General features: G+C 37.8%; 1 protein-coding gene and 1 long non-coding RNA gene across 4 annotated transcripts; one reads left to right on the forward strand and one right to left on the reverse strand.

Moving 5' to 3' along the window:
- Positions 1 to 5887: 5887 nt before the first annotated feature.
- Positions 5888 to 57103, forward strand: hyd (E3 ubiquitin-protein ligase hyd). Of its 3 annotated transcripts, XR_010858132.1 has the most exons (38): positions 5888 to 6074; positions 10332 to 10532; positions 10890 to 11130; positions 11471 to 11688; positions 12055 to 12233; positions 15916 to 16121; positions 16629 to 16814; positions 17245 to 17421; positions 18671 to 18789; positions 19297 to 19443; positions 19618 to 19805; positions 20212 to 20375; positions 23114 to 23294; positions 24274 to 24428; positions 25219 to 25498; positions 25850 to 26792; positions 26989 to 27277; positions 29081 to 29236; positions 31925 to 32050; positions 32819 to 32965; positions 33523 to 33832; positions 34068 to 34899; positions 35631 to 35956; positions 37796 to 38031; positions 39238 to 39397; positions 39578 to 39768; positions 40012 to 40230; positions 40456 to 40652; positions 41429 to 41645; positions 44004 to 44237; positions 46564 to 46800; positions 47748 to 47913; positions 48446 to 48581; positions 48727 to 48936; positions 49266 to 49413; positions 49641 to 49880; positions 50509 to 50688; positions 53582 to 57103. XR_010858132.1 is itself a non-coding variant. In XM_067133160.1 (37 exons), exons 1-37 carry the CDS (start codon positions 6013 to 6015, stop codon positions 53792 to 53794), a joined length of 8637 nt encoding a protein of 2878 aa, XP_066989261.1. In that variant the 5' UTR covers positions 5889 to 6012; the 3' UTR covers positions 53795 to 57103. The 3 variants fall into 3 exon arrangements, 2 of the variants coding, with proteins under 2 accessions (XP_066989261.1, XP_066989262.1); XM_067133160.1 differs by lacking the exon at positions 50509 to 50688 and having other exon boundaries at positions 5889 to 6074; XM_067133161.1 differs by lacking the exon at positions 50509 to 50688 and having other exon boundaries at positions 5889 to 6074; positions 26989 to 27268.
- On the reverse strand, positions 51031 to 53607 carry LOC136855805 (uncharacterized). The gene is made up of 2 exons (XR_010858133.1): positions 53471 to 53607; positions 51031 to 53282 (listed from the first exon to the last, which is right to left on the reverse strand). It is a non-coding gene; the product is annotated as an uncharacterized lncRNA (long non-coding RNA).
- Positions 57104 to 66544: the final 9441 nt, after the last annotated feature.

Consider the following 66544-nt stretch of genomic DNA (forward strand, 5'->3'; position numbering starts at 1 on the left):
TTTCAAGCACTAAAGGAAACAGACTCTCGAAGTTTTTCTGGTACAAGAGCTTCTAAACCATTCCAAATTCGACTGAATGAGGATGTTAGGAACAATCACCTTAAATCCCAGAAAGTCCTGGAAGTAGAATATCCTGTAAATCCTCCATGGCTTATCCCAGAAGCATCAATATGTAAGAAACTGTTTAATAAAAAGGACTGCACTGTAGAAGAGATTAGGGGAAAATTCTTAGAGCACGATGTTACCCATACTAATTTTACAAAAATTTATACAGATGGATCTAAGTCAGATAGTGGTGTTGGTTGCGCTGTTATCCTTGGTGATACAGCGTACACAGCTAAATTACCTGACTCTGCATCAATATTTACTGCCGAATTAACAGCCGTAGTGTCTGCCCTAGATTTAGTTTTTCAAAGTAGTGACTCTAATTTTGTCATATACTCAGACTCTAGAAGCACCTTAGAAGCTATTAAAAAATTTAATAGCTTTCATCCATTAATTCAAAAAGTTCAGGAGTGGCTTTTTCGTATATATTGTCGACGTAAATCAGTCTCTTTCTGTTGGGTCCCTTCTCACGTGGGGATTCGCGGAAACGAGATGGCAGATAGGGAAGCGAAAGCTGCTAGTATTTTATCAGAAACCTCTTTTAGAAAAAGTGCCTCATACAGATCTAAAAGGTCCCATTAGATCTTATGTTTTAGTAAATGGCAAGAAAGGTGGACTTCTCCCCTTCTTGCCAATAATAAGAAATATAGAAATATTAGGGATAATGTACTACCGTGGTCTTCGTCATTCCAGCTTGACAGACGAACAGAGGTTATTTTAACGAGATTAAGGATTGGGCACACTCGTCTGACCCATCAGTTTATTTTTGAAGGAAGCAGCCCTCCAGAGTGTGCTTACTGTGACGAGACACTAACAGTGGAGCACATTCTGGTGGTCTGCCCCAGATATTTTAACCAAAGAGAGAGATATTTTCAGGGTAAATCCCTGTCTGATATTTTGGGAGATGAAGCAGATATTTCTGCTATAATCTCTTTTTTAAAGTGTATTAAAATTTTTAACGATATTTAATTTTATTTAATAATTTATTACATCACGTAGAATTTTAATGACATTAATTTTTTTTTTATGTATATAGCACATCATTCATTAAACTTCATACCCTTATTTATTGGTCACATCACTTCATTTTATTTATTAATCATTTCCTTCGTGAATTCATAACTTTAACATTTATTTTCTTTCCATTACGGCGCTGAATGGCCTTGTTGGCCCCAGTGCCTGGGCTTTTGCCCTAAATATCATACATCCATCCATCCATCCTTCCTTTGTATCCCCTGACCCCCATGTCTGTCTCTTGCAGTTGGGCCTCACTGCCCCTTTTGCGATTTCATCACTGATTTTGCCCGTGGTAGACAGGAAGAGTTGAGGATGCCTGAAAGATAATGAAGTGTGCAAGCTTAAAACTACATATCAATTTGAGGGCGTGCAAGACAGAGAGACATGGCAATTCAAGAGTGTGCAGGCCTACGTGACGTGCCCATTCATCTTGGTGCAAGACTGAGAGACGTACCAATTGGAGACCGTGCAAGGCTGAGTGGCGTACCAATTGGAACCCGTGCAAGACTGAGTGACGAGCGTAAATCATATTTGGGTATTTTAACTTTTATATTTACAGTTTTTTTTATTCGTGTTACCGTTATTTCCCAATTTGATCATAATTTTGAAGAAAAAAAAAAAGCCTTGAAGCAGAGCCATTCTTAATCATAGGGTTGACCTCCAAACTGATTTGATATATACGTAGCAATATGGTATACGCAAGCTATCTTATGATTATGATTGCATGTGTATGAAGCTAATGAATAGCAAAATGATAGACATCAAACTAACAAACAGTATATCAGTGGACTCTGTAACTGCACAATACATTTGCCTGGTTGTAATTTTGAGTCTTGTCGCCACCCCGTCAGAGGAAGACGCTCCTGGGGATCACACCAAAAGTCAATTAATTTAGTTTTTGTTTTTGCTGGTATAGTAGCCACTAAATATGAATGTTTTCAATATCCGTTTTGGAACAATCTTGGGACACTGCAGCGTGTGTGTTCCTTAATGTTTTAAAAGAAACAGTTTTCTGTGATATGCTGTATCCGTAACTCTTGAGAACATTCTGCGTATTGCTGCCATGTTGCGTTGTTGCTGCTGTATAGAACAGAAGCGGGCGACTTGAGGAATAAAGATGTGCCCAGGAGCTTAAGTGTCTCATTTCAGCCATCCTCCATAATCTTGCTGAGCCAGGGATTAAAATCGTACTGACACATTTCCCACAGGCTCTCAAGTATCACTCTAAAATCTTTATCTGAATGGAACGCCTCAGTTACAGTACCTCCTATACGGAGGCTCTGACATTCAGCCAAATTTTAATTTAATTTCAACTGTTCTATTTCCATTAATTTAATGCTCGGAAATTCACATTTCATTTTCAGTCACTCTGAATTAGTGTCTATGGTCAGTCTCCCCAAGTCAGACTTTTGAAATCTCAAGCATTTATTTATTTATTTATTTATTTTTTGTAAGCTACAATCCGTTGTACTATGATTTGTTGCACATTTGCCCCAACATAGGAGGTCCTTAGCTGGGTATTTCTGTTCTATGTGGCCTTATCTTCGGCGAAAGAGAAACACGGTGCCGTAATATCTATTGCCTACATTATATGGTCCCAGCTCGTCCATCAAAAAATACTTGAAACATTGTTCTCTATATTTTCGACTATCTGCAAATGTTTATATCTGTTAATCAGGTTGCTCATAAGATCTTCCTTTGACTCTTCATTCGATATGTTACATAGGCCTATCATAATTTTGTGGGAAAGAGCCTTTTCAGAGTTACGTCATCAGCAATACCAATCTTAGGCGCAGCATAATCTCTCTCCCCTAACTATTAAAATTCATGGCAATTGTCTTCTGCAATATGAATTACTCCCAAAAACTTCAGCCACATCTTTCTTCTTCTTCTTTGACACACTGCTCATTGTCGTCGGCGTCTAGTAGTTCGTTTCTGGTTCCTGATACCCAGGCGCTCACTCCACAAACACAGTTGCGGGCACACTACACTGTTCGTGTTAGGTGCAAGCCTACTTAACTTGAAACAGTTTACTCTATAGCTTTTCTCTTTCATACTGTTATTACATTATTCAGACTGACACAGAATTCTCTTGTTATTTACAACTTTAAACATCTTTAGCCCTACGTCAGACTATTCATTGTAATCCTTGACCATTACCAAAGCTTTTCTGCAACGAGAACCCCAAAATCTTAGAGATGCTTCTAAACACTCAAAAGATCCATCTTGGCACTCTTCATCCTCATAAGCATACGAAGATTTCGAGGCATCTGGACTAAATACCTCTCCTATTTTACCAATGTCCTATCTTTCACTTCATCTACCTTTGCATAAATGTGGTTATCTACTTGTCCTAGTGTCAGTCGTAGTTAATTTGTCGACATTTCTCATTTCAAATCTTCAACACACACATAGCAGATACATTCCATTAAGACCAGTGCATTTTTTATGCGCCTATGCACTGCAAAACACGAATCCTTCGCGGGCACTGTCCCTCCCCCTGCCAACATGGCACTAGTAGTAAACTCATCGTGGGATGGAATTCATAATCATACTAGGTTAGCATGAACCATACATTTAAGAAGTCCCTTGAAAGAAGTAGATTAATTGACGAAATCATTCATCAACTCGTGTTTAAGTCTCGCTCTAAGATGGTCGATTGGATGATGTAGGAGAACACTCCTTTAACCAAGAACTCCAGCTCAGTCAAATATATCAGTTATTTAGAAACGTTCTCTAAACGGGTCATTTCATGTTCTGCATTGTGTCGGAGGAATTACTTAGCCTGAATCAAATAGGATAAGTCTTTCCCATAATATTAATAAAAAAAAAGCGTGAAAAAGTCAAGTTAAACAAATCGACGAAGGCTGGAGACTAAACTGCAACTCGTCTGCAGCATGAGTAATATTTGGGTAAAATCCTAGAATGGACAATTTATGAAAGGTAAAAATAAATATATGATGAAAATTATTCAACAAAATATGTATTTAATATTACATTAGGAGGTAAAATACAAATAATCATAAATAATGGCAAAGAACACAGCTAACGTTCGTTCTTATGTAGTTAAGAAGCCAAGACTGCCATGCGTACGATAACTACAGTAAATCCACTACAAGGGTACAACTTGCTTGGTGTGCGTACGGCCTACGACCTAAACAAATTACGACCTACGACGTTTTATCAGATGCAATAAAATTGAAATAATCCTTATATATATTATATACTATAGATATATTTCTATATATATATATATATATATATATATATATATATATATATAACTAATTACATTTGCTTTCTGTATACATGTAATTTTATGCTATACATTACGAACAGTAGTCCTAAATGGGCTTTAATATTTGCCTGGTCAAATCAGTGTAATGTGCATTAAGTTACTGACTTTGTAATCTACAAATGCGTGCATTAAAACTCATATATATGCAAACATAAACTTAATACCAGGATATAATTATTTTATAAGGTATTTTACATGAAATGTGAAAAAAGAATGCAGAAAGTTAATTGATACCTGCCTTTTAAAAATTTTTCTTTTAAAGCCTTTGAGTGCATCGACAATAACTTTCTTATATGCATAACAATAATTATTATTACGATGTGTAATGCAAATCTCACATCAGTTACTTAAAGTAAAGAGATTTTGATAAGGCTACAGTTAGTTCTTGAATAGTTTTTTTTATGGAAAAAAGTCCCATATACGAACCATTGTATTTCAATTTTTGATGTTCAGACCAGTAGGCTAGACCTGAACCGTGCGGATGGTATCCCGCAACGCTCTCAATTCACTTAGTGATTTTGAAAAGAAATTTGCCATGAAATTGATGTCTGACACGTACAATATTCAATCTTATAAAGTCATTAAATTGGGCATTCCTTTTATATGCAGGAAATTCTTTCATTTTCATGGGAAATTCTCTAATTTTCACAGGAAATTATGTCATTTTCACGGGAAATTCTTTCATTTCCAAGGGAAATTCTTTCATTTCTAAGGGCAATTCTTTTATTTTCAAGGGAAATTCTTTCATTTCCAAGGAAAATTCTTTCATTTCCATGGGAAACTCTGTCATTTTCATATTTAAATGGATACTAAAGATGCCTTGGTTGTTCAAGGGTACAAGAAGACAGGGTACTTGAACAGTGCCAACTCCAGTAAGTCGAGAAAAGAAGGACTTTGATCAAACTTCTTCGGAAGTCAAGGTGCCAAGATCAACTGACCTTATCCTCCCATATGTAAAGACCGATGGTTTGTGTGTTAGGAAAAATGCAAATTACTTTTAAAATTTGTCATTTTTTCACTAGAAGTGATTGACGAGGCGTACGAGAATTGATGCAAAGACGTACGATACTGCGAGGGACAGAAATCATCTGGCAAATAAATTTACGTTAAAATTAATATCTGATAGGCATAGAAGTCAATTTTACGAAGCCATTTCATCTGAAATGTCATTTATGTGCATGGAATTCCGTCACTTTCACGGGAAAAGCGAACGAGGTTCACGCAACGTTCTCGATTCACTTCGCGATTCTGAAAAGAAATTTGCGTTAAAATTAATATCTGATAGGTTTAAAAGTCAATTTCATGAAGCAGTTTCATCGAAAATATCATTTGTGAGCAGGAAAGTCAATTTTACGATGCCATTTCACCGGAAATGTCATTTATATGCAGGAAATCCCGTCATTTCCACTGGGAAAAGCCGACGGGGCGTACGAGAATTGACACCGAGAGACGTACGATACTCCGGAGGGCCGAAATCAGAAGACAACATGGCCGATTGTGGTGGTGCTTCGTCAACCCACAGCAGTTTCTGATAAAACATGTCTTGCTAGTGTTGTTGTTATAGCCGGCGGTTGTAGTGTGGTTATTGAGGAATGAATTCCCTGCACTGCGTGATCCACCCCTTGCCGGGGACCGAGGACCAGCTGAACGAAAGGTAGACATAAAAGACCAAAACAATAAAGGGTCTCGACCAACGCTCGTTTTGGTCTCTCTCGCTGTTTCCGTTTTTCTCCCCGTTTCTTTTCCACCCAATTTAGCCCCGACGGGACCGTGGGCGTGATTGCCAGACGCCCGCGAAATTGACGCATGGTTTACGCCACTCGTTGCCGGGATGTGGCGTCAATTCGCGCGTATAGCAACATATTTTGGTTTATGTCTTTGGCTTTTAGGCAACCCTTTATACGCACAGGAGGCAAGGAAAATGTTGGACTTGCCTATCTTGCGGCATGCCAGGCTATTTCGGCTCGTTTCAGCTTCGCCTGACTTATCCCAGACTGACCAATTCGCACCTAAGGTCAGAAAATGAAGGGTATTTACGGTTAAATATGACCTCTGAGGTTGACTCTGGCTAGCCTAATGCGTTGCCTATTTTGGACGACTTTCTATGTTGTTGGGCAAGTCTTTGGTTGGGTTAGGCTAGGTGGAGGCCTAAATTCGGCCTAGGTGGACCAGAGAAGCTACGTTGAGACCTCGGGAAGGTCCTTTGGCTCATGGCTAGCGAGTGGTCGTAGGTTATTTGGTCTGGTTACATTAACATAGATGTAGTATATTTTATAATCCTAGGCTAGACTATTTTACTATTTTTGCTGATTTAGCAATTTGATGAAGTAAGGCTACCATCAGGACTAAGCATACCAGGCAAACAACGCTTGCAACATGCACATTGCCAAGCATGAGTTCGGCAGTGGAGTTTAGGGGTCCAAATTCACTGCTCCCATATATGTGTTTAAGTTTTCTTGTCTATTTTCGGTTTCTTCTCTCAGCAGATCTGCAAACAGAAGTATCTTTCAAATAAAATTAACAGGTTTTCTGCTTACGGAAGCAGAGATTTACAATTTTCTCAAGATTCTATGGGTCTGTTGAATAAACACCCAGCCCGACCAACATGCAGCAGTTACTCAATTTACGCACCTGTTTCCGTTGCACTGCTCGCCCAAGCCAGCTCACGACCCCAACAAACAGAAGAAAGACTTGCGAACCGACCAACAAACCTCAAACGAGAGCGCTCGCAACCTATCGTCACCACCGCTAACTCCTGACTACTCACATCACCATTTTCCCTACTACCGTCTTCCTTACATCTTATGACGTCACAGCAAGAACCACTGCGCTATTCCAAACATAATGAGAGGGGACTGCCTTTACAAACACCCAATATAATTAACAGCGTACCTTGTCTACATTTCTTGAATATACAGTGCCTTCACCTACTTCATTAACCCATTTAATGTGAAAATAACAAAATAATATAATGACTAATTTTATCAAACTGACAGACGATCATCCGTATCCCCTAAGACATGTTTTTGTTTATTTACGTTCCCACTCTATTCCCATGTTTTTTTACAATCTTATCTTCTGTAAGCAGATAAACTGCAAATTTTTTCATTGTTTTCCAAGAATCAATAAATATTTGATAAATCTGTGTGTTGCTCTTGACTTTACATAATGCAGTGAATTTGGACCCCCAAATTGTAGGATTACCCCCTTAGGGCTAAGCCTATCACACAAACAGCGCTCACGGCACATAAAGTGCCAAGCATGAGTTCAGCAATGGAGGCAAATAGGCTCATGCGTAAGCGTTGTTTATGACATAGGCCAGGCAAGTTGCCGAAGCATATTATAGGTAGCCTACTTGGCTATCCTGAGCCTACCCTAATTGTGATGTTTTAAGGGAGTTGTAAAGTTTGTCCAGGGTGTCTATGCCTTTGTTCATATTCTCTTTCTTCCATCTTACTTTTCACCCTCTCCTAACAATTGATTTATAGTGAAATTCCGAGGTTTTCTTCATGTTACACCTTTATGTCCTTTTAACTGTCAATTTCCATTTCAGTGCTTTGCCTTTGTACAGTGATGCTTCAAGTTGCACCAAACCGTACAGTTGGGTAGACCAAGTGATATAGACACGAAGAACAGCAAAGACTGAACTCGGTGTCAATAAAAAAAAAAAACCCCTGTTGTTATTTCAAATCTCAAACTGACCCATATCTTAAATTGTAGACCATGTAGACACGAAGAACAACAAAGACTGAACGCGGTGTCATAATAAAAAAAACCTGTTGTTATTTCAAATCTCTAACTCAAAATTACAGTCAACCCCCGGTTTTCGCGGGTGATGCGTACCACTACCCCCCATAAATAGCTAAAATCTGTGAATACTTAAAACCCCTCAAAAAATGCTTATAATCCCCAATTTTGATAGTTCAAAACACCAAAAACCCTCTGAAAATGCTTATACCTGAATATTTTAGTTTTATCACAAAAAGTGCATTTTGTCATGAAAATATGAAAGTACAGTAATTTGTGAATATTTCTCTATGAAAAATACTGCGAATAGGCAGATTTTCCACGAATAATGTGTATATATGTCCCATAGAGAAATCCACGAGTAGGTGAGTCCGCAAATAGGCGGGGGTCGACTGTAAATTGCATAAATCCTTCCTTTATAAAGTTGGGCAATTATGACCACACCAGCTATACAATTCAATCAGACTGACTCCAATTCTTATCCTTACCACCCAGTGTGCAGCATCACTCCTCGTAGAGCATTCCTTAACCTTTATAAACTCACCGGTAATGTAGTCTCCTCCTGATGACGAATTACGTTTGATGCAACTGCTCATTATCATCTGCAATTTGTTTATTTCTGGTTTAACTTCTGTACACATGCTAGATTTCTTGTTCAAAATGCTGGTCTGTATTTTTTAAGGTTTCCCTTAATTGGCCGTTTGGGATATATGGGCCACCGTCCAGTATGATTTAATGTTATATTGTCCTGGGTAGATGTAGATGAGTTTCTCTCTCTCTCTCTCTCTCTCTCTCTCATTGTATACCTGTAGAAAATGAGGAAAAAGTTACCCTGTCTTACAGGTTACGATAAATCCCTGCTTTAGGCTTGGAAGACCAAAACATGGCATTTATGGGAAAGAACACGTCATAGAATTCAGTAATGTGATTTTTTCTCATTTCCTAAGGTGGTAAGGTTAACAGTAACATGACCTTACAATCCATTGCTTCAAATTTTTCTCTTAATATATTTCAAATGTACATACTTGAGTCCTTGACTGCATTTGTTGTTATAGTGCATTGGTAGTAATGTCTCCAATGTTCACAGTATTGAATTTCTTGAAGGTGTCTTGGTGGTTGGTTTGTTTTTTCATCCCAATAAGGACTGCTCACTCTGTTGTACTGTGAATGGCTATTAGCAGTGTCCTCTCCCTACTATGTTGCATATCATTTGTTCTCATCAGTGGTTTTGCAATTTCCATCTTAGCTGTCCAGCTCCTTCTGATTTTTAGGTCATGGTTGTGTATTTAAATTATTGGCCTTTTGTGAGTAACTGATGTTTTTTGGAAAGGAAAGTGAATGTTGCTAATCTTTAAACTCGGTGTGCATTTGCTTCATATTTTTATATTACAATTTATGTAGTAGTAAACTTGAAACATTCATTCTGCATTATGTGGGAGGATATTTTGTGACTACAGTGTACAAAATTATGCATGTTCCAGTAGCTTCTAATGATGTCATTGTTGCTGGTTGCAAAATTAGGAAATGTTTGTCAGAGTCTCAAGGTACCTACGTGTAAGGTTATATACATTGTTTTTAGTACACTTTCTCTATTTATAATGGTGTTCCTATTACAAAGTTTAACTCGTATGCCATATCCATAAGGTTATTGGTAGCTGTGTGCTGTTCACAGCTTCTCATTAATTTATGTTAATGACTCATGTCAGGGAACGTACTTTATCCCCTTTGTAGTTTGCATGTACTGCATTTTGAAATACTGTATTTTGGTTTTGTCATGAACTTTTCTTGCTTTTTAACATTGTAAGACAAGCAGAGAATTGAGTTATTTGGTGATATTTACAGGTGTGTTTAACATTGGTATTTTATAAAAGTATCTTGTTTGGTAATGATTGCATACATCATATTGTTTATCACCTTTGACCTTTCCTAGATGGTGACCCTCAGCAAAGTTCAGGGGTTGTTATCTAGGGCAAATATTTCTTGGGGGTCATTATCTTTATGATATTTACAGTCTTTTGTTTGTGTTTTTATGGTCATTCCCAATGGGCTTGTACTAAACACGTCACAAAGGTGGACGCGTACTGGTTAAAGCCCTTGGGGGTCACTATCTGGGAAAGATCCATTCACATTTATATGTACCACTAAAAAGGTACTATTTTTTCAGGCTGAAAGAACTTGGTCTTCGGTTAAACTGGTCAGGGGGTGTTGGCGTGAGTGCAGTAGCAGGACTGCGTGAAAATATCAGACAGGTGGCTATTGGTCCGTCGCATATTGCTGTCTTGACAGAAGATGGCCGTGTGGCTCGCTTGGTATTTTCAATCAACACAGATGCCTTGGACCTTAATAAGGCAGATAATAAGCAGGGGTAAGTTAAAGTTTTAATATTTTGGAATTTGTTTCTTGCAGGATGTAAGCTACCATTTGAAGACTAGAGCTATATATTGGTCCATGCTTGGTATGACATTTTTCATGAATTTTTCATATATTTTAGGTGCTATTGTTTCCTTTAAGGATAGACATCACTCTTTTTCTCTATATGTTCCCATTCTGCTTTGTGCTAGAAAAGGTGTTGTGTTTCAACATTTTTGTTTCCATTCCTGATAGAACAAAATAAATAGGCTCAGTGGTTTAGTTGAATTAGTAAATTAGTGATAATCCAGTGAATACTACTTTCAGTCATCTCTTGCAGGAATAAAGTTTATAATGGTCAACATGTTTACAGGAGCTGTAATAAGAGTAGCAATCAGAATAGCACGAAGCTCACTGCCCGTATGTCCACGGGTGGCAGACGGATTGTACGCACTACGTCCGGTTCTGGAGGAGTACGAGGAAGGGGGTCTGGTGTTATTATGGGATCGTCTCGCCCCATGTTGCCTGCTCAGTATGTCCCAGAGGAGCTTATATCCCAAGCGCAAGTGGTGTTGCAGGGTAGAAGTCGTAACCTCATCATACGGGAACTTCAGGTGAGGATTCTTCTTTTCCAGATGTGTCCTCGTCCACTCTTTCTACATAACCAACCCTAAAAAGACAAAGATGCAAGGTTTTCAGTCCTTGAGGAAACCTTCATTAAACCTAATTGCAATATTAAGTAAAAGAGATAAAAAATATGAAGGAAAGGAAAAAATGGCTTGTTGCCTTTTCAAATACAAGTACAAACACCTTGCAAAAGTTGAGAGAAGTTTCAAAGGCTGCCATACGATTCTTTAAAGATTTCTACCTAAATTTTGCCTTGTACACTGGGACAAGGACGTTTCTGCCAGGATATATACGGGTGACTAATTGGAATGTTCTCTCACTCCTCAGCGCACCAACCTTGATGTGAATCTCGCTGTGAATAATCTCCTGTCGCGTGACGATGAGGATGTGGAAGAACCAGAGGAGAGTGGTGATTCTTATGTGCCAGAAGACTTGATCTCCCTCTTGGATGCTGGAATATCTGTGGCAGCAGATCATCCGTCGGTCATCATAGACGCTGATGCCATGTTCTCTGATGACATGTTTGGTTACTCTTCCGTCAGAAGGTATGAACTTGGACAACCTTTATTGGGGTTTGATAAGTAGGCAGATGAAATTTTTTTATTCTCTTCTGTTTTGTGACATGTCACCTAAATTTCCATGTAGCGTATTTTTCCACCTCTGTCCTTCTCAGACTTTTGTAGATCCATAGTCTTTGCGTAAGTATGTAGACTTTTGAGCAAGTTTTTTAGGTCATAAAACACCTGAAAACAGGGTAATGACTTATCAGTGTCTGCAATGTGTAAAATTTCTCTAGCTGCTTTCATTTCATGTGCTGTCTTAGTGATAGCCAGAAGAATTATGTTAAGAGTTTTTGGGAGTCTTAACATTTAATATGTAAGATATTTGATTGACCTTTTGAATAATTGCAGCCGGTCGGGTGGCTGCCGAGGACGAGCAGGTGAGAGGGACAGAGAAGGCTCTGCAGGGTCTGGAGGATCTGAACATCGTGCAGACCGAGAGCTGAGGTGGCGTGACCGTCATTACTCGGGACCCCGTAAGTGGCTCTCGAACGCGCTGCTGTCGGTTAGAGTCACGCAACCCCACACAGGTTTGTTTATGCTCATGTGAATGAGGCAAGTTTAGAATTTCAACATTATGATGAGATGCAATATGTATGTTTTGGTCACAAACTGATGGATGCTGTACAACATTGAAATTCAGAATTCTTTTATGGCTAGACTGTTGACTTGGTGAAAACCATGTAGATTAGCTTTCCTTTTTTCTTTTTCTTCACATAGTGGAAATTTGGGGTTGCTTTGAGACGTGGTGTCCCCTCTTACTGACTTAGGAAAACTCGGTCGTTTTCACCATAATGAGTTGGCATGCTAGTCATAAGTAAAAAAAAAAAGAAAGAAACAGCCTCAGTCACAATGAGTTGGATTCTCTCTTCAACATCAGAAACTTTACTGCTGTGGTTAGCTTTAGGGATTCTCACCAACGAAGCTCTTTGTCCTAGGTTTGCATTCTCTCTCTCTCTCTCTCTCTCTCTCTCTCTCTCTCTCTCTCTCTCTCTCTCTCTCTCTCTCTCTCTCTCTCTCTCTCTCTCTCTCTCTCTCTCTTTACAGCTTCAATATTCTACTGCAGTTACCTCGAGATTTGTTGTATGCTCTCTCTCTCTCTCTCTCTCTCTCTCTCTCTCTCTCTCTCTCTCTCTCTCTCTCTCTCTCTCTCTCTCTCTCTCTCTCTCTCTCCAGCTTCAATATTCTACTGAAGTTACCTCGAGATTTGTTTTATGTTTACATTGGTACCTCTCAGCTTTTTCCATTTGTTTTATGCCTACATTGGTGCCTCAACCTTTTCCATACACTAACACATGGTCAATTTTAGTCTTTTTACAAGAAACTAATTTAACAAATACTATTTCATTTTGTCTCTCAAGTTGTACGCTTTATATCTATTTAAGTCCATTATGTAAATTTGTCATAGAAATAAATGCCAAAGATTAAAATTGCATTGCATTTTTCTATGCTATCTTTATAGCTACATTAATTTGATACATAGGCTGGAAATTTTTCCCTAGTTGGTGCCTTTTTGCTTGGATTCTGTTCCCTTTTAACAATGTGCATAGGTTTTTAAATTGGACGGGTGTTTTCTTCACTTTCCAAGTTGTTTGTTTGGTTAATTTCTGATGTAGGTGAATGTTTGTGTAGACATGTTATCTTTTAGCAATTCATCTCAAGTTACAAGTTATGTCCCTTTGACAAACGTCATATCTTTACCTCTTTACTCATTTTTAACAGATCCTATTTTATGTATCTGAAAAAGATTTTACTCCATGAGATGTAAATTAGCTTGGTTAAACATGCACATTCCCTGGGCAGTTGAGATATCAGTCAAGGAGGTGCTTGAAGCTGATCTTGACAGTCGCAGGTGCCAAGAGAGGTTGCTGGTGTGTTAGAATTCTTTATGCAGGTGAATTGTGAGAGATGTGAGGGTTGAAAATAGGCTTGAATTGTTCAGATGGGTTCTGGAGACACTGACAAAGCATAGGGGGTTGGACAGTGACTGAGAGGCCACAATTTAGCAAAAACAACCATACAGGCAATCCCCGGTATTTGCGGGGGATGTGTAGCCTACCACAATCCCTTACGATCCGCAGATACTTAAAACCCCTCTAAAAACGCTTATAACTGCCTATTTTGATAGTTCAAACACCAAAAAAAACTCAAAAAATGCTTATGCAGTACCCGAGTATTTTAATAGTTTTATCACAAAAAGTGCATTTAGTCCTGAAAATGCAGTAATTAGTGAATATTTCTCTGAGAAAAATACTGCGAATTTTCCACGAATAATGTGTATATATCTTCCGAAGAGAAATCTGCAAATTGTGAGAACGCGAATTGGCAGGGTTACTGTAGTCCTCTTGTATTGGAATCTCAAAGCTCCATTTACACTTTGCTCATGTTTTGTCTGTTGATGTTATTTTTTAGTCACTGTTGTGGGCATGACTAGCTTGTATATCTTGGTGAATGCAGGAATAAGTGTAAAGAAAGCTTCTGTGAGTTAATCTTTATTAATAGCACATCAAGGGTTAAAGTAGAGATAGGAATCCGTTTTGTCTAGAAGTGAATGGTGTACATCCTCGCTCAAAGGCAGTAAAAGAGCAACTGATGAAGTCACGGAGTACTGCTTGGGCGTGGGTGGTCCCACTTGACTTGTGGCTAAGGAGAGATTCCACTTGTCCCATGCATATATAATTTTATTGATTTTACTGGATTCCAGCTGGCGCTAGAAGATTTGTCACAATGTTAAGACCGAGGGTTTGTTAGTTATGAAAAATACAAATTAATTTGATAAATGTTTTTTTTTTTTTTTTTTTTAAATTGGTGACCTTGAGTTTAGTTTTTCTGGCCCCTAATAATGGCTGGCCTCAGAGAAACTTGTTGCAAAAGTCACAGCTATACTCATCCTTTCATATGACTTCTAAATCAAGGATGAATCCTTAATGATTATGTTTTAATCTGGCCACTGAAACCAGCTGTGCCATCTAATCATGCTAACTAAATTCAGGACCTTATGCACAAACCTCAGCAGTACATTGGCCCTCTTACATGCCTTGCTCTGTTTGTCTCATAGTCTGTAAGACAACTTGCCTCTTGGACATTAAGGGCTTAGTCTTTTATCACTTTGCGGGTCTCCCCCCTTTTTTCCTCCCATCTAGAAACAAATAGATTGGTTTCATCCGTGCTAGCTTTCATTGTATCTGCATTGTTTATCCATGCTACTCCATGTATATACTGCTAGAATATAAATGCTTTTGAGCATAGGTTGTTATAATGAATAAGAAGCTGGAATGGGAGTAAAATGTATACAGAAATATAGCAGTGAAGCATGAATACTTGTATGAGCTTTGAAAAATATATTAATGGACTCAAGAGGTAACAGAGATAGTGGAAAGAAGTACTTTTGAATAGACTTCACCTGGACTGTTGAAAACTGTGAAACTTGCAGAAATTAGACATTTTCACAAAGTTATTACTCGGGTAATTGCTAAAAGAAACTAAATAACAGTTACATATTGCTGCTGGATTGACCAAGGGAAGGCCAAAAGGAGGTCCTCCAATAATAAACAAGGTTGATTGTGTTAGCCTTTTGTGAAGAATTCACTAATGAAGATTGTTTGAAAGTTTAAAAAGCAGTTCCTGTACCACATTAATTTCATTCCTGCAGAAACTTTTGTAGATTAGTAAGCATTTGTAATTTTTTGTTGAGAAGGGATGAAAATGCTTTTTGGCTGACATTTCTGTAGCCATTTCTGGTGTCCCTAATTCTTCGTTGCAGTTTAATGGTGACCCATTTGCTGTGTATATTGCAGTAGATATTTTTACTACTTTTTCTCTTGTTTTTGTTGGTGAGGTTGCTCTTTTAAGTTTTTGTATTGCCGAGCAGTGCTTGCTATTACAGCATATACCAAATTTGAACCTATACTTCACATAAAATTTTGCTTTGCCTTGTCTATGTATGATTTTACTAATAAAGGTCATTTAAACCATACTAACTGCATGTTATTTTGATTGAAATTTTTTTATCTTGATATGATTTTGGATTTCTGGTTTAGACAGTGACTGAATGTGAACCCAAATTTCTCCTGATAGTCAAAATATTTCAATTTTGTTTTGTTGAGCAGTTTTCTGATGTTCGGTGTTTGGCTCTATAAATCCAAAGAGGGCAAAGCTAGATTGGGGAATAAGATATAGAATTAATTCAGAGTTTAATTTTTCCTTTTTCAGAAACAGCAAAGAAAAAAGATTCATTGCTGCCAGACGCCATTGATGTAGCAGACAGCTTACAGTACTGGCCAGAAAGACAAGGCAGTCATCCGCCCCCTAGGTTCTTACACATTGCAGCTTTACATTCAGAACTGGTGGCTGTGTCTACCACTGGCCAAGTCTACCAGTGGAGATGGGCTGACAAGGACCCTTATGTTCACCCAGAGGCGAGTTTTGAGTGTGCTTGATGTTATTTATTTTAACCAGATGATTTGGTAGAGCATATTTGTGTGAATTGTGTCTGTGCTGGAACGTGATTTACTTGAAGAATGAGCCGGCATAGTAAACCTCCTTATGATAAAAATAATGGCTAGCATTATATATAGGAACTACAAAATGAAATGGAACATTTATAATTAACAGAAAGAACAATATCTGTTTGTTTTAAAATAAAACCCATCATAGATGGTTGATGAGCTATAGTATTTACCTTATATGAGCTGATATTGTTGTGAGGTTTATTGCTTATCAATGCTTCACCTTTTCTTTTACTTTTAATCTATTCCTTGTGGACCCGTTCTGGTTCAACCCTTGTGAACAAATTACGTGTGCCTTCTTCTAGAAAATTTACTTAATGGTTTTATTATTTTTAAGGTGATGAATGCAGTGATCATTTAACCTCTTGATAATTTTGATAATCCTCCTTTAATTCATTGGATTTATTCTGTTCCCAGATTCCAAATGTACATCATCCCAAGGCGGTTCCTCTCGGGCTAGTTGGGGAAAAGGTAGTTTCGATCAGCGCCGCTGGCGTGAGATGTAGCGTTGCCACTGAATCGGGTAAAGTTGCCACGTGGCTGGATGAGACGTTAGCTGACGTTGCAGCAAAACTAGAACAACCAGCACAAAATTTCCCCGAAGTAAGTGGTGCATTGGAGGTGGGCTTAGAATAGGCTGTCATTTGTTTGTTTGGATTTTTGACAGTGGTTTTCAGTAGCTGGTCTCCCTTGCTCTTAATTTTCTTTTGCAAAATAGCTTTTTGGAATTGGTTTTCACATGGTTGGTGTGGTTTTGTACCGCTGGATAGGTTATTCCATTTCAGTTCATTTTGGTTATCAGCAAAATCCCAGATTGCTCTGTAAGTACTCGAACCATACTTCATGTGCAAATCCTATAAACCATCCCTACTACTGTATAGGAACTTTTGATTTATCTGAGATTTCTTTAGTGCACTAAATATACTTTCAGTCATTTAGTCATTTTCCGTGACATATTACTGAAATTGTGAAAGACTAAACATGTATTGATGCATCTGTTATCACCTAATTCTTGTCATTTTTTCATTTACAGCTTCAGAATGACAGAATATTGTCATTACACACTTGCCAGCTGTACACGTGTGCTTGGTGTGAATCGGGGTCCTTGTTTTGGTGGGGAGTATTGCCATTCAACCAGAGGAAAAAACTGTGGGAGAAGTTCAGAAGTAAAAGTCGTAAACAACGTTCAGAAATCACAGAAGGAGTACAGGTGAAGTACTTGAATTTTTCTTATTCACATTTCTTAATTTATGGAAGTATTTTTTGTATGAGGTTATTGAGCTTGGCTACTTCAAGGAAGGTGACCAGTTTTATCTAGGGGGGCTTTCCACAAACAACTCCTCATAGGCTTTCTTGTATGTAGTACTTGTTTTGTGAATGAAGTAGTGAGAAATAATAAAGAGTCAATAGTGATAGATAAGAAATTTTACAGGCTAAAGTTTGTTACCTGCATGGACACAGCCAAGTGTACGTTAGTGATAATGTGTCAGGTTTGTTGGTTTTAAATCTCTTCCATCCGGAATAATTTGTGGAAGGCCCTTTATTGTCATTTGAAATTTTTTGTGTGCAAGCTTTATGACCTAGTGCTAACAGCAGAATCTGAGGAAGCAATGATGGAAATGTTTAAAAGAATGAAGAGTGGAATGGGGAGGAGAGGACTGGAAAAGGGGGCAAAGGAAAAAGTAGTCTGGAAAGTGGCCGTGTAAGTGGAAGGTTTTTGGGGTAAACTTAGAACTGTGCGTTAAATGTAAAGATTGTGTCACGTTTGGTACCCAGAATTGCAGAGTGTACGTGGAGTAAGAGGTTTTTGATGCTTGATGTGCATTACGAGAGCAAATGGAGGATTGTTGGAGCTGAGTGCCCCTGTTAGGCGTATGGTAGATGGGCAAGTCTTGAAAGAGTAGAGCTTTTCTGTTACCACTGAGGGGCACTAGACTGAAAGCTGAGAGAGCAGAAAGAATGGGAATAGCTGCAGTATAGACAGAAAGGATAGAGAAAGTTAGACTACTAAATGAATAAAAATGCCCCAATAACAAAGAAAGCAAAGACCTATGGTGGATGCACATAAGGCCTATACTACTTTATGCAGCAGAAACAAGTGCCCTGACATGGAAAGTTGTGGTTTTTTTAAAAGGTATGGTCATAGGGTGTTATTTTTCATGGTGGGAGCAATGCTGGGAAGATTGAGGTATAAAGAGTCTGCAAAAAGAAAGACATAAGATCCCATTTTGAGATATTGTAGCAGTGTGATAAGATTGGATGAGGCCTGTAGGAATGCGCAGGAAATTATAAAGAAAGGGGGATAGGTGAAGACCTAGACCTGATGGCAATTGGGCAAAAATGAGCACAGGAGAGAGAAGACTCGAAGAACTCATTTCATGGATAACTAATTGTAAATGTTGATATAATAACTGAGTATGGAAACCAAATATGCTTAACTAAACTTTCTTTTTAATCAGGTTGGAATGAGATCTTCCCCAATGTACCATCCAGGTGCCTTGGCATTTTCAACCTCAGGAGGTGTACCCAAAATAGGCCAATTGATTAATGCAGCTTGGAATCTCAGTGATACTTGCAGGTCAGTTTATTTGTACAAGGATACTTTGCATTATAGCTGAACTCCGTTGTTGAGAACAGTGGATGTACTGTAAGCCTTTATTTCAGGTTGCTTGTAGCTGGAACAAGATATTATGTTACCTTGAATATTCTTAGTGATGGTGCTCATGTTTACTCAGAACATCCTTGCTATACACTTTGAAGTTAGATATTCTTGTTTCATCAGATTTGTGACCTCTTATTTTATAACTTCTGTTTGATTTCATTCTATTCAGTATTTCTCTTTCTTCTGTCTGACCCTTCTTACTCTAACACCTGTCTCACAGTGTAACTGCAAGGTTTTCCTCCTGTTACACCTTTCACACCTTTGTCAGTTTCCCTTTCAGTTCTGAATGACCTCATAGGTCCCAGCACCTGGCCATTGGCCTAAATTCTATATTCCATTCTATTCTGAAAGACTTTTGGTGATTTAAACTTCAGAATGCAGGAAGATTAAGGGTAAATCTGTTATGCCAATCCCCTTTTTCAGGTTCAAAATCCTTCCCCCAGGAGGGGTCAATAGTGGTTGTAGCACTGGCTTGTCAGGTGGCATGGGCAGTGGGACCAGCAGTAGCGGAAGCAGCAGTGGCAGTAGTAATACCTTCCAGACAGGCAGCAGTGCTTCCTCCACACAAAGGTATTGACAACATTTCATGTTTCTTTTTTTTTTTTTTAAGTGATTGCTATAGAATTGAGTACTATTCATGACTCGTATCTTAGTGTTGCCATCTGTCAGTCGAAAGTGTTGCCAACATCAATATGTTTTCTTTCTGTATTTTTGTTGAAATATTGGTTTTATTTGTTTTCCAAGTGGTTCAAATAGTAATTGTGGGAGTGGGAGTAGTGGCAGCAGTGGACTTGGTGAGAAGAAAACCACAGCCCCTGAAGTGTTAGGGTCTGTTGCCAAAATACTGAAATGCGGAGACAGCAAGGAGTCATCAGACAAGTTGGATATGCCCCCACCTCCATCGCCAGCGTCAAGCACTTGCTCGGATACAGGTAAATATTACTGGCTATTATTCGCCATCACATTTACATTATTAATGATAAGCTAATGCCTGCTGTTAGGTCGGTAGTCTCAAGGACGAAATCTTAGTATTGTGCAAGTGGACCTCGTTCCTGTTTTTGTCAGCATTGCATTATCCTTATGTAAATGGCGCTCCTTGGGTTAAGAATATAATTCATAAATGTAGATCTTTATGGTAGAGGACTCAGAGGACCCTTGGTCAGGTATTTACTGCAGATTCTTGACAGTGTTCATTTGGTTTCTTGGCTATATTGCTTCCTGTCTGAAGTTCCTCATCCATCATGTTTAAGTTTCCCTTTCAGTCAAGACCAGCCAACTGTAAATATTTAAAGTAATGACCTTTGGGAATTAACCACCCTATATATTTTATTTTCGTAGGGTCTATAACATCTCCAGCATCTTACAAGGGACGCAAGAGACCTACTCCCAGAGATGACATAGAGCGTTTTGACGAAGAGGAATGGCCCCTGAGGGATGTGATATTCGTTGAAGATACAAGACCAGTTCCTATTGGAGAGGTTCTTGCTGTCGATGGAATCCAGGTAATATCCTTTGTTAGCGATCCAGGTTATGCAGGTTAATTCATAGTAAGTGCCACTTTTGGTTGCTGGAATTTCCTTAGCATTCCACATTTGTAGGAAATTAAAATTTCAGTATGATTAGTCCTGCATATGTATGGAAGGAATGCAGTACACTTTTGTATTTTGAAGTATTTTAACCATACCGCTGAGTCCAAATGCATAAGCCCCAGAGGGATGGCCAATATAGTACATACTATTCAATGTAAAACTGAGTTATGTAACTTCATTTCAACTAATAGTGGGTGACAAATTTTGGAACAGTCCTGTTAAAGAAGTATCGTGAAAATCTTTAACTTATCTATTTATCCAGTTATAATACTGTTAGTAACACATATAAAGTAGAAAGTGGTTTAATTTTATGCATGAACTAACTCTTCTGGCCAGCAGTGTGAATTAAATACTTTTGGTTGGTGATTTTTGCTTAATGAAAATAAAAATGAATTGTGACATGAATTATTTTTACTAAGGTATAGACTTGAGTTATGGGAGTGAATTTCCAATAGAAGAGTCTTCTTTGTGTATAAAAATAGGGATACTTCATTGTTGCAGAAATTTCATTGTAGATGCAAAACCATTAAACCAGTAGATTTGTGTATCCCAGAGAAATCTGCGTATTCTTCAACACAGTGTTAGACACAATAATCTGAATACTGTGATGCATTATTGCAAAGTACCACTGTTTGTTCATCATTTGGGATATTAACACAATATATTAACCCTTAAACGCCGAGCTTCTATTTACAAAAATGTCTCCCGTATGCCGGCGGCATTCGGTGAGTTAGCGCCGAAGTGAAAAAAAAGTTTTTTTCAAAAAATCACAGCACGCTTAGTTTTTAAGATTAAGAGTTCATTTTTGGCTCCTTTTTTTGTCATTGCCTGAAGTTTAGTATGCAACCATCAGAAATGAAAAAAAATATCATTATCATATATAAATATTGGAATATATGACAGCAAAAAAAAAAAACTCATATAATTGTATACAAATCGCGCTGTAAGCACAACGGTTAAAGCTAATGAGTTAATTTTTTTTTAGTTGTATTGTACACTAAATTGCGATGATTTTGGTATGTAACAAATTGTAAAATGATCAAAGCAACACAGTGAGAATATTATCACAAAATGATGCATGAATTCGTAACGCGCTGACGTAAAAAAATGTTTTTTTCAAAAATTCACCATAAATCGAAATATTGTGCTAGAGACTTCCCGTTTGTTGAAAAATGAAGCTAATTGATTGAATATTACTAGACTGTAAGTGTTTTAGCTTACAATTGCAGTTTTCGACCATTTCGGTTGAGTTAAAGTTGACCGAAAGTCGAATTTTTTCTATTTATCATGATTTATATGAAAATATTTCAAAACTGATAAAAGCTACAACCATGAGTTATTTTCTGTTGTATTGTACATGAAATTGCGCACATTTTCATATATAAAACTTTATGTAACGACTAATATAAAACGGTGCAAATATTATGACAACGAGACGAAAGAATTTCTGAGATGTTCGGCCGAGTTACCGAGCAGACGTAAGGAAAATGTTTTATTCAAAAATTCACCATAAATCGAAATATTGTGCTAGAGACTTCCAATTTATTGCAATATGAAGGTAAACGATTGAATATTACTAGAATGTAAGAGTTTTAGCTTACAATTGCGTTTTTTGACCATTTCGGTCGAGTTAAAGTTGACCTAAGGTTGAAATTTTGGCAGTTATCGTGATTTATGTGAAAATATTTCAAAACTGATAAAAGCTGCAACCATGAGCTATCTTCTGTTGTATTCTACATGAAATTGCGCACATTTTCATATATAAAAGTTTATGTAACGACTAATGTAAAAGCGATGCAAACATTACGACAACATGATGAAAGAATTTCTGAGATGTTTGGCTGAGTTACAGCGGCGCGCAGAGCGTAAGGAAAAAGTTTTTTTTTTCCAGAAATTCACCATAAATCGAAATATTGTGCTAGAGACTTCCAGTTTGTTGCAAAATGAAGGTACATGATTGAATATTACTAGAATGTAAGAGTTTTAGCTTATAATTGCGTTTTTACCATTTCGGTCGAGTTAAAGTTGACGAAGCTTGAAATTTTGGCAGTTATCGTGATTTATATGAAAATATTTCAAAACTGATAAAAGCTACAACCATGAGTTATTTTCTGTTGTATTGTACATAAAATTGCGCACATTTTCATATATAAAACTTTATGTAACGGCTAATATAGAACAGTGCAAAAATTACGACAAAATGACGAAAGAATTTCTGAAATTTTCGGCCGAGTTACCGTGCGGGCGTAAGAAAAAAGTTTTTTCAAAAATTCACCATAAATCGAAATATTGTGCTAGAGACTTCCAATTTGTTGCAAAATGAAGGTACATGATTGAATATTACTAGAATGTAAGAGTTTTAGCTTACAATTGCGTTTTTCGACCATTTCGGTCGAGTCAAAGTTGACCGAAGGTTGAAATGTTTTGTAGTCGACGTACGGTACGTCCACTTGGCACCCAACAGACAATTTTAGTCGACGTATGATAGTCCAGTAGGCGTTTAAGGGTTAAGTGTGGCACATACTGCAGATGACTATCCTGGAACATTTTTTAGAAGCCTTGAGCTCTCTCTTTCCTTTCCAATCTAGCCCTCCCATTTTTTGCTCAGTGGTTTGACAAACAACCTTATAATGAAATATGTCCTCTTGTAGGTTGTTGTTGTACCTCAAACAAAGGAAGGTAAAGGAAATCTGCGGGTCATTCACCGAGACCAGTTACAAGTCATAAGAGCAGGGGGAAATCCCAGGGTGCCTGACTGCTATCAGAAGACACCCAAAAGGATACCAGTCATTGAGCAAGGACAGATTCTTACAGTTGCTGTGGATGCCAGAGGTAAGTTTGGGTTGTTTTGGATTCATCATCATTTATAAATTCGTGTCAGATTTTGCATTTATGGTGCTAGACGTCTTCAGGGCCGTAATTAGGGGCGCAGGGCGGTTGGCAGCTCGGATTGTCAAACCTTGCGATATTGTCAGTAGAGCATGAAATTACTAATCAGTTGGTCTTTGATGTTGTTATTAGCAAATTTGCTTCTAACAAAGCTCTTAGGGTTCTCTTGTAAATTGCTGTTGTTTTTGTTATAACTTTATGAAATAAATAATTGAGATGTTAGGGCTTAAAATGTACGATTAATTTTCACCGCTTCAGTACTTTTTGGCACAAGAATGGAGCGACACTTTCAGAGTGCGCCTGAGGGCGCCGCTAATGCTAGTTACACCACTTGACGTCAGATTTATCTTATTGCCCTGTGTGTAGTTTCATCATGTGCTTAGGTCATTTTCTGGTGATAAGCGTGGAAATAGCATATGTTACTGTAGTGTTTTCTCTGGCATGGAGCTTTTGAGTGGTTAGGCATATGGCAGTTCATCTAATGCAGAAGACATTATAAGAATTTCAGTTATTCATCACTGACAGGGAAAACATGATTTGTATTGTGCTTTAATAGTAATTTTAGCTCTTCATGCTTTGGAAAGCAATGTAATTTATTTTAAGTTAATAGACCACTTGTGATAAAAGAGAAGTTCATGTATTTATATGGATTGTTTACCATAAATTCTGTTGTCCTTTGATATGATGACATGATTGAAAAAATGTGAATAATTAATTGTAGCATGTTTTTATGTAAATGAATTTTGCTTTTGTTGTTCTTAAAGAGGCAGTTTTTTAGAAAAATATTTGTGTTTGTTTGTTTGACCTTCAAATTCAGTAATTGTTCACTTTAAGGTTCTACATCATTTAGTAGAGTTGAGTTTTTGAGTTTAATGTGAAAATAATAAATCCACAAATGTTAAGCTACTGCTTTGTTTAACAGGCGTTCATGCAATTGTTAAAAATGGCAGCCGTCTTTCGTATGTCATATACAATCTTAGCTCTGGGAAAGCTGAGCAGGAGTGTGTGTTTCCCACCGACAGCACGGCTTTTATGGGTACAGAGCCGTCAGCTATATCCTTGACTATTACTGGAGAGGTAAGGAATAGACAATTTATTGAGTAATTGGTATTTATCTAATTTTTTTATTGCCAGATGTAGATAATTCAGTTCTGTATAGACCTCTTTGCCATGCTTTTGGCCTTTTTTTTTTTTCTACTTTTCGTGAGTCATATCACCTTACGTCATTTAAGAAGCTTGTTTTCAGTGTCAGGTTCCTACTTTTTTCTCCTGTATAATGCATAGATTTTACACGTCTGTGCACCTCACGCAGTGCACTGTAGGCATTACTTAAGGTTCATTGCAGCATCCTTCGGCCCCGAGCTGCAGCCCCTTTCATTCCTTTTACTGTACCTTTGTTCATATTCTCCTTCTTCCATCTTACTTTTCACCCTCTCCTAACAATTGATTTATAGTGAAACTCCGAGGTTTTCTTCATGTTACACCTTTATGTCCTTTTAACTGTCAATCTCCATTTCAGTGCTTTGCCTTTGGCTTGAATTTTATATTCTATCTATCTTAGATTTTACCCTGAACTGGGTAAAAAAGTTAAGCTTACTACCTTATAGGTCATTGTATAAAATATTACTTTTTCATAGATCTGTATGATGGAGAGGTTTTTCATAAGTAGAATTGCCATTCCCTACTCTCCCATATTTACTTCAACCTCTAGACATCCAACTTTGTCTTGTCCCAGTTTTAGCCCCCTGATTGAAGACCAAAACATCCTGTCCAGCCCTTTGAATTTTAAAATGAAAGCTGGTATTTGTGTAAGCTACTAAAAAGTTGTTGGGATCCTAATGAACATTCTTCTCTTTTATTTTTTCAGAGTGAGAATGTTGCTATCCTCCGGGATGGAAATAGTACTATTTATCCCTTGAGTAAGGACTGCGTAGAATCTATAAAAGATCCGCATTGGCCAGATCTACCTCCCGTTTCCTGCTTGGGGGTAGCAACTCACTTCCTTCACGGTGCAGGGGCTCATCAAAAGAACCACGTTGCCTTGCTTGTCTTAGCTCTCAACACACAAACTTTAATGCCTAAGATCCTTAGGTGTGATCCGGAAGGTGTGAGACAGGTCCTGGCTCTCATTGAGAATGAACCAGCAGGTACGATATTTCATGAAATTTGGCGGTTTTTAGGTGGAGTGAAGTAAGATTTTATGGAATAATTGGAAGGATTTTCGAGGTGCTGTCAGTAATGCCTTGAATGCTACTGCGGATGATGCTATAAGTTCTGGGTGTCTGCTTACTTAGATGTCCAACCTTTTTCATTTTACCTTACTCTAATTTTATTGTCTTTAAAAGTTAAAACTATATGGGCAAGTCATTTGTGAGTATTTGAGATGTGATCTAAATCTATGATCATTATAGTTTTAACATTTGCTAGTCTAACTACTAAAGTGTGATTGAAATGTAATAGTAAATTAATCTGTAATAATTATAATTTTTACATTTTAGGTGGAGTTGCTAATCTCACCACAGAATCTATTGTAGAAGAAAAGTGTGATGGCAATAGAAACATTCTTCATGCCTGTATATCAGCATGTTGTCCTGTTACAAGTAAAGAAACTGAAGGTGAAAGTGTTCTGGAGAAGGATCCCATCTTGGGGAGCTTTGCTTGGCCTCCAAATTCCTCAGAATCGCTTAATGACACAGCAAGCGCACCAGGACCTGAGGATGATCTTATGACACCCTCGTCATCCAAAACCACCCCAGGTCCTAGCATGCCAACTCTGGGAGTGTCGGATCCAAATGAACGAAAGTCGTATTCCTTAACAATACTGAGGAACATTTGTGATAGTCCTGCACTTGCTCCCCACCTTCGGAACCTTTTGATAGCAAGAGATTCTAACGGGTTCACCCCTTTCATGCTGGCCGTGTCGGGAAGAGCTTACCAGGCAGCCTTGATCCTCTTTGACGTAATCCATCGTGTCGCTCATGACAGCGCAATGGACTCTGAGAGTGAGAGACGAGCTGTCTCGCAGATGATTTTCCCTAGGGGCAGTAACCCTGATGACTCTCCGCTTCATGTTCTTTGTTATAATGACACATGTTCTTTCACATGGACTGGTGCTGAACATATCAATCAGGATATTTTTGAGTGCAGAACATGTGGGCTTGTTGGGTCTTTGTGTTGTTGTACAGAATGTGCAAGAGTATGCCACAAGGGTCATGACTGCAAGCTAAAGAAGACTTCTCCTACAGCATACTGTGATTGTTGGGAGAAGTGCAAGTGTAAAGCCCTGCGATCAGGGCACCAGGCAGCTCGATTTGACCTCCTGTCACGACTCATCACAGAAACAGATCTAGTGAATTTACCCAATGGCCGAGGAGAGAATTTACTTCTATTTCTTGTTCAAACCGTTGGGCGCCAGGTCACAGAACAAAAGCAGTGGCAGAGGTTAGTTTAAATTTCCAGTGTTCTGGGAGAAGTGTTAGAGTTTTATGTGCATGCTTTTGATATATATACTTTATCCAGAGAAATTTGTTGTCAGATTTTAATGTAATGTCAAGTGCTGTGTCTCTTGCATAGAGAGTAAAGTAGTCATCGATTATAATAAAGGTATAGTTACTTACTTTAAATTTACTTCAATCAGGTGCCGATCATCTTCCTCAACACGCAAAAATACCTTGTCCGACGTCGTCAATTTGGAAGTTCCGGACCACGATTTAGAGCCACCCAAGTTTAGTCGTCGGGCTTTAGAGCGCCTCTTGAGCGACTGGGCTGCCGTCAGAGCGATGATCATGACGGGCCACAAGGAAGAGACTCCTCCTACAGCTGCGTCCACAGATGAAATCCACTTCATGCAGTTTCAGGGCCATACCACACATCTGGATAAATTCACCTACTGTTTGCTAGTCAAATTAGCAACCCAGGTAGGCAAGGTAGACCACAATTATTTTTTTTTTTATGTAGGTATTGCTGCACTGTTTCTTGTACCAAAGTTTCTTTGCTGTGGGCAATGGCTTCCAGGTGCATTGCTCTTGTATCCTCTCACCTAAGCTGTCCAGCTTTAATTTAGCCTTGCTCTAATTTCCACCCTTCAGTGAATGATCTATATTTTCTTGGTAGCCTGTTTTGAGTAATAACACTTGATAACAACAACTTAGTTGCCTTAATTTTATTTTTTTTTATAGCCAACCATGGTTCCTTTGGACAGGGGAGTAACCTCGTCTGTGTGCTACCTTTTACTAAGGGGGAGGTTGCAAGTCTTGCGTTGCTATTTTGTACCCATCTCCACTGGCCTAATTCAGGTTTATTGCTACCACCTCAGGATAAACCATAAACAAAGTTTGGTAAAACTTTATAACAGTTGCGCAGCTTATTTCACACTAGAAAATGTACGAAAAATGTTTATTTTGGCGTAATTACCTTAACCATGCAGTAAGTGAACATGCAAAATCCTATAACAAACAGTAAGGGGGATGATGTTGGGAATCCGGGGTTATTGGGTCGGGGGAACCAACACAACGGAGGAATTCACGAAACAGATGGAAGAACTTGCTGAACGGAAATGTGGACGTTCTCAAACCACATGCCGGTCAGCCCTGATATATTAAGGCGACAATGTGCTCAGCGACCAGCTGAATTCTTGTAGACTTTATCGCTGGGGAATCAATTATTTTTTTCTTAATTTGGCAACATTAAGGCAACAATGGCATTTATAAATCAAATTTAACACTTTGTGCCCTGCAAAAAATTCAAGGGTGGACTTCCTATCCCTAGATATAACAGAGATATCTACTACACTTAAATCACAACCAAGACAGAGATCCATTGCGTTCGCGGGCAGAAATCAAATGGACGAATTCAGAGCAAGGCCGACAAACCAAGGCCTAGCTGGTATAATCCTAGGCCTATGATTGGTTGGCCTGGATCAAATCTAAATTGGAGAATATGATAGGTCAATTAGAAAAAAACTGCACGTGCAGTGACCCAAACCTGGTCTGGGTATGCGTACAAGCCTTTGACCTAACCTTCAAAATGCCCCCGACCGTAACGACGTACTGCGGGGACCAAAAGAACTACTGGAGAGCAGCATAGCGTGTCACTGGTAACAACTACTTGAGACTTGAGAAAAATCACGTTTTGTAACAAAATGGTGTGGTAAAGAAATTGTCGTATTTCTGTCTGTTATATGTCTTAATGGTCGTATTTTAGGATGGAGAATAAGTTTTCTTCTGTAATGTTTTGCATGTAAGGGGCTATTTATCAAGATATAGGATGTGCAATCTTTGTAAAGTATTACCCGAAGTTTTGTTTTAAAGACAAATGCACTAGCTATCGTTTTACTAAATGCTTTTAAAAAGATATTTAGTGTGACTTTTTTTGTGTGTGGTTTAGAATTAGTTTTGATTACTTCATCAAAGAGAATACTGTTTGCAGAAGTGTTTTTTATTTAAATTATCAACCATTACATGTGCAAGATTTTTGTATATTGAGGTCCATGTTACTAGCTTTGGTGAAGGATCTTGGTTTATTGAAATGGATATTTTATCCCTGCTGTGATGCTCTTAATGATTCAATGTTTAAGAGGCTAAAGGTGTTTTGAACTAAAATTTTTCTTAGTTGTGATATATCTGTATTATAAAGCTTTTAAAAATTGATGATTTTTTCTATTTTGGGGTGAGACATAAGATATATTTTAACTTTTTGAAATTAAAATCATTATTGCTTCCCTTTTGAAGGCTGAGCATCGCAACTTGAAGCTGAAGCAGCTCATTAATAGTGATGACGAAGAAAGAAAGATGATTGCAGACACAATGGTTACTGCCTTGATCAACACGTTAATAAGGGAACTCCATAATGACAGCATCCCTGGGAGAAAGCAAGAAGCAGAAAAGGTAAGTTGTGTATAGTTTTACCATTTAATATTAACCCTTACATGCCGGGCCTAAAATATATATTGAGCACACCCATTGAGCAGTCCCTCGTAGGGGGATAGTGCCATCAGTGCATCTCACGTGGTACACTGTAGGCATTACTTAAGGGTCTTTGCACGTCCCTTTGGCCCCTAGCTGCAACCTCACTCATTTCTTTTACTGTATATCCGTTCATATTCTCTTCCTTCCATCTGACTTTCTTCCCTCTCTAACAATTGTTTCAAAGTGCAACTGCTTTGAGGTTTTCCTCCTGTTACATATTTCAAACCTTCTCACTGCCAGTTTCCCTTTCAGCACTGAGTGACCCCATTGGTCCCAGTGCCTGGCCTTTGGCCTAAATTCTATATTCTAATCTATTCCTTGAGCAGGCAGATTTTAAGGTTGGTCAATTTAAGAAAAAACATCAATGTAAAGAGGAAGATACGCAGATTCATGTGGTGCAAGAAAAAATTTTCTAAAAAAAATTTTGTAACTTCCACAGGAAGTTGAAAGTGAATATTTCGAACCCTGTGCCGGGCCTCTTTTCCAAGACACTCGTAAAAATATGCAAATTTTACTAAGTTGTACATGTTTTTGTAATAATTTTTTTTATTCTGCTCTGTAAAATTATAACTACAGCTCACACAATATCATAACAGATAAGAACGAAAATCAGTAACAAATTCTGAGTATATTATGGTAAAATATTTATGAGATGTACTGAGATGGGGAGATGCAGTACCTTTTTGTAAGGTATACATGTATTTTTTAATATTTCTTTGCACTTTACTTTGCAAAATTACAATTATAGAGCTGACATACTATCTTAAAAGACTAGAACTAAAACCAACAGCAATCCATGGGTATATTTATGAGCACATAGATAACAAGACGTCCTGAGGTAGGAAGGTGCAGTACATTGCCCCATGAAATCTCAAGTCACACTGATCCACCTCTATCCTGTATTGAGCTACTAGAGTTGCCGTAAGTCATTTATGGCCCATTGAAGTGAAATGAACATTTTTCCCACAAAATTTGTTCAAACCATATGGCACGAAATATTGATTCTCACCTGAGACACCCCACTGTAGAGCTATTATTGTAGAGCTATTATTGTGCCTCACATGATCATGCCTATCCAGTAAGGGTTAAGGTCTATACATCAGGGTCAATAGAACTGGAAAATTGACCAATAACTATTTTTTCAGTCCTCATGGTTATAGTTTGTCTAATAAATGAGTAAAATAATTTGAGTATTCAAGGTATTTGCTGCTACATAACTACTGATTATATTACCCAAAATGCACAAAGGTTTGTAGCCCATTGGGTACTTTCACGTTGTGAAACTGAGGCCTGTCAGCTGCAAAATCTTACTGTTTTTAAATCAGGCAATTACGATTATGTGACAGAACTAGTCTTCCACATAAGCAGCACTTTTTTTTATATATATATATACATCAACACCTGATGCTTTTGCCCCTGAATTTTGTCCCACTTCTTTTGTAATAATGGTTCTTTTGCAGAGTTAGAGAAAGAATGACTAGCAGTGGTTTTGAGCCCAGTATTTGAGAAGGATTTTGTGTATTGAAATATAAAGCCCTGTTTATGGGAATGTAATGCACCTCATATTTTTTCTTGAAATTTAGACATTTCTTTTGATTGTCTCCAGATTTTACCAAACTTATTCCTTGTCACCTAATGTCTTTACTCTTTGTAAATAATGAAAAGTAATTATATAAATATTAAAGTGTCTGCTTTAGGGTTAGACATATGAATGTGTTTAACAATTATTTTTACCGTAGCAAATTTTGCCAGACCTGGATAGTAGTTCCAGGTCTGGCAAAATTTGCTACGGTAAAAATAATTGTTTTTCTCTCCTGTGTGAGGAATAAGAATGTATCCAAAGACTTGAGTGTTTGCATTTTTGAAGTGTTGATAGATGGTGTAAGTACTTTGTATATAGTTGCTCTTTTGCATCATGTGATGATGAGTAATTTCAAATGACTTTAGCTGTTTCTGTGGCCTCATTTTTGTTTTTTCAATTCCTTATCTTTTCTGTCAAGGGAAGAATCTGTGTAATTTTTTCTAGCTTCGTTCAGGGCAGGGTTAGGTAATTGCATATGCTTGCCCTCCTCACATCACATCACCATTATTCACGTAGTGACTTCAGGGTTCCCATTACTGGGTTTGGTGTTCAGTGGGTTATCTCAGCCCTCCAAGTGTCTTGTGGGGTTTGTCCCTGAATTACTTTTGAGTTCAAATCCTAATTCATGCCCTTCTTGATCTCTTGGTCCCTCCTTACCGCTCAGCACCTAGCCACTGTGATATCCATAAATTCTTGGGAAAACTTCCTCAGTGAGACTTTTCATGTGTACCACTTCTGTAAAATCACCCAAGAGAGAAACCTTCCATGTTTAATCCCCTGTAAGACCTTTCATCTCCCATAACTGATTTCCCCTTCCCTTCTCATCACATAATCAGACCATCAAAATCGTCGAGATCAACCACTTTTATCATATGCTGAAACCATCTCAGTCTTGAGATATTCTTCTATTTACTAGCTGTGGAACATAATGCATCACTACTGTTACATTCTTTATTGTGTAAGAAATCCCAGTTTTCCTAAAGAATAATGTTGTACCTAACATTTTTCTTTTACTTTGTCAACAGGTGGCCAGGAGGTTTATAGCTTCAGTGGTGCGAATATTTGTTATTCTGGCCATTGAGATGATGCCAAATGTCGGGAAGAAGAAACCAGGCAGTTCTTATACTCAGCCACTGGCAAAGTGTATAAAGGTTAGTGTGAAAAGGAATTATTTGTGTAACCTTCTGATCTTTCTTGAAGTTGCTATCAAGCACTCCGTCTCTTCCTGAAGAAAAATGGTAAGGGCTCATAATAGTGTAAACTTCAAGATATGGTGAAGTCAGTGCATAATGCACATTTCCTTTTGCAGAATGAAGTTTTGTTTTGCATAGGTACTTCAAGTTTATGTATTATTTTTATTTTTAAAGTTTTCAATTACCATCTATTTTTCACATGGAATGGATTATTGACTGTCATAAGTTTGAGTGGTCGCAAGATAATAAGGTATAAGCTGGGAATAAATGTGACAGGTTTAAGCAGTTACTGGTATAAAAAGAAACCCTTGGAAGTGATAGTGACTCCTTTGAGATTGAGTATCCATTTAACACATGGTGATTACTATCATGCATGATCCAGTTTCAGCTATAAAGTCCACTGTAGTATTAACTATAAATGTATTTTCTGTTGCCCTTCATTCCAAACCAGTGAAATTATATCAATCTGCATTACTGTGATGCTATCTATTTTGCATTCCTTTTATTGCAAAAAGTATGACAAATCAATTTTACTTGTGTACCATAAACCAGTTTGTGTAAGTGCTATAAATGAGCCCTAAACTACAGGTAGTTTATGTGAAAATAATACGGTGTATCATACTCATTTTAAGTGTTAATTTTGAATTTAGTTAATAATAATTGTGATCATTATGTAAATTAAAAGAATTCATTTCCATGTACAGTATATGTATCTGTTCCTCACAGGTATTTGAAAGTGTCATTCCTGTGGCCGTTACTGAACTTTGTGACGCTGCTGATGCTCTCATGTTGCCAGTGAGACTCAACTATGTGAAACCAACTGCTCCGTTTCCTCTGACCTCCACTCACGTCGATGCAAACCATGGCTGCAAGGTAGGGGCTTAGATGTGTAAGGTTTAAATATGTCCTCCTTTTATTAATTTAGGGAGGGCTTCTAGCTTTGAGTGAAGTACCACTTCCATATGTTTTCACAAAGTCTCTTAGGCCTCAGTTGCACTGCTTACTGCAGTTTACTTCTACATGTCAAATTTCATAGTTGCCTTGCTTTAATTTTCCCTTCTCATTCAAGAAAAATTTCAGCCCAATCATGTTTGTATAGAAGTGTGATGCATTAGTCTGGTTACATTACTTATTTTCACAGTTCAAATTCACTTATTAAGAGCTATTTACTGTAGTGTCATAAACTACAGATAGACTTGAGTACAAGAGTATTTTGAAAACTGGGAGGAAGTGTGATAATTTTAATAATTTTGTACTTTTTTTTTTTTTTTTTGCATATTTTCATTGTATAAATCTTTGTTATTGTACCCAGCATACTGATCTTAATTTAGGATCTGTACTTACGTATTAATTATACGTTTAGAGTGATTTAACAGTCTGTAATAGTAGTCTTGTTTTTGATAGTTCTAAAGTGAGAATATTTTCATTAGGAAATGTTTGAGGTTGAACCTTTACAAAGACAACATCAGAGATCTGGCAGCAGCAGCTTAGACTTGCCGGCATCTGCAAGTGTTGTCGATGGTGAGAGCTCCAGTGTGAGTGGTGTCGGGTTGGTAGGTGGAAGTGGAGGCAGTGGGAGTGGTCCTGATGGTGGGGGCAGTGCTGTAGGGGAAGAAGAGGAAACCATTGAGGACGAAGTTGCTTCGAACATGTCTAGACCAGGTCCCACTTCTAATCGGCAGAGGAGAGTGAGACCAGATCACATTCTTCCCCCACAAGGCGATGAGCAAGAAGGCGAAGGTAATTGTTTGCTAAAGCTTTCTAAGTAAAACTGAAAATAGTAGATGACAATGGGATGCCTTGTTTGTAATCAAGGAAATGTATTTACCTCCGGGACCTGTTTATTGAAGTTGCAATCTTTAAAAAGTATTTGGGTATTAGGGGGGGAGGAATACTTTATGTATTTCTGTGTTTATTATATGAGAACTCCGTAATGATTGATATGTTTATAAGCCTCTCTATTTTTGTTTTTTAGGTGGCAGCGAGAGAGATGATGTGAACGATCGTTCGGAACAGGAGGGAGACGGTGGTGGTGAAGTTGAAGGTGGAGAGAGTGACATGGAACTTGATCTTTTAGCAGAATCAGACAGTGACAGTGATGACAATCAGTCTGCTGTAGATAATGCCTCCAACCAGAGGTCAGTACAAACGGGTGCTACTGCAGGCAGTGATGGTGAAGATGACTCAGGAGAATCATCCCCAGGTGAGGATGAGGACGACGAGAGTGAGGCAGCGGAGACGGATGAATTTGATTCTGGAGAATTGTTCTCAGATGAGCAGTTGGAGCGAAGGGTAAACACTTCTTCAACTTCACGCAACATTGCTCCCCACAACTTGCAATGGGCTGTGAGGAATCCAAGAGACAGTACCTCACGATCTGGAGGGTCAGCTGGGGGACCTACCACTTCAGGATCTTCAAACACAACTTCTAGTGGTCTAATTTATATTGACCCAACCTCCCTGAGGCATGGGCCATCATCCAGTTCAACTGTGACTCCATCATCGCATGAACCAGTAAGCCTGGCAACCACCAACAATACACTTGCTAGAGCATTTACTATCATTGTGCGGCAGATGAGTTCACTTCTTAGTCTAGCTTGCGACGTTGTGAGAGATGGAGGGTTAACCTCAAGAGCCACTGGTGGTAGTGGGGGTGTTCCAGGAAGCAGTGGCGGTATCAACACAACCAGCCAGATGTATCTTACACCCACTATCATTGCTGCCTTGCTTAAACAGGTGGATGCCCGACTTCAGCCGACCTGGGATTGGCTTTTGAGTCTAATGGACTCCACAGAGTCTCAGTTAAGGTAAAGGTTGCCGTATGTTGAGGTACGGTTTTGCAGTTTTAATTTTTAATGGCAGTTGTATTCAGACAGCTGTAGCTCCTTGAATGGACAGCCCAGATAAAGTCTTAAAATTAGCTGTATAAAAGCAGACACTTATTCAGATACTCAGTTATGTCACTGAGATTTAATCTTTCTTATAATCATTTCAACTGTTTTCATTTGATGTAAGTATCGTATTGAATTTACGGCATGTTGGAAATAACTTAAAATGTTTTTTGTTCAGTGGTAAAAACTGACCAATTAATCTGTCACGTGTTTCCGGATGCAGATGAGTGTAGTCTTCACATTTGAAAAGTTAAATAGTGAAATATGTTTCTGGCCCACATAAAGTCAATATGGCTTTGAAATGTCTGTTCATCATTTCTACTCCATAACAGCCTACACTAAATGAAAAAATAATGATGGTAATTTGTAAATTAGGACATTGTAAATTAATTTACTGCAGCCATAGTCTGTTGTCATTGCCGATGTATAAAAAGCCAGCTATTATGAGCCTGTGATTCTCATTTTATGGGTTGTACTCACTGCCATTACTTTGTCCAGGATTGGAGAAATTTTCCTGATGTGATTAAAGTTTTGATGATGGATAGCATTTTTCAGTTTATGTTTTGGGACTCTTGAGGTAGATAAGAATTTGGCTTTGTTAAAAAGGACTAGCATACTAACCCCATAATTTTCTCTGCTAAAACCAGGTTTGGTCGAGAATTGAACCAACTTATTGAAGGCAGCGGGGGTATTGGTTCATCATCATCCACATCCCCACCTTCTGGAAATCTACCTCGCCCCAGAGACCGAAGCGCTGGACGTACAGGTGTGCCATTTATTCGTGATACACTCGCAGGGCCGTTGTCAAGGTACCAGAGTGCTCGCAGAGGTGCAAGAGCAGCTACGTCTACGACTGATCCTCAGAATGCTAGAAGAGACACCCTCTCATATGTGGTGTCACTCTTGCGAGCCCATAAAAATGAACACTGTGATACGTTGCCAGATATTGATGTAGGCTCTCTTAAGCATATAGGTAAGTTGAGAGATAAGTTGTCTTTTTCTCCTCGGAGTACATGACATTTTACAGGCAGCCCCCGGTTATCGGCGTAAGTTCCACTCCCCATGGCATGACGATAACCGAAAATCGGTGATAACAGTGTTTATCAGTGCCAAAAATCGGATATTGGCACCGCTGTTAAGTGGGGATTGGTATTGATAACCAGAGATCGGTGCATATTGGCGCCGAAAGTCCAGTTATCGTCATCGCTAGACAAGCGTCATAAAACCAGATCACCATTAACCGAGGCCACTGATAACCGGGGACTACCTGTATTGTGGATGGTAATTGATTGCAAAGTACTTTGGACCAAGTTGCGTTTGTGTAATGCTCAACACTTTTATTGTAACTGGAGATGATAAGCAGGCTTATTGGAGCTATTCTTATCAGGATGCTAATACTGATGTTATTTTTAGCACATTGCTCCAGTTAATTCATGTTTTTTATTACTTTACATTGTTTTATATTTTTTGTTCTGTCTTACTTTCCCTGTGGTCTTGCTCCTCATTCCACCTAGCTGTTAATATCTTTTACTGTTTTTTACTTCAGTTTTCTCCTCTCATTCTTGAGAAATGGTGTTTTTGTTAAATGAGATTTAATATTATGATGATGATATCAGTCCCAGCTTCCTTAAGATGTTTCTCTGACCTTCATTTTTCATTATCATCTCAATGAGCTAAAAGCAGGAAAGCTTTTCCGATTGAGGTTTGCCTTTTGTATGCATGTTTTGTGTAAACTGTTCTCATTTTCTAACTCCAGAATCACTTGGTCAGTTATAACCAGTTTTAGTAAAGCATCCTTCGGGAAAGAGGATTAAAAATTTAAGATATAGTAATACAGTAGGGGTCAGGTAGTTCGCTAAGGTCAGGAAGTGATAAACTGTACACAAAAGCACCTCACTTGGTATGCTGTAGGCATTACTTAAGGGTCTTTGCAGTGTCCTCTTAGCCCCTAGCTGCAACCTCTTGCTGTACCTCTGTTCATATTCTCTTTCTTCCATCTGACTTTCCACTCACTCTAACAATTTTTCTTAGTGCAACTGCAAGGTTTTTCTCCTGTTATACCTTTCAAACCTTCTTACTGTCATTTTCCCTTTCAGCGCTGAATGACTCAGATCCCAGCACTTGTCCTTAGGCTTAAATGCTATATTGCATTGCTTTGCAATCATCCTCTTGTAAAGTAGGTTCAAATTTTTCAGACAATGGCCCCAGGAGCCATGGTGGGAATGGAATGGAATATAGAGTTTAGGCCAAAGGCCAAGCACTGGGACCTGTGAAGTCAATCAGTGCTGGAAAGGAAATTGACAGTAAAGGAGGTTTGAAAGGTGTAACAGGAGGAAAACCTCACAGTTGCACTATGAAATAATGGTTAAGAGAGGGTGGATAGCAAGATGGAAGAAAGATAATATGAATGGAGGTACAGTAAAAGGAATGAAAGAGGTTGCAGCTAGGTGCTGAAGGGACGCTGCAAAGAACCTGTTAATAATGCCTACAGTGCTCCCTATAAGGTTTACTGACAGCAAGGTGACTAAGGTTAGGGCTGTGCTTTTGTAAGTCATTGGAAGCTGAATATTTGTGGCTCTCTGGTTTTTAAAATTATTGCATGCCATTAATGGATTACATTATATGGAGCATGGGGCAATTTGGGTTGTTTTTATGAGTGCTTTTGCTTTACTTGAAGTTGGTGTGCTTGTGGTCTCTCTTTCTCTCTCTTTTATTATCTTTTAAGATTACAAGAATTACTTTTTTAGTTTCTGTTGAGATATAATATCCTGATATTTAACTGTGAGTAACTCTTATCTTTTATTTTTCACAGCGTATGTATTCGATGCCCTTATCAGTTATATTCGCTGCTGCGAGAGCGACAGTAATGCTCACGTTGACTCGGGCGGAGCGGAATGCACAGGGTTCTCATGGGAACGTGACGAGAATGAAAATGAAGATGACATAGATGACTTGCCTTCCATCACACCATCAGCAGGTGACAGCGAATCTGCAGACGAAGATTCTAATTTATCCAATTCGAGAGGGAGAAAGCACGTGTTCTTCCAGGTAAGGCAGGATTTTAATTCCCAGCAGATTTCTTCTCTTAATGGACTCGGCTGAGTCCGCTAAGAATGATTGAAAATGTTTTTGTACTTGTCAGAGAAATCTGGTATGATAGGCTTATCAGACAGTTGTTGAGCCCCTCTTGTGCGTCTTGTGGGGTTGGAGGATGAACGAACGAACAAACACCCCCATGTTGACTAACGCTCTTCTGGCTGTGCCTGTGAGGGTGAATGGGGAACAGACACAAGTTCACACAAGACCAATGTTTTCCTCTTTTTGCACCATGTCATGAAGCAATATGCAGATATATCTTTGAATTTGAATAAGTAAATCAGTACTGTGAATTGGATGATAATTACAAAATAATGTTCATATACGAAACAAACCCTTGGTCTTAACTTCATGATAAATCACCTAGCGCCAGCTGGAATCTTTATATGGAAGTGTGCTAGACCATAAGTTTTGCAAGTTAGCCTGAGGGATACCGTATTGTGTTGGTTATATATGCCAGTCTTCATTATGTAAGGGGTAACCCCTCCCCCCAACTGTCCAATAAGTTGGAGTGGTGCTAGTTTCTTGAAAAGGCTGACCCTGTAAATACATGTAAAATTGCATGAATTCTTTATACTTACGTTGTCGAGTAGTCACCTTTTCAGTTTCAAGTGAACATGCCAGGGGAAGTCGTAAGAGAAAGAAGAGAAGTTTAAGGCAAAAAGGTTTTTAGAGAAAAAGGTGTATGTTGAAGCTTTAATTGAGAAAGTAAGACAGCAACCAAGTATTGCTTGGGAAGAGCAGTATGGGTTTTAGACAAGGGAGAATGTATCTAGATAGTGGTTTAGGGATTGTCTATTGAGAAGTTTGCGAGTACATGGGAAGTTTCAATCAGACATGAGCTCTGAAGTGAAAGGAACTGATATATAGGTTTTCATTTTATAAGTGTCGGGGGACAAAATTGTATCACAGTGAGTGCTGCTGTGTTTAGGAGTGCTCAGTAATTATTTTTACATGTGTTTTTAACCTTAATGCTGGTTTTTTTTTTTACATTTTAAATGAAGTTTATAAAATGTGTCATCCAAGCTAAAATATTTTGTGTGTGTAAGGTTTTTACCTTAGATCTCTTACCTTAGTCTTTTTAAAGTATGACAGCTCTAACATGAAGTATAAAACATGCATTCTTTTTCCTTAAGTATTGTATTTCTTTGCCTTCAGAGATCACAGTCAACACTTTGTTTGGGGTCCCAGAGCGCAGATGTCTTCAGTACCCCGTTACAGGAAGCTTTGCCTTTGGCAGATAAGCCTCATCTTCTGCAACCCAACGCCAGGAGAGAGGAACTCTTTGGCATTCCCCGCACACACACCTATAATGCCAGTGAGTTTAAAGTTGAATTTTCATAACATTTCTATGTTTCCTATTTATTCTGAATTCTACTGGTAGTGCTTTGTAATTCATGGCCATGGCTCAAAAGCAAAATTCAAAATCTTGTTTTCAGGAAGCTTTATTTCATGTTTGTTAATGAGTATTCTACTTAACTTTGCTTTTATTTTTCAGGCCATGGTACAAGAACACCATTAGATACCCCACTCTCTCGTCTAGGGGTGTTGGACAACTTGCACATGGTTGGCCCTTATCCACCAATTCCACAACAGTCATATGCACACATGCTGGGTTCCACGCGAACCTTGGATCCCCAGCCAACGGACTTATCTGTATATACCTCTGGACCCGTTAGAGATTTAAAAGTAATTTATAACTATGCCTGCATGTTGTGAAAAATTGTCAGTGACTACTGCTACAAGTAGTAATGATGGAATCACATAAATGATTTTCATTGATTATTTTTAATATAATTCAGAATGTTTTTAATCATCTCTTTCTGGTTTTTAAAACTAAAATTAGGTTGAAGTCAGACATCAGACTTTCCTTTAGATTTCAATTCATTCCTCTCTGATTAGTAACTTAACCTATGGTTGCTCTGGTTCTAGGACGAAGATTTGAGCGAGGATAGTGGCGAGACTTCTCAGGAAAGAGCTCCAATCATTGTTTCCCCAAGACGCACAGGGAGTAGTTTAAGTGGGGGCATTGGTGAGCCTAGTAATAGTGCCTTGTCCTCCTACTCCACTGACTCTGCCCCGACTCGTTCCATCAAAAGTGTCATTGTTCGGGTTGGGTCTTCTCCCGTAACCAGCCCATTCAAGTCAGAGGTAAGGCTTTGGAAATAATGTTATGCATATATGTAATATACACAATGTGATGGTGGTGTTAGGATATGCAGTGGTTTGTAATTGTTGTTAAAGAATGGTTTGTGCTCCAATTTGAAAAGGTAAAGAATGCATGAAGAATTGTCTAAGGAGCCTGCTCTACAAGTAAATTTACATGTGATTTGTATTACATTTTGTCAGTGTTTTTAAATAGAGCATCCATTTCAGGTGGTAACATCGTCGTCATTATCATCTAGTTTAGCATCAATATCTCCAACTCCATCATCGGCTTTGGGAGGACGTGGTGGAGCAGATCTTTTAGTGGTACCTCTTGATGGCAGAGCCAGTAGAAGTGATATGGGCCTGCATGCTCCACATGACGTCTCAGCAAATGTTACCATAGACACTACACATGACCAAATGAGGTAAGGAAGGAAAGGTGGTGCTTTTTGTGTACATTGGGTTCCTCCAGTAATATTCTGGAGATGATCCAAAGACATCACCTCAAATCATTTTCAAATACTAAATTCCAGAACTGAAGAGAATTATCATTTTCTAATTATGCTAGAAACTTGCTTTGTGTTGAGGTTGAAAACTGGTGTTACAATGTCAAGGTTGTTGATGCTGCTACATTTGATAAGCTGTAAAATTATTGTAGAATCCTGTATTGTGTATTTCTTGAGTGTTAATTTTTCTCTAAAAAAATTTTCCTCTTCCCTTTTGCACTCACAATTATTGCATAATTTTTTTTTTTTTTGTAATTTTATTTTGTGGGGGCTTGAGGGTTTTATATATGCACTGACAGTATTTGTTTTGTGTTTTATTTTTGTGTGTGGGAGTTATGTTTACTGGGAGCTTGAGTAAAGTTTTACAAAATGACTCAAGTAATTTACACCTGACTGAAATGCCCCTTAACCTTCACCAAGTGGGTATACTATATTTACATCTGTACCTAGTCTAATGTAACCTACGGCCAAGTAGAGGGCAGGTTCCAACTTTATCATTTTATAAATCAATACCGGAGTTTGCATTACAGATTAATGGTCTTTGAGGCTTGGTTCCTGATGAAAGTTTTATTTTGGATGATTACAAGAAACTGTAATTAAATCGATCATTTTGGGCATATTTTCTTAGTAGTATTTGATGTGGTTTGGCAGAAAATCCCTCATGATTGTTAATTGATTTTTATTTCACTTCACAGGCCAGCATTATTGAGAAGTGGCGTGTCACAGGACTTGCTGTTAGGTCGCTGGAGATTAACTCTGGAGCTCTTTGGAAGAGTATTTATTGATGATGTTGGAGCTGAGCCGGGTTCCATCATTGCCCAGTTGGGAGGTTTTCCTGTAAAAGAAGCCAAATTTAGAAGAGAAATGGAAAAACTGAGGAACTGTCAGCAGCGTGATTTAAATCTTACCAAGGTATATATGTAAACTGCCACTACAGTAACACCTCAGCTTATCAACAACAGTGTAGCTTGGGCTAGAAAATGTTTATTTGTTTGTTAGTAATGCTATAGGGTCCTTGTTACTCATCAGAAGGCGAGACCCTTAGTTTATCTAGTATGTTGAGGGGATACTGTAGTGGCTTTTTTTTTTTTTTTTTTTTTTTCCAACCATTAACTTTTAATCTGTTCACACTGAAATATCCCTGTTCTCTGGCTTTGCCCCTTGTTTGACAACAAACAGTATGACAAGTTCTGCAATTAGAAATATGACTTGGTCTTTGCATGGAAGTAACTTACAATTGGAATCGTAATTTATTCCCGTTTTGACGCGTGAGCTTTGGACAGTTTGTTGTATTTAATATAAAGGCTTTTAATACTGTGGCCTAAGTGTAAACTGTAAATTTTTTTTTTTTTTTTTTATGATTGCCCATTTTCCTTCATGATTTTCTTTCTCCAGTTTATACACAACGTGAGGATAATTTCCTGAAGTCGGTAAAGTTAAACTTGAAGAAAGACAAAACATAAATGCCATACAAAACTGCATGATCATTGTACCATTACAGGGTACTATACTCCATCGGCTCCTTCATGGCGAAAAGGGCAGGGCATGGGAGGTGACCGGCGCTGCCACATCAAATATTCCCACTCATGTTGTATGGTATATGAAGGCAGCATAAGTTATACAACACAAATATAATTGTTTGCTAATCAATTTTGCCAATTATTAAAGGCCCTCGTAATTTTCTAGCATTTAACAACAATAAAACAACACGTTTATTCTTAAACGTGACAAAAAAATTTCCAGGGCTGCCAGTTCTTCTCTTACCTGTTAAGCTGACCTCAGGGCATGAAGATGTCAAACAGCCCGTGCCTCCACAAAGGAAGCTCAGTCAAAACACTCACTGACTCATTAAGGAGTCTGTCGCCTTACAAACAACATGGAAGGAAGTCCTCGTTCCCGCATTAATCTTCATCCACAGGCTCGAGAAATCGATCATAAATAGTCCTGGCATTCTTGTGTATTATTATCAATATGACATTCATGACCCAAATAATCATCTATTTGTTTTGACAAACCCTTATGAAGACTATAAAACACAAAAAATATTTTTCATCCGATATGGGCATTTATGCAAAGGTATCGTGTATGTTATAACGATAAAAACTGATACAAAAACAATGAAATATTCCGAGTAAAGGGCAAAGCTGGAACTAAGTCTGTAAAGAAAAGAAGATATATGAATAGAAAAATGTTATGAATACTCTAACTGGAAAGAAACGAAGGACCATATTATGAATAGATGATAAATTAAATAGCTGCCGATAATCTTATTTGTGTAACCTCATTATATTTATGCTGCGCTCTCTTATCTGTGTACACACACAATCCTTTTCAAATGTCGATTGCTCTCTCTCTCTCTCTCTCTCTCTCTCTCTCTCTCTCTCTCTCTCTCTCTCTCTCTCTCTCTCTGTATATATATATATTATATATATATATATATTATATATATATATATATATATATTATATATATATATATATATGAATATATATATGTATATGTATATGTATAGACATATATATATACACAGTAAATTGACACAAAAACAAGTAAATTAAAAGTGCGGAAGCCCAGTAGCGTGAGATAATCACAAGGAAGGTCCAAAAAGAGATTCAATGAGGCCTATATGAAAAACAGAGACCTGGGAGAATGGAAATATTTTCGAAGGAGTGTCGAGGCAATAGAGAACACCCAGAAGTATACTGCTCCCAGGAGACATTAACAAACGACAAGGAGGTTAAACCCTCTTGACAGAAGCACGGATTAAAAGGGGTAAATGGGAAGGGTAGGCCTTTAAAAACTCGAGAGAAGTACATTTGGCAACGAAGGGGACAACGCCTAAATCGCCATGAAGGCGTCGATAGAGTATAGTGTACATTTTGTATGTGATGGATGTATTTACAAGTGCATGTATCATATTGAGGATAAATATGGAAAAGTATTTTACATGTTTTCAGTATTATTAAAAAACTATAATCATCTTTTTTTTTTTTTTTAATAATTTAAAAGTTTGTTTGTACATATTGAAAGTATACAGGTTACTTTCGTATGTGAAACAAGTCTAGTATAATTGATTATTAGTATCAGGCATATCAAATATGTAATTATTAAATGCCTATTACAGTATCTTGTTTGGCAAAATTGTGTTCACTTGTAGGGTGCACTGACAAACCTTTCTTTGCATGTAATTAGTAAGGTAATCAGTTCCCATATCCTGTTGGATTTAGTACTTTTTCCAGTGTATTCTTCATAACACCTGTTATTTTACAGATTGACAGAGAACGAGGGCAACTCATAACACAGACGTTCAAAGAGCTAAACACCCAGTACAACAATTATCACAGGCGTGGTACACAGTCGTCCCCGCCTCTGGCCGTAAATCGTGTAAAGGTAACATTCAGAGACGAACCTGGGGAAGGGTCGGGAGTTGCAAGATCTTTCTACACCGCGATTGCCGAGGCACTTTTGTCAGGAGAAAAATTACCCAGTCTGGAATCATGTCAGGTAACAGGTCATTGCTATTTGTATACTACATTTAATATAACATTTATTCATCATAATTGTCATCTCATCAGTAGCTTTATTTTTTGCAGGTTTTTCTTTTCTGTGATCAGACTTGGGATCAGTTCTCTTCCCTTTAATGCAATGCTCTGTGTAAAGTTTCCATCAGCTCAGGCCTTCTTCTGTGTGCTTTCTAAAAACTTCAGAGCCTGCTGATGGTCATGTTATTGTACTTCCAATAACTTCTTTCTGATTGACTGTTCTTCCCCACTTTATATTATATATGAAGACCCATACAGTAAACCCCCTGTATTCGCGGTCTCACGATTCGTGGATATCTCTGTGGAACGTATATACACATTATTCACAGAAAATTCACCCATTCATGGTATTTTTCACTGAGGAATATTCACTAAGTGCACTTTTTTTTTTATAAAACTATTAAAATACTCGGGTATAAGCATTTTTAGAATTTTTTTTACCAGTGACCAGAGTAAAGTTTGGAAATGAAGATACCGTAGTTAGGGAAGTTTTATCTTCATTTTCTGTGCCTTTAATTAATTTTAATTATTAAGAACAAGCCTATTGGCCAGCTGTATTGGAACTAAGAACTTTTAGTACTGTGGACTGATTAACTACCTAATAGTAATGATAGTCGATCACATCACAAGTCTAAACCATCAAAACCTTATATCTCAGACTGTTAAACAGTCTTAGCACAAGAAGTTTATACTAATGTTAAGACCCCAGGTTTGTTAGGTATGAAAAATACAAATTAATTTAATAAATTTGTCATATTTTTATTATGTTTTATTGCAGTGAGTCTCAACCATGAATGGCATTATGCAATGTATTAATAATTTCTGCCATTATCATTGTATGAAATTGCATGGAATTTGATTTGCCAATACAGTAATTTAATATAAGAGTATTCAAGTAAACTTTTGTTAGTAAACTTTATTAACTTCATTTGTGTAATGCTGTAAATTCATTGGGGAATAGAAAATGAATTGTGTAACATGGCAGTTATACATGATTTGATACCATAATCCCAGAAAAATTGACATTTGAAAAAGATGGTATAAATAGGTCATTGTTATGGATTTAGCAAGTCAGTCTGCAGGTATAAATAATGAAAGTAAAATGATAAATTTGTCCTAGGCTTGATGCAAATTAGTCTTAGAGAACTAAACATTGTAAAATGGCTAAATTTGCATCAAGTGGTTGCTGTCAGGGTAATATTGAATCGTTTGAAAGTAGGACTTGAATTATTTTAAGTAGCGCACTGTTTTTTCATGATGGGTTTACCACTGTTTCTTAGCTTTTAGTGATGTTAGGATGGCAAATATAATCACAAAACCGACTAGTCACATTTTGCTTTTTCTTGTGTATCATAAACTTCTCGTGCTTTCATGAAAATGTCCCCGGTATTTGTTGGAACATTATGGAAAGTCTATCAAATTATAATGAACCCCTGCTCATGTAATCATGTAGTTCACTGAAGTTGAAATCAAGTACATACAGGTGAACTTGCATAAGCAGAAGTATTCATTGACAGGATTCAGCAATGTGATAGTCATAGCTTCTAGAATGGGCAAGTACTGCAAGAGAAGAGTGAATGAACGAAATCACTTTTGTTAAAGAATGATTGATTTAACAAGAAACTGACTCATCGGTGGTCTTTCAGTGCACTTGAACAGACAAAGGTCAAATGATTTTTGGAACTCAAAGGAGAGTTCCTTTGTGTAAAGAGACATTTTGTTTAATGACATATTCGTTGACATGTAATTTTGGGGACTGTTTTGTTCCAAAAAGAACTGTTTCCCTACAGTATATTGGAATGATGGAAACTTTTCTATGACCTAAACAAATTGTACCATGTGGGGTAATTGTTCTTGGGAAGCAACATCTCTTTGACCACCAACAACATTGCTTTCTGTCTAGTAACTTAAGTCTTTTTACTATGGTCCCTTTTACGTAGCTGTCCAACTTCTTTAACCTATTGGATGTATAATTATTCCCCCCCCCCAAATCTTACTTTTTCTTCCGCATTTACTGTATTCTTGAGAAATGCTAGTCACCCATATTATTGCCTGTTTGGTAAATACCAATCCAATTTCTCTTTATTACAAAAGAGTTGAATTCTGAGAACTGATGAGCAACTTGATTTGATGCCAAAAGAAAAACTTTTGTAAAAGACATTTTGGTCACGGTTAATATTGCATTGCTTTTGTTACCACCCTCTCAGAACACATCTTTCAGGCCAGCCCTGTGTGTCAAGAAGTTTTTGTGAACTATGATTTGCTTAATAAAACTGCTTTTCTTCCAGGTTGGATTGTCGGTGGTACGATACAGTCTGTATGGTCAGTACAAAGGGAGGGACAGGGACCGCAGACAAGGTGCCTCTTCGTCTCGATCTCTACAAAGAAGAGAAACTCGCAAAACACTCTCAGTAGATGCCAGACCATTTTACATGACAGGTGAAGGAAGCAGCAATGAACACCTCCCGTCTAATATGCTGCAAATTGGCGAGGCTCTCTTCCCCAAAGTTCAAAGCTTGAGGCCGGTAAGCTTTTGTGTCATGTTGAGCATGTTTTTAATTACCTAATGATAATCTGAAACTTTGAATGTAATTTGAAGTTCTGATAAATTTAAAATGCTTTTAAACCCTGTATTTACATTTGGATTTTCATATTGTAATTTAAGAATTCATTCCATGCTGTATTTTTTATAAAATATGACAGTGTGAAGTCAAAAGATCCAAACTATCATTCACTTTGTTTGCGAGTGATGATACAATCACTATTTATCAGACAGTGTAAATTTAATGCTAATATTTATTAGTTTAATCATTAAGCTCAAAATGAAACTTCACTGCATATGTTCAAAGGCTTTTCAGACAGAAATACAGAAATTACCATTTATAGGTGTTAATAGTTTGTTTTCTATAATGAAAAAGTTATAAACTGCGCAGTTATTTTTCAAACACTGTCTCCATTTAATAAATCTGCTGAAAGTAGCTCATTGCAAGTCAGCTGTGGTGTCAGTGTCAGCTTTTAAGGGTTGGCATCCAAATTTGAACAAACACTCTTGGATGCAGTTCTTTAAGAATTTTATCAGAACCAACAAAGTTATAGTTTATATGAGAATTCACAAGAATGTTAATTTGTTGCTTTGGTCAAATTGTTTATTTTAAAGAATTATACATGAAAAAACAACAAACCCTTCCAGAATTAGAGAGTAAAGGGTTCTAGTTATAAGTAATTACGTTGAGCAGTTTAAAATAAAATCAATAAATGTAGATGAAGTGGGAAGGAAACAAGACATACAAAATATTACATTAATTGAACAAAATCTTCAAAGGTGAAAATGTACTTATTTTAAAAGAAAGCAGTCAGTTAACTATAATACTTGAAGAGTAACTCCAGAATACATGTAGACCTGGACTTGAGGACCAGGTAGTGGGTTAGAATGTTTTTGTGACCTCCTTTTCTAAAAATGTTTCCTTTGCAGTCTTTGGCAAGCAAAATTACGGGAATGCTTCTAGAACTGACTCATGCGCAGTTGCTGTTGCTCTCTGCAAGTGAAGATGCACTGAGGCAAAAAGTAGACGAAGCCGTCGACCTCATCCTTGCTCAGGGACGAGAACACACTCCAGAGTATTCACCATCCCATCAAGGTGTGTCAGCTTTTCCTTCTCATTGTGACCCTGTCAGACATACTGTGTGGTGTGTGTTGTGAATGTAAAATATTTATTAAGTTTGGAATAGAATGCCCTGCATTGGTTTTATGTAAAGGGACAGTGTTATGAAGTTGTTAGCTTGCTTTCGTGAACATGCTTGCTTGTATTCCAAATTATGGGTAGTTGATAAGAAAACTGTTTTTCTTGTCAGTGTGTATTAAATATAGCTGTACTCTTCATGCAACCACTGTGAATGCGAGGGCTTTATCGTTTAATAGTCCTGTAGGTCTCTTACATGTAATAATCCACAAAGTGGCAATAATATATATGATGTTGGAACTAAATCTTATCTACAGGACTGAGTCTTATCAGTCCTCATAAATCAAAGGTTTATAAATCTTTTAAAGGTCATATGTTCCAGCACATGTGTCACCTTGTTGTGATGCATAGAGACATCATATGGCAAGATCAAGTATAGTAAAACTGAAAATGCAAGCCATTACTAAAGATTATTTTGTTTCTCAAACAGATACAGATGAAGGAGGAGAGGAACCTGAAGATGTAAGTGCACCATTGTTTTACCAACCAGGCAAGAGGGGCTTCTACAGCCCTCGTCAAGGTCGGCCATCTCCAGAGAGACTAGACGCTTTCCGCAATGTGGGCAGGTAAGCGACAGTTCATCTATAAAGAGAAATTTTGTAGAGGAACTGGAGCTGCTTTTTAGCATTAAAAGCTCATGACATGGAATGGAACGCTTACATGTGAAACAGGAAGAGCAAAGTTAAAAATGCAACTTTTTACTTTTTACAGGTTATTGGGATTGTGCTTACTACAGAACGAATTGTGTCCAATATACTTAAATCGCCATATTTTGAAGTATATCCTTGGCCGTCCCATTAGATTCCATGACCTCGCATTCTTTGATCCAGTGATGTACGAGAGTCTGCGGAAGTTGGTGCTAGATGCTGAAAATAAAGACACTGGCAGTGATGTGTTTAAGGCTTTAGACCTGACATTCAGGTAATTAATTGCTCCTGTATTTTGTTGTGCCTCATTTGCAAAGCATAATTTTTCAGTATTTTATTTTCTGAGCATTTGCTTAACAAATCTTAACAGTTTAAGGTTGTATACCAAGAGAGCTAGTTTTAAATCTGATCCAGCTGAATTTATTTGGGAATATATTTTTCACGAGGGCAGGGAAAGGAGAGAAAGTACCATGTACAAAAGGGAGTAAGAAACCATTGCCTATATAATGTTTAATAGTAGTATAGGATGTTTTATGGAAGTTGTAGTTAACATAAAAATGAGTTTTTACATTGTAATCATACTCTTGCTTTCCTTTTACACAGTATTGATGTAATCCCAGAAGAAGGTGGAACTAATGTGGAGCTGATCAGTGGGGGACGTAATGTGGAAGTGACAACAGCAAATGTGTACGATTATGTCCGTAAATATGCAGAGTATCGCATGGTCAAATCTCAAGAGAAAGCTCTGCAGGTATGTTTGTGTAAAATTGCTGCTGTATGTAATGAGATGGTTACTTAATTTTTTCCAACCTTACCTTCTTAATTATTTGTTGAGTATTGTATTGCTACAACTATTTAAATTGGAAAAAATTAGCCATATTTTTTTAGTGCAAGCAAAAAATTTATGTACCAACCCATCATTTGCAAAATTTTAATTAAGAAGAATGTAACCAAGACTTTTTTTTCCCCCCATACCAGAAACTACGTGATGGAGTATTTGATGTGATACCTGGAGGCTCTCTTGACTCCTTAACGGCAGAGGACCTCCGTTTGCTGCTCAATGGCGTTGGAGACATTAACGTAGCCACTCTTATTTCCTACACGTCTTTCAATGACGAGAGTGCTGTAAGTGCCGAATCACCCGACCGTCTTCACAAGTTCAAGCGTTGGCTTTGGTCTATCGTTGAAAAGATGACCAATCAGGAAAAGCAAGATTTGGTAAGTTAAGCTTTCCGAGTTTTGGATGTAAAATGCATGGAAAAATCATAAATGTATAAAAGATGGCAAAAGTATTTTTTTTTTTTTTTTTTTTAAGGTGTGCTCTTCCTAAGTTTATGGAAAAACTATTTGTTCATTTTTAAAGAAACAAATGTTTGCTGAAGTTTATCCACTGGCCTTGACTTTAGAATACACCTGCACTTAATTTCAGAGAGTTACCCCATTTTTAACATGAAGTTCTTATGTAGATGAAATGATTACTTCATAAAATGGTAACCTCCTTTGGTGGATGGGCTCTGAAGCAGAACGAGTAATTTTTGTTATTCAGTAGTTGGAAGATACATTCTATTGTGGTACTGTTGTGGTACTGCTCATGGAAGAGACATTCTATTGTGATACTGCTTATGGAAGATAAATTCTGTTGTGGTAAAGCTCATCATTACTGAAATTGCAAATTATATGCACTTTGAAAGTTCATGCCCAGACATCATCATTACTGAAATTGCAAATTATATGCACTTTAAAAGTCCATGCCTGGACAACAAGCAGAATGCTGGGTTACACTTTTATTCTAAGTCTGAACAAGCTTGACATTCTGAGAAGTGGTGGATTTGTATTTGGATCTTAGGAAAACAACTGAGGCCCAGGAGAGAAAGGAAGAAAGATGTCAGGCTTATTTTGAGCAATAGTTTCCAGCATGGAAAGCAGTCACTTAGTGGAGGAGGGCAAGGAATGATATGGAATTAGTTTGACTCACGGGCAAAGCAGTGGACGCAGTTGAGAAATGACCCGGACCCCAAACATTCAGGCAAGGCATTGATCAAAATTAGGAGAATGTGACAGATGATTCTTGTGATTGGTAGAAACCCATGTGTCGTGGAAGTGAGACCGTGTTAAACAAGAGTTATTCAAGAAGATAATAAAAATTATGAGAATTTATTTCTTGTGGTCTTAATGAAATTTCTTACTTGTGTACACTATTAGCAGAGAGAAGACATGCAGCAGCAACTTTGCCCAGTGTTGATGGCAAAATGATCATTATGGAAGAGTAGAAAACTCTCTTCATTTTCTTTCAGGAAGGATGAAGAAAATGGATGTTGCTTATTAGAAACTTCCTGAACTGTAGAAGGCAAGGAAGAAAATTCGATTAAAGGGAATGAATTTAAATGGATTAAAAAATAATTCAGTGTTACAGTGCTGAAGGGGTTCAAGCTGAATAGCATTTGTTATGCATTTTATGAGTAGTCAGATACTGGAGACTACAAGTTTTTGTTTGGTACCAATATGCAGCGGATTTGGGTGAACAGCTGTTGCTTTTTATTGGTAAGCATTTGGAGATGCTGGACAATCTGGAGACAAGATGTTTTTTTTATTTGGTATTGATGATACTCAGCAGATCCAGAGGAATGTACATATAGTCATTGTTGGAAAACAATTTGTTTGGTCTCTTCAGCACTAGGAGACCAAGTTAGGGATTCCAGCCTTACACAATACTACTTGATGGAAAGCAGAGTTTATTTGATATTGGTGGTTAGGCAGTTATTTCTGGAGCATACACACAGTTTTGACTTGTCAGCCTTGTAGGGGGTGGTAAGGAGAACTGTGTACCACACATGGTGCTCTGTAGGCATTACTAAAGGGTGTTCACAATGTGGCTTCAGCCCATAGATGCACCCCTTTTACTTTACCTTTATTCACCACTCTTTTCTTCAATCTGTCCAACCTTTCTAACTATTACTGCTTGGTTTAACTTGGATTTTTTCCCAGTTCCACCTTCAGACCCTTGCATTTTATTTCCTTTTTCCTCTTGCTGTCCATCCACTCCAACTCTTAGTGCTGAATAGCCAAATGTGCCCTAGTGCCTGCTCGGCTTTATAGCCTAAACTGCAAAATGTGAATCAAATTTATCAGCCAAGTTTTATTACAAAAGTGTTTGCACACCTCATCAGCTGAGAAGTGCTTCTCTTATGTAGAATAAGTATTTCAACAGTACATCCCACTTACAGAGGAATGTGGGGAGTATTTGTAAAGCACATGATTCATGACTTAAGGTCCCACAGTATGAAGAAAGGATACTTTGATGCATTTCTGCTATGGATAGTGAATTTCTTTCCTATCACTCTGAAGTCTGGTATCAATAACACGGGTCACATGAAGGAACTCTTCTTCAGTTAGCTGTACACTCCAGTGGGGAACTTAACTCGGGTGTCTCCAAAGTTCTACACTCATAATTCATGACTTGAGGTTCCACAGCATAGAGAAAGGATACTTTGATCCATTTTTGCTACAGTTAGTGGATTTCTTTCTTTTCACTCTTAAGTCTTGCATCAGCAACACTGGTTACATGAAGGAACTCTTCCTCTCCAGTCAGTTACACACTCCAGTGGAGAATTGCACTCAGATATGTCTCCAACAGTGTCTTTCACTTCACATGTCATCCAAGAGTTTTGCATTAGCAGTGCACTGTAGTTCCAAAGGAACTTAGAGAAGGCTAAATAGAATTCTAGGCAAGACTTATGCACATGGTTTAGTGTGGCATTAGTAGTAGCACTGCATTTCCAAAAGGAATTTACAGAAGATGGGAACTTACTGAAGGTTAAATAGGCATACAATTAATGGCAAGACTTAATACATGCTCCTTTATAAGGATACAAATAGGTAGGGACAGTATAGCTTCATTGGGGGTATGCTGGGCGTGTTAGATCATGTCAGTCTCCGATTCGGTCCTCATAATGGTTGTGCTCACTTCTGTGTTACAGTAGTTAAAGTGATTTGGGTTCTTGTGCAGTTTAAGTCTACTTCTTTCAGGGGTCCTTGTGCTGGTTGTGTCCAATTCTGTTACAGTTCCAGTGATTTGGGTTTTTGTATAGGTTATGTCCACATTTATGGGTGCTCAAGCTGGTTGTGTCCAATTCTGTTGACAGTTCCAGTGATTTGGGTTCTTGTGATGTCCACTTCCTTTAGTCTCCAGGCTTAATGTTTTGAGGTTATTCAACAATGGACTGCATGCATAGAGCTTAACCACATGACAGTGAATCTGCAGGCAAAGGACTTTCATTCTTGGAGGTTAACCAACAATCTGTCCCATTTACACAGCATTGCCACTATTAATATTGAGAATTGGGGTGTTAAATGAAAGTAGAATTGTTATCTTCATGCTTGGAAATTACACAGCATTGCCACTATTGATATTGAGAATTGGGGTGTCAAATGAAAGAATCATCATCTTTATGCTGGGAAATTATCAGCCAACATGCTGATATTGACCTTTGGTGTTTCTAGATGAACTTGTTCTTGATTTTGGGGGAATCCTCAACCAACACCTTGTTTTACTTGTTTAGTTGCTCTTGATGGAGAATTGTCTGCCAGCATCACGCTCTTAGTTCAATTTGTCATTCATGCCTGTCATTGTCGAAGAAGTAGAATTAGATTTCAGAATCTTTCTTGTAGCCTTTTTGCATCCATCAGTTTTATTATAATAAAATTTGTAAATACAAAACCTAAATATAGTGAAATATGAAATTTAAGTTTTTGTGTGAATAAGTGAAACTTGCTTGAAATATACATACCTCTGGTTGAAGTATACATACCTCTGTCTTGAGTGGTGAAGTATTTTTTGCAGGTATATTTTTGGACGATTTATATTCATTATAGTTGAAATATACATGCCTCTGTCTTATGTGGTGAAGTGTTTCTTGCAGGTATATTTTTGGACTGGATCTCCTGCCTTGCCAGCATCAGAGGAAGGATTCCAACCGATGCCATCAGTCACTATTCGGCCAGCAGATGACTCGCACCTTCCGACTGCAAATACCTGCATTAGTAGATTGTACATCCCTCTTTACTCAACGCGTGCTATTTTACGATCTAAGTTGTTATTAGCGATTAAGACAAAGAACTTTGGATTTGTGTGAACGTTTGTAAAAGGACCATAGTGTGTAATGATGGGTTAGTGAGTGACAGTGAATGACATTGTTTGAGGGTACTTGAACATGTTATGAAGTTGATAATGCATATTATGTAGCCTGGACATATCTTCTATTTTATTGGCTAGTGAGAGCAATGTCCATTGTGGTACTTGGGCACTAGTAGAGGTTCTACATGAGGGCTTTCTGTGTAGAAAGCAGGAGGGTTTTATGCGTATTTCAAATTGGCCTGATTTCATTGGTCTTAAGGACACATTTTGGACACATTTTATGTTGATAGGTGGTGCAGGATTTCTACCAGTTATGTAGCTCCATGTCTTTCAGTATCCCTTAAATAACTGAAAAGTACTAAGGCTGATATATTCAATATAGTTCTTTGATGGAACTAAATCCTTATTAGTGATTGGGTTTCCTTTGGAATACTTTAAGAATTATTTTTGTATTGTTTAAAGCAGTCATGCAGTGTTCACTTTCCTCATCCAGATTTGTTGCAGCAGTTTTTGGCGCTATATCGGAAATTCATTAAAAGACAAAAAATTAAGTCTGGTTTATGTGTGTGCTGTATGTTCTCATTCGTGTGTGGTGTTTATACTCTCTATATGCACTTTTGTAAATGAAGAATCAGTGTTGAGAAAAGGAAGTAGATGTGATTATGCAATGCAAAATGTTAATAATAAACTCATAATGATGTTGAATTCTATAGTTTTCCAGTAACCTTTTTGACCCCTCTAGTGTTTACAAATTGTGTATTGTTTACATACAATGTGAGAATATATTGGCAGTAGCCTGACTACAAATAGGAAATTATTTAAAAATAAAGTTACTTAGCTATTCATACCTTATTTGAGAGCTCTCATGTTGTGTTGGTCAGAGTATGAGCTCACAATCAAAAGCCTCACTTTACAAATCTAGGTACAGTACCGTAAAGGAGGAGGCTCATAAATTGGTTACATCACCAACTGGATTATAGATAGAATCCGTATTCCACTGGAATAGTTCAAATATAAACTAGTGACTGACTGCTATGCTGGAAGGATGCCAAAGTGGTCTTCTAAACAATTCAAGAGTTCTGGCCAAACTATATGTTAGAATATTCAGTACCTGGGATGCTCAGCTGGTAAGAAATATAGTGCGGGGAGATCGCTCACACATTAAATGGATGCTTATAGCTCAAGATGGGGCAAGTCCTATGGAGACAAAGATTGTACACCACAGTCTTCTGGTTTTGAAACGTGGTATGTCAGTCATTGAGATCTTGTATGACATTCCTTCTTTGCAAACCTTACGCCGATGTTGAATGGAAGAACGTTTGAAATTGTGGTTTTTTATCATGATTGTGCAAGAAGCTCTTACGTATAATTGTGTATGAACTGGCAAAATGAGATGCAGGAAGATCTCTGGTTCAAGTTTTATCCATCTATGCAAGGTTGTGGATAGGGTACCTTATTACTTCAGTGTTTTAATGATTGGCTGTAAAAACCTGTGTAATAATTTGTTAAAAGTTGATTGCATTTATGTTTGGATAGCTGTCATGAGCTACATGAGCAATGCCTATTATGCAAGTCCCCCATAATCATTGGAAATTATCTTTAATAGATAGTATAAGGGAATTTCATTTTCATGATTTGATTGACTACTTTTTTAACTGGCTCACACTGGAATCTTTATATATTTCAATCTATAGATGTCTTTGTGAAGTTGAATATACTACATTGTTCAAAATTGGTGCACAAAAATGTCAGCATAGTGATGGTGAGAATATATTATGAAGTTTTGGATGGAAATTAGTGATGACAAAATTGAATTGAAGAAACAGAGCAGTAGATTTCCAATGCTGCTGTAATTTTCATTAGATTGTAGCCAAGATTGGCTATAAAAGTTATTTTGTTATTGTGTTGCTCTTGTTTGCGTTATGCTGTTTAAGTAGAAAGTGATTAGCTTGCTGTTTAGGTATTCAAAACTACAGATTGACAAGATATGTTAATGACAAGTGTGATTTCATTTCTTGTTTGATAGTGGTAAAGCCCATGACTAGGAAAATGTCTCTGTGAAGGCACGAAGCATAGCAGTTTCTGAGTGAACATCCACACAACAATGTCATGGTTTGCCTTGACCTGTAAAGAGGTTGTCTCTTGGAAAGAGCCTCTGTTTTGTCAAATATTTGTCATGCATTTGCCATTCCACTGCTTTGTTGACCTCTTATTTTATATATACATTGAGGGACATATTTTTTGTTTTGTGTTTTAGTTTAAGGTATGAGAATGTTGCAGTAAATTTATGCTTTCTAATACCAATATCCCCTCTACCTGAAGTAGGAGTCTATTATACTATGTAAGGTACTTGAGTGTAAAGAGGCTGTGAGACTTAGTGGATGGCGTAGGTTAGAGCTTATTGCAGGGACTGAAGTTGTGGAAACCCACTGATTCAGTGGTGTATAGTATTATATTTTTATTTATTTCTTATTTTCGTCGTGGGAAGCAACTGTCATGGTAGGAGGGTTTAAAGTGTTAATAGCAACCATGTGTTCTTGCAAAATTGGTATAGTTTTTGCCATTATTTTTACTTTGCCTACGTAAGTGATGCACCTTTAATTAATTAAGTATTTTTAATAGTTTTATATACGGTGTGTCAATTTTGATTCAAAAGGGAAAAACTTTAACTACAGCAGATCTTTGAAAAGATTCATATGTACTTATTTGTTTATCATTGGAGAGAATTTCTTTGATGTGTTCATTTAGGATTTTTTGTCATCTGAGAGGAGCTATTTGCAGATATACTCAGCTTTAGATCGATGCGGACAAGCCTTTCACGTTTACTGCACTGATTAGGATTTCATAAAACAGAACTATGGTAGGTCAAACAAGTCATGTGATGCTAAGTTTTTGTACTTGTGATATATGTTGGTTTATACTAACCATTTCTTTTTATCACATTGGTTGCACATTGCGTATTGGTTAATTTCCCCTTATGGTTAATAAGTAACAGTTCTCAATGGAAGATAATGGCTGGCCAGCACTCATGAGATTGTGTCATCTACTAATGAATATGTAAGATACCATAGAATCTATCTGTGAGTTTGTCAAATGGTATGTGATCACTTTGAAGAATTTGTAAATCTAAATTCAGTGTTTTTTTCTGATATTCTTTGCAGTCCAATGACACTGTAAATTACAAAGGTACGGCATTCTCGAAGAAAGGCTGAACTTTCCTTATTTTGGCCATGGAAGTCAGTGATGTCATATATAATACTGTAATAAGATGTGTAAACTTAATATGGAATAAATATTGAAAGAATAAGGCATTTTTCTTTCCATTTATGAACAAAGTTGTCATTCGCGTGGGTCTTTTTAGATGTTAGTGCCTCTAGTTGCCGTGTCTGGTGCACTGTAGAAGTACCTTGGGTCTTTGCAGTAGCCCATCGTCTCTTAATGTGCATTGGCTTCAAGCCTTTTCCCCCTTCCTAGTGCCCTTTGGTTTGCTTTTAATTTACACAATTGAAAATCCCTTAGTCCATCCATGTGTTTGGAAATTTATGTATCCTTTAAATTTTACGGGGAAGGGGAGGACCACCTTTTAATGGGAAGTTGGTTTTGTAATTAGTTTTTTATTAACTTCATTATTCACTTAAAAGCTCAGACATGAAAAATGGAAGTTATTGAAATGAAGAGGCAAGAAAAAAATGAATAATTTAAGATACCCTGTACATGGTTACGAGTTAACAAAAATCGTTATCATAAAACAATAAATGAAGAATGAAAAAATTTCATCAACAGCAGCAAACTAAATAAAATTCAGCAAATTTAACTGATACTAGCAAAAAGTAAATAAAATATGAAAATGCTGAAATTGAATAATTTCACTAACCAGCAAACAAATTAAATATGGAAACAAATTTCATCACTACCAGCAAATAATAGAATATAAAAATGAATGAAACTAAATATTTCAGAACAAGAGAAAACATAATACAGTACAAGTATCTGAAACATACTTTAAATTGTGACTTCTTATTCACTGAATGTGAAGGTAATATTGACACAAAAGATAGGAAATTATTGCAGGTCCTCAAAACGCAATGGCTAAGGTGCAGATATTTCAGCTCTATGTTACCAGCTTTTAGGAAATAGTATGCATGAAAAATCTTACCAGAGGTTTCCTACCAATACTAATCATCCCTACACAAGTCAAACCGTGGGGGATGCATACCACTATCCCCCACAAATAGCTAAAATCGGCGAATACTTAAAACCCCTCTAAACATGCTTACAACTGCCTATTTTGATAGTTCAAAACACCGGAAAGCCCTCTAAAAATGCTTATACCTGAACATTTTAATAGTTTAATCACAAAAAGCGCATTTAGTCACGAAAATTATATGAAAATACAGTAATCTGTGAAGATTATGAAAAATACCGCGAATAGGCGAATGTTCCGCGAATATTTTGTATATATATTCCAAAGAGAAATCTGTGACTAGGTGAGTCCGCGAATAGGTAGAGGTCGACTGCAAGTAGATATAAATCCTCATACTTGTTTGGTTCAACTAGCAATGATAATCCCACGAATACTGTCCAAGAAAATCACGAGGTTGGGAAATTGGAGTAAAGTTCACCTAGTGTGGAGATGTCTTCCCTACAGTATGGATAATATGGAGCCAGGCACAAAAATACATTGAAAGAAGTGTCACTTGCATAAAATTTACAAATGGTAGCGTACATATATATCAAAATTTTGTGATTGGCTTAGTACTGCTCACACTTTTTAGTAGTACAGGTGTCCCGAAATTGTCTGAAATATACTTCGTGTGATGCCCCTACTGAAGAAGGCGTGACTCTGCAGTACACGTTCCAAAGACAAACTTAATCCTTCCAATTACTGTACTTATGCACTCAATATAGCCCCATGTAAACACAGGATTAGTTTGTGATGCGTACTGATTAGCAAAACTTGGTCAGACATACTTCACAATCAAAAAGTAGGAGACCTTTGTTGTTGTGACACCAGGTAACATTACATCGGACAGTCAATCAAATGTCATATCTGGGCCGCACAAACATGAACCCCTGGAATTTTCCCCAGTGACCGACGTTTCTTTTCGTGAACTACTCTGCCCATCACTTGACCCACCCTGGCTTACTGTGTTTGGAAGTGTGACGACTGTAGCCACCAAATGTAGGTGACAGTCGCAAGGAAATGGAAGAGGTTTACCACTGATGGGTCGAAAACTTTCTGAGGTATCCCGTGATAAACTTAGACCAAACACAACTGCTTAAATTGACTGGAAATTCCTATTATTGCTATTCCATTAAGAGTAAAAATCTAAACAAGTAGACACATTGTGCAGGTAATCAGAAAGGAAGGACGAGCACCAATTGGATGAAAGGTTATCACTGAGCACAAAATGAAATCATGGCTACTAGTGGAGCGGGATAATGGGAAAAAAGTGCAAATGGTGATACAAGCAACAGATTTGGCATGAGAACTCTTATTATCACCATAAATCAAAATCAACCGCCAGGCACCTCAATATTTGGCTATTTCCAAGATGGCTGGCACTTTTCCAAAATGGCAGCAAATTTGCTGTATATTTCAAATATTTTCATTTCATAAGCCTATAAAAGTTGCATACTGTTCATATAATGATTGAGAATTTGTATTTTGGCATTCTTACTGTCATGAAGAGATAAAGTGAACCCATCTTTCCAATATGGCCACCATATGAACACCATATTTCCAAAATGGCCACCAAAGATAAAAAAGTATGTATCTCCTGAGAGAAACCAATGTTTTGTGTATCAATTAGTTTTAGCAAGTGCAGCTGTGCAGCTAAGTCCAGATTTGTAGCACATGCACCTGCCATGGCATTCCTTTTGGCAGCCACACTTACTCAGTTCTTGGCAAGATTTTGCTACTATTGACAAATCTGTCCAATACAGAAACCAGGTGCCATCAATCTGTTGCCATCCCCAGTGTCTTGGACTGGGCAAAACTGGATGACATACTAAAGACTGGCACCAAATGTGCCCTGCTTGAAAGGCAGCTCTCTTGCAATGCTCTCTAAGAGCAGCCTTTGTAGGAGGAATGCAATCATAAGCCCTTTGCTTTCTTGCAAAGTGATCAAGTCTAGCCTCATTTACATTTTTATACGAACTGCTTCTGTCGTACATTAACACCACGAACTCTTCAATAATTTGCAGGTCTTAATCTTCTACAGCTGCTGGTGTTGAACTTAGTTTGGTGAAGGTGGGTGTGGCACGCTGAAAAAGTCCATGTTTGCCATGTTCTTCCCCTTTCCATGACAGGCAGACACTGTGTCACACCTGCTAAATGCATGGAAAAAGGGAAGGGCTGAGGCTTTTGGTCCCATGGCTGCTGCAATTTCATGGATAGGTATCCACCTCATGTCTTTTCCTCTACCAAATTTAATCCACAGTTTGTCCAAACATTGATGACAAGCTTATTTCAAATGGGGCCTGTCGCTTCTGAGAAGCGTGATGTGCTGCCCAAGATATGGACACAGCATTTTCACTCCTGTCCGACAGACTGACTCTCTCAAGCCATTCATACTCAAGAGAAAGATGCTTTGAAAGCACAACCTGTTGGTGTCCTGCACTTCCACTGGATGAAGGGAGGGGATTCTCATGTTTAAAGTGAGCAGGAAGTACATTTGTGTAATATTCAGGAAAAGAAGGTACTTTTTTTTACTTGGTTCCACTTTGGATGATTTGTGCCAAGTTTCTGTCCTCACCCTTTTCATCAGTGCTCGGATGCTGAAACAAAGAGATGCCTGTCCCATGGAAGGATGTTTGTGCAGTTGTGGCACTTGGATTATGGTCCAGACTGTCAACAGCACAAGAAGTAAAGAGCCCTTTTCTTAGTGTAGTGGGACAAACTACTTCTTCCTCCACAGCCCTTGTTACAACTGCTTCTCCTAATCCTTTAGTCAATTCCAGAACCCTATCATAGCTGAAGCTGATTCCATGGTGATGGAATGTATCAATTCATTGACGCTCCCTGGTTTTTGCAAAGACCAGGAGACCAATATATATTGGAAACGGAGGTTCTCTTGACTTGGAATGTCTGGAGAATGTTGAAGATGCTGGATTCTTTCGACAGTTGAAGTGCAAAAGTTGTGCTAAAGCTAGATCAGTAGATAATGTTCATATTAAAGTTGGGATTTTATATCGCACCCGTTTTGTAGCACACAAATTCTAACAAACTTGGTGGCACAGATATCTTAGCTGCTTTGGCCACGATTAGTGCATCATTGTAGTCACATGCCGTGGTTAGGGCTTCTCCCATTTTCCTTTTGTAGGCAAACCAAATTTCTCTTCCCTTTTTAAAAGTCCTCCAGTTCTGAGATGCAGGCAAGTATCTGTTCTTTCAACCGTGTTCGGTGCACAAAGGAAGCATCAACATTTAGCTGTTCCAGTCTTTGTTTGTACAAATCATAAAGCTCTACCTTTGTAAAATAGCAGCACCCATCTGTAGTCAACTGCTTGTCTCTTATGTACATCTCAAGCTCAGCAAAAGCATGGGCACATGTCTCTTGTCTGTACTGCACATAATCATCTCCAATTTTCTGGGAATTTGGCCAGGCCCTTTCCCTGTTGTACACACCTGTCAGACAAGATGGGTGATACATATGGTCCTGAGAGACAATATCTCTAGCACTAAGTTTGGCCAGAAGTTTCTCATCTAGTAGGTTGCGGGCACATCATTGCAGCTTTTCATGTAAAGGCAATGTCATGGCCAATCGTAAATCTCTGATTGGTGCTGGTTGGTCACAAATAAAGCATATTCCTTCTTTCTCAGTCTTAGATTCTTCTGCATCTTCTTCATCTGCCTTCTGGCTACTACGTGTGAATTTTGCTGATGGGGCATCATCTTCTTCTTTTTTCTTACACAATGACTCCCTTTTCCTTTCTAGTTTTGTTGTTTTGAACTTCAGCATACCTGATTCATGATATGTTGCTTTGTTATTTTCAAAGGTCTGCAGAATTCCACCACCTTCATCAAACCTTTTGGGATGAAATGGTATAGGCATTGCATTTAACTTATAGAATTCAGGAATGTTTGTAGCAAGGGTAACATAGCCAGCACCAGATGCATCAACTAGACTTTCACGTGTGTCCTCTTGGCACAAGGAACAAAGCTTCCAGTTAGTCGTACTATATCCCTTCAGGAAAGACGTTGACTTCCAAGATTGTCTTGCCCTTGCTTTTGTTCTATAGGCCGAGGGTTTATCTTTTTACCACCTATATAACATATATGCACTTTCAGATATGGGATACAACTAGTCTCAGATATGTCATAATCCTACCCCTGGCCCGATCATTCATCCAATGCTATTTAATTCCCGTGTGATCTGTACACCATCTAGAAGACTAAAGTCCCATCTTCCTTGGCTCGGCTCTCCCGTGCTGGCACATCCTGTCAATTCAGGTGCAGCTGTTTGACTTTGAAGTGGGCTAGCTAAACAGCATTTGGGAAACTATTATAAAATTTCTGCCATTAGCTAGCAATGAACCCCATGCTGAGTTTCACAGTTATAGTGCCAACCAGTGTGCCCTGGTAGTACACTGACACTACACTATTACACTTTTACATTAAGCTTATTACCCATTTTTCTAAATGAGGATGAAAATTAATTAACTGGGGATTAATTGATTTCTAATCACAAAAAATGAACTGATCAGGCTGAAGTTACCCCAAATCCATGTATTAACCGATCTTTAGCCTCATATATGAGCTTAAGTACAAATTTTTGGCATTTTGGCGACATTTTTTATATAGTGACAGCCATCTTGGATATTTCTATGCAGAGAAATGATGTATCTACATATATAAAAGCTTGTTTCTAATCTTTTAGTTTCTAATCTTTTAATATAAACTGGGAGTGACTTAGGGATTTGAATGTGATTAGTAAGTTAAATACCAGTATTCAAATATCCACAGGACGCCATTTTGAAAACATGTCGGCCATCTTGGAAAATGGCAAAATTTTGTGTGGCCGGAGGTTGATAATGAGACCAAGGGACAAGAAGAATAGTTGAGCCAAGTTTCATGCTTGTATCACCATTTGCACTTTTCCCCTATTTTTTTGTAGTTACCCGCTCCACACTATACATTTACGTAATAAACTGATAGTATTTTCTGTTACTCTGGGCAAGCCCGGTGGCTGAGGATTTTTCCTTAAACTGGAAAAAAGCAGTCCATTAGGCGGCTAATGTCAAATATGATTGTAAAATTGCAATATATTGCAATTTGCTGGCAGTATGACAGTGATACGAGCAGAGCAAAAATGGTTAAAATAGCAAGGATTTTTTCGGAGGGCAACCTATGTTGAACTGAAATATGTAATGACGACCATAGTGTACAAAGTAGTACAAATGTCTGAATGATGCCTACTTCAAGACCAGAGGAAAAGGACGTCGGGAGACAACAATTAGAGAGATAGTAGTAAAGAATGAACCAAGATGGTGCCTAGTCCCCAATAAGACAGAGTAGCAGAAACTTCCTAGACTAAGAAGCCTTGGTTACAGCCTGTAGTATAGAAAGTGATTTTTCTACAGCGAACCATTTTAGGGTAAGAATAAAGGATGTCATTGAACATGTAGTCGTAATGTTGGTCCTGTCCAGAATTGCCTGCTTACTGAGTCATCAGCAGCCATCTGCCTAGTTACTGCGGGTTTTAACATGGGTGCAGAAGTGGCTTGGGTCTTGATAATATGTTTATGTGTTCAGTCTCCCAGACAGTACAATGATCTGTCCCTTTCTGCCATCTCATTGGCGGCCTTTAGACCTTGAAAGGACTGTTGAGCTCAATCTTGCCCAAGTATGCACAAAATGCAAGGAAATTCTTGAGACCATGAAACAAAATGGAGTTCACTAAAAGCACAAGCTCCCTTGACCACTACTGCAACATGTGACAAATCTCTGGAGACCAGTAGGAGCGACAGTGGGCTGCAACGAGGAATGAAAAATCAACGGAGCAGGTGATGAAGGTTTTAACATTTCTAATTTCGTTAACTCCTTGAGACCCAGATAGCTAGGGCTTCCTACGAGATAACTCTCACTTTTTAAAGAAGAATGGCCCAATTTTTATTTTGTTTTTCAGAAAGAACAGACACGCGATGCCACATATTTCTGTCAGCAATAAAGTCGTGGGAAGTGACAGGTGAGACAAAAGTTTTCCCAGATAAAATTAATGAGAGTTGGTTTGTAGCTAACTGATTAAAGCTATCTCAGTGAGTTGCATAACTCTTCCTATCGTCTCTACGTCCTTAAGACAAAGTTACCACTGCTTGTACTCAAGCCAGCTAAGTCATGCAACATTGGGTCAGGTAAGTATTTGGATAGGGGACCACCAATTGCTATCATATTACAATTTAAAATGACCACAGAGTTAACATTCTTAATTCTCATAAGTTCACTGCGTTCTTAATGTATTAGATGTTGATACACTACAACTCTGAATCTCAAGATTAGAAAGCTTGAAAATGTTGAAGATTTCGACAAGTTTTTTAAAGGATTTGTTCCATAAACTTGTTATTAATTGTTAGCTGAAAACTGGTCAAGAATATATTTTCATTACTAAGGGCTTTAACTATCATCCTTTTATAATTAAAACAATAAATTACATCATCATTATTATTAATAAACAACATAAATGTTAATATCGCAGGAAAATAATGAAAACAGCAATAAAATCTATAGAAAAAAGCAACAACAACCAAAACCAAAATGATACAACAATTTTTCACTGTATTTCAAAGGCACGACCAAACTATCACGTCACCTCATTCACTGGACATTCCACCATGAGAATTGTCCACATGACGTAGGTGATAACCACAGATTCGTTATCCTCTTAGGTTAGAGTTTTTTTGTTTTTCTTTTTTGTAGCAATAAGAAAAGTAAGTTGTCAGCGTGGTCATTTGCACGTATTTCATTCTGGGGAATTATCGTGAGAAGTGAAGCGGACTTTGAAAAGAATGCGAACGTGTATGCGGTTACATACATATACACATACATACATACATACATACATACATACATACATACATACATATATATATATATATATATATATATATATATATATATATATATATACACGTGTATATATACGTGTGTGTGTGTATAAATATGTATATATATATATATATATATATATATATATATATATATATATATATATATATATATATATATATATATATATATATATATATATATATATATATATATAATATACCTTCTCCTCTTTAGCCGGGGAGGCATCAAAACAACAGCGCCTTCTATTTCTCGGTAAGATTCTTGGAATGAAGATGCCATCAACACGCTCGTCTTGACGCCAGCTGTTGCTAGCACCCATTTACAGCCTGGTCAATGGGTGAGCCAAAGGCTTGGATCAAACCACGAGCCTTGCAAATGAAAGTGCAGTTCATATATCACTTTGCTAAATCGTAGATAGCCCGTGTGTTTAAAAAAGTCCATACACCTAGCCAAAAGCTGGGTGTATGGACCTTCCTACACACACACACACACACACGCTGTCTTTTACCTCTATGTCTTCCACACACACTTTCTTCCTGGATTCTGAGTGCCTTTCTTTCCAAAATAAATACCTCTTTCACTCCATTTACCCACTCGTATATATGTATATATACAGTATATTCATATGTATTTCTTTTCAGGGAAAATACAATACAGATCACAAATTAACTGCTGAATTATGAATGAATCCCCTTCTACAGAAAATATCCATAACATTAACTTCATTACACCCACACATAATACTCCTCAGTACTGCACTACCAAACCCATTACGCACTCTCCCACCCACCTCTGTATTGCATGAATTTTCGAGTTTCCTGTAAATTCAGGCCCATCCTCCCCGGTGGTTCTTCCTCTTGCCTTATTCAACAATTTGTTGGTCTTCCTTTCATCTTCATCTATAACTTCTCCGAGTTAGTCACTTTTCACCAACCTAGCATCTTCCATTCGTTTGGCATGACCAAGCCACCAACAATGCACTGATCCACATTTTCACCTGCACTAACACTTTTAGCACTTCTGTGGATCTACACATATCTCACCATTCCAGTTCTTCTTGCACTGCATATGCTATGCAAACAGTCCATCTCAACAGCTTCAATCTTTGCTCTCCATTTACAGTCAACATCAATACTTTGCCCATAAAGGTTAGGAGGAAGGAATACAGAATTTAGGCCAAAGGCCGAGCGCTGGGACCTACGAGGTCATTCAGCGCTGAAACGAAAATTAACAGAAAAAAAGGTTTGAAAGGTGTAACAGGAGGAAAACCTCAAAGCAGTTGCACTATGAAACAATAGTTAGGAGAGGGTTAAGGATAGCAAGATGGAAGAAAGAGATTATGAATGGAGGTACAGTCAAAGGAATGAAAGGGGTTGTAGCTAGGGGCCGAAGGAAGGGACGCTGCAAAGAACCTCCAGTAATATGTAATAAGTATAAATGGTAGCCGCCTTAACAACCCCTTCAGATATTCTAACCTTGGCTTCCTCAGACACACTGAGTCTTTCCAGCCTTTGAAACATATTGTTATCTTTCTTGCTTTTGTGAATCAGTTGTTTCTACACTTCCACTATCGGTATTAACATTCACTGCTCCATTTTCCTGGTTTACATTTATCATCATTAGCTTACTCTCACTCACATTGATTTTATTTTCTCCTATTTCCTCTTCCAAACAATT

Source organism: Macrobrachium rosenbergii, chromosome 33 (genome assembly GCF_040412425.1).
Source record: "Macrobrachium rosenbergii isolate ZJJX-2024 chromosome 33, ASM4041242v1, whole genome shotgun sequence".
Taxonomy (NCBI): domain Eukaryota; kingdom Metazoa; phylum Arthropoda; class Malacostraca; order Decapoda; family Palaemonidae; genus Macrobrachium; species Macrobrachium rosenbergii.

Excerpts from the sequence above, each read along its gene's own strand:
- hyd (XM_067133160.1), top strand. The coding sequence starts at position 6,013 with ATGAATTCCCTGCACTGCGTGATCCACCCCTTGCCGGGGACCGAGGAC. Across the intron at positions 27,278-29,080 it reads TAGCAACCCAGGTAGGCAAG|GCTGAGCATCGCAACTTGAA; the intron begins GTAGACCACAAT and ends TCCCTTTTGAAG. Across the intron at positions 34,900-35,630 it reads TCCACAGAGTCTCAGTTAAG|GTTTGGTCGAGAATTGAACC; the intron begins GTAAAGGTTGCC and ends TGCTAAAACCAG.